At 37.7% G+C, this 72089-nt stretch overlaps 2 protein-coding genes, 2 long non-coding RNA genes and 1 pseudogene across 5 annotated transcripts; 4 read left to right on the top strand and 1 right to left on the bottom strand.

Moving 5' to 3' along the window:
* The window catches only part of LOC147522254 (uncharacterized), an 8003-nt pseudogene extending 905 nt beyond the window's left edge, over positions 1–7098 (top strand).
* A 2145-nt stretch (positions 7099–9243) lies between these two features.
* On the top strand, positions 9244–12457 carry LOC147522253 (uncharacterized). Of its 2 annotated transcripts, none has more exons than XR_015195216.1 (6): positions 9244–9889; positions 11172–11237; positions 11357–11416; positions 11509–11568; positions 11678–11710; positions 11819–12457. It is a non-coding gene; the product is annotated as an uncharacterized LOC147522253 (long non-coding RNA). The 2 variants fall into 2 exon arrangements; XR_015195217.1 differs by lacking the exon at positions 9244–9889 and adding an exon at positions 10819–11052.
* An 18512-nt stretch (positions 12458–30969) lies between these two features.
* On the top strand, positions 30970–31822 carry LOC147522252 (uncharacterized). The gene is made up of 2 exons (XR_015195213.1): positions 30970–31160; positions 31480–31822. It is a non-coding gene; the product is annotated as an uncharacterized LOC147522252 (long non-coding RNA).
* A 10548-nt stretch (positions 31823–42370) lies between these two features.
* On the bottom strand, positions 42371–42941 carry LOC147522251 (uncharacterized). Its single transcript, XM_086567402.1, has 4 exons — positions 42936–42941; positions 42737–42881; positions 42519–42644; positions 42371–42423 (listed from the first exon to the last, which is right to left on the bottom strand). The coding sequence occupies exons 1-4, from the start codon at positions 42939–42941 to the stop codon at positions 42371–42373; spliced, it is 330 nt and encodes a 109-aa protein (XP_086423528.1).
* Positions 42942–47593: 4652 nt separating this feature from the next.
* Positions 47594–52921, top strand: LOC147522250 (shikimate O-hydroxycinnamoyltransferase-like). The gene is made up of 2 exons (XM_086592184.1): positions 47594–48250; positions 51905–52921. The coding sequence occupies exons 1-2, from the start codon at positions 47699–47701 to the stop codon at positions 52814–52816; spliced, it is 1464 nt and encodes a 487-aa protein (XP_086448310.1). The 5' UTR covers positions 47594–47698; the 3' UTR covers positions 52817–52921.
* Positions 52922–72089: the final 19168 nt, after the last annotated feature.

Here is a 72089-nt window from a genome sequence, read left to right as displayed (position 1 = left end):
CCGAATCACCTTGTGACAGGGGGTTGTGCAGCTTCGTATCTGTTCTTGCTCCAGCATTGGAGTAATGAAGTTGTTGAACAGTCGATTTCATCGTTGATTGAGGAGCTAGAGTTATTAAAGTCGCTGCTTCAAAAAAGTTTGGATTCTTAAAAGAGATCAATCGTGTAGCAAAGGCGACATCGTGGTCACCGTCCGCCTACTTAACAAACCCTCGGCGGAACTTCACAAGCGTTTGCAGCCTTGGAACGCATGCTTCTTGATATATAACATATTTTGCAATTGGAATCTGAACAAAATGATGTTAGCTTAAGTACAAGTCTATCTGGAGCTCACTTATTACCTATGCGGTCATTTTTGGATTTTGTAGAAGCCCTCAAGAAAAATGTATATAATGATTATGATGGGTCTTTAGTGCTACCATGTGCTACAAATCAGAGTTCTATATTTTTTTCGTGCAAACAAGAAGGTCTGCGAGGAGTGGTTTTCTCGAATATCTGAGCCAATGCTAAATGCTGGATTGGCACTGCATAGTCAAGATGTGGTATATACTGAGGAGTGTTCCTCTTTTGTTTCCTAGAACCTATGATGAATTAAGAGATAGGATGGTAGAAAATTGATAGAAGGCTTATAGAGGAACCTTTTACCTCAGTACAACTCAAGAGTTGAACAATTAAGATATGTGATAAGTCATGTCTTATTCCATATTCACTACACCTTATATAGGTGTTTGATTACAACGGACTCTACCAAGAGAATAGGAAAGAGTTACAACTACTTACTCAACCTACTTGCTACTATCTCCTACTATCCAGGAGAAGACTAGTTCTTTCCTACTTATTAGCAACTAAACCCAGACTTATTCAATTAGCATGTAACAATTCCTCCCCCCTTAAAAAAGGGCCTTGTCCCCAAGGCCATGTTCTGGAAATTGGACCTTCATCAATTCCAGATCCTCCCATGTTGCTTCTGCTGGTGATAACCCTTGCAAATGAATAAGAACTTGCTCTTTCCTTTTTCGTAGTCGACGATCAAGAATGGCTTGAGGCCTAGGATACAGCGATTCATCGTCATCTCTTGTAATGGGCAACTCAGTTTGAACTTGAATCTTGTCACCAACCTGTTTCTTCAACAAAGAGACATGAAATACTGGATGAATGCGAGAACCCTTTGGCAAATCCAGTTTATAGGCTACGACACCTATTTTCTTAAGAACTTGAAATGGCCCATAAAACTTAGGAGATAACTTAAAGTTTTTTCTCATCGAAAGAGATGTTTGATGATAAGGTTGAAGCCTCAAATAAACCCAATCTCCTTCTGTGAATTCTCTGTCTGTATGGTGGCGATCATATATCTTCTTCATTCTTGATTGAGCTTCCTTAATATTGGTCGTTAAGTCTTTAAGAATCTGATCACGGTCCATCAATTCTTTTTCCACAGCTTCAACTTTAGCTAAACCCGGAATATAGGACAACAAGATAGGAGGTGGCCGACCATAAACAACTTGAAAAGGAGTTGTTTTAATAGCTGAATGCCAACTGGTGTTGTAGCAATATTCAGCCCATGCTAACCATTTAAACCAGTCCTTAGGCTGCAAACTGGTGAAACAATGCAAATACATCTCCACAGTGCGATTTACAACTTCACTTTGACCGTCGGTTTGAGGATGGTAAGCTGAGCTGTAGTTGAAGTTGGTACCGTTCACTTTGAATAACTCTGACCAAAAAATGCTTGTGAAAGTCGGATCTCGATCACAGACAATTGTCCTTGGCATGCCATGCAATCGGAAGATATTATCAAAGAAGACTTTCGCTACCCCAACGGCTGTGTAAGGGTGTGATAATGGAATGAAATGTGCATATTTAGAGAGCCTATCGACAATCACAAAAATTGTAGTTTTGCCCTTGGATATAGGAAGACCATCAATAAAGTCCATAGAAATATCTTCCCATACCCCGTTAGGAATTGGAAGTGGTCAGAACAAACCCGGCGCGGATGTTCAATTTATGCCTTTGACACACATCACAAGCAAAGAACAAATTCGCGAATTCGATCTTAGATTCTGTCCAATAGAAGTTTTTCTCGATTCTTTGAAGAGTTTTTCGATAGCCTTCATGAGTGCTATTGTGAAATTGGCCCATAATAGCTTTGATTAGAGAAGAACCTTCTACTAGATAAATTCTTTCCTTGAAAAAATTACTCAGATCCTTGAACCGCCATGGTCCTACCGCTTCACCATCATTTATACACCGAATCACACGCGTTGCAAGTCCGGATTGTGTTGCACCTCTTCCTTGATAGCCTCCACCCAATCGGGGAATCGGTGGCTAATGATTGCAAGCTCCCCTTTTCATGTTCAACAGTTGGATGGATTCTTTCCTTGAAAGAACGTCCGACAATGTTCTCCTTACCCTTTTTGTACTCAATAACAAAGTCAAATCCCATCAACTTATAGAGCCACCTTTGTTGTGTTTGTAGTAGTAATTTTTGATTCCACAAGTACTTCAAACTGTGATGATCAGATCCGCATTCAAGAATTGCCGCCCTAGTAAGTAACGGACGCCATTTTGCACGGCCAACACTAAGGCTAGCATCTCCTTTTCATAAGTGGATGACAACAAGTTCCTTTCCGTAATGCATGATCAGAAAAGCGATAGGCTTTTCTTGCATTAGGACAGCTCCCACACCCGAGCCACTAGCATCACATTCAACAGTAAATTGCTTTGAGAAATCAGGTAAAGCTAATACGGAAGCTTTTGTCATAGCTTCTTTCAACTGCTCAAATGATCTTTCAGCTTCATGTGTCCAAACAAATGAATCCTTCTTCAACATTTTAGTGAGTGGAGCAGCTATCTTGTCGAAGCTTTGGATAAACTTTCGGTAATAGCCTGTCAACCCCAAGAAACCTCTCAATGCTTTCAGTGTTTTCGGTTTGGGCCAGCTTATCATCACTTCAATTTTGTCGGGATCAACAGGGTGTCTGAAATTACATGGCCAAGGTATTGCACCTTGTTTTGGCCAAATTGACATTTTTCTTGCTTAAGATACAATTGATTAGATTCTAAAATAGAAAAGACAATTTCTAAATGATGCATATGTTCAGCCCATGTTTTGCTGTAAATGAGAATGTCATCAAAGAAAACCAGAACAAACTTTCTTAGATAATCTTTGAATACCTCGTTCATAAGCACCTGAAAAGATGAAGGTGCATTGGTGAGACCGAAAGGCATGACCAAGAATTCATAGTGACCATGATGTGTTTGGAAAGCCGTTTTCTCTATGTCGTGAGGATGGACACGAATTTGATAATAACCGGAACGAAGATCTAACTTTGTAAAGAAGTTTGCTCCATTCAGTTCGTCTAACAGCTCATCGATCACTGGAATTGGAAACTTGTCCTTGATTGTAATACTATTCAAAGCTCGGTAATCAACACATAGTCGCCATGAACCGTCATGTTTCTTCACTAAGATAACAGGAGAAGAATAAGGACTATTGCTTGGTCGAATCACACCAGAAGATAACAGTTCTGCCACCATCTTTTCGATTTCAGTTTTCTGAAAATGAGGATAGCGATATGGCTTCACCGAGACTGGTCCTTGACTGGGCAACAATGGAATTTTGTGATCCTGCAGACGTCGAGGAGGAAGGCTAGTAGGTGCTACCAAAACCCCTTTATATCGATGTAGAAGCTTCACCACTTGTGAAGGTACACAAGAATTAATAGCATTTGTTTGAGACACCCTTAAGGAATACAAGTGTAGCATGCCTCCCCTGCTCTTCCTCACAGCTTGTATAAATTGAAGGTTACCAACAACTTTGTTTTCTCGGAACGGATAAGCCCTCGTGAGTGCCACTTCCTTACCTTCTACCTTAAACTTCATTCTAAGTTTAGAGAAATCCCATTCAATAGGTCCTAGAGTACTTAACCACCGAAAGTACTTAAGACAACATCATAACCTTCCGGTGGAATCACATAAAAATCAACAAATATCGAACACCTCAGATTCGGTTGAGTGTGAGCACACTTACCCGAACTACTCAACCTTTCACCTGAAGCTACCATCACTTCGAAGTTTGGTAGATGAAGTTGGTTGCAATGTCGCTTTTTTGCCATTCGTGCACACACAAAATTGTGTGTACTTCCCGAATCGATGAGAACCATGACTGGTTTGTGTCCCAACCTTCCCCTAACTCGCGATTGTATTAGGTGCACGAAGTTCCTTGAATCGCATGTAATGATATTTCGGAGGTGGATCATCGGTACCCCATCCATTTCCATTTCCACATCATCATCGCTATCGCCTTGGCCGACTGAATTGAGAACAATTTCTTGCAGCGATGACCGGGAACAAATTTTTCGTTACATAACAAAAGCAAAGCCCCTTTCTTCTCCTATCATTCATTTCCTCAACAACCAACCTTTTAATTGGTGTTATGGATGAATTAGTGGTGACAAAGATCGCGAACTTCGAGCTGACTTTTGAAGTTGCTGGAGGCGGCTTTTGGTGAGAGATATCTCTGGCTTCATAAAGGCGAGCCAACCCAATAGCTATAGAGAGAGTGGAGGGTCTGTTGGCTTGTACATCAGTTCGAATAGAATCCGTGAAAACCACTAACAAAGCAACTCACTGTCGTTTTGTGGTAAAGAGCCCGCCTTGGCTAGTAGTCTCTCAAAACTTGCTTGATACTCTTGTACAGTTCCTATTTGCTGCAACTTGGTAAGTTGTCCAAAGAAATCCATAAACTTGTTCGGAGAATATCGAGAATCGATTCCTTCCTTAAAGTCTTCCCAAGAGACATTACCCATCTCTTCTTGCAACAACTGGTACCATACTTGGGCACCACCCTCAAGATGGAATTAGGCTAAGGGAACACGATCAACAAGTGGCGTATGATGAAGTTCAAAGAATTTTCCCACCCTGCACAACCAAACCTGTTGGATCTCCTTCTCCATTGGGCGAGGAAAATCAATCTTCACTTGTTTTGTCACAATGGAACGCTTGAAGTGGTGTCTTTGTGAACCACGTTCCAACATTTTATCTCCACCATTTTGAATTTTGTTAGCGGAAGTTTCAAAGATCATCGGTGTTGGAGTGAGCTAGTGCTATTTGTTGTACTTGAGTGTGGAGTTTTCTCTAACAAATCGCTGATAGACTTCATTTTATGTTTCCATGCTCTCCACTCTTGTCTCCATTCCAAGGCCCTAATACCAAGCTGGTATATACTGAGGAGTGTTCCTCTTTTGTTTCCTAGAACCTATGATGAATTAAGAGATAGGATGGTAGAAAATTGATAGAAAGCTTATAGAGGAACCTTTTACCTCAGTACAACTCAAGAGTTGAACAATTAAGATATGTGATAAGTCATGTCTTATTCCATATTCACTACACCTTATATAGGTGTTTGATTACAACGGACTCTACCAAGAGAATAGGAAAGAGTTACAACTACTTACTCAACCTACTTGCTACTATCTCCTACAATCCAGGAGAAGACTAGTTCTTTCCTACTTATTAGCAACTAAACCCAGACTTATTCAATTAGCACGTAACAAGATGCGATATTTCATTATTGTGCAATACGCTTTCAAGAACTCCGAAATCTAGTGGCATCAACTTTAAAGGACAAACCGAGGGCATAGAGAGTTGAGAATCTCAAAAACAGATTTGCTGGTGATATCTTGAGGATTATTTGGCATGCAGCGCTGGCTTTGTGCAGAAGTCGGGAACCAAAGGCTTTAATTGGCCTTCAAAGATGGACTGAAATGACGTTCTCTTCCTTGTGTATGGAAGAAAATCAGGTTAGAGGTCAGACTTGGATCTTAGGATCTTTTACGTGGATCACAACGCTTGTATATCAGGCTCAGGGGCAGTATGAAAGGGCAGCTGCTCAGTTCTCACACCTGCTTCAGACTGAGGAGGAACTCAGTTTAATGGGTTCTGACGGAGTACAGTTTGTCATTGAAGTGTAATCGAGAGTTATACCGCTCTTTCTGATTGGAAGTCTCTAGAATCCTGGCTATTGGAGTTGCAGGCACTTCACGCGAAGCATTCTGGGAAGGATTATTCTGGTGCTTTAACTGCTGCTGGAAACGAAATAAATGTTGTTCATGCTTTGACACGCTTTGATGAGGGAGATTATCAAGCAGCATGGTCTTACTTGGATTTGACGCCAAAAACCAGTAATATGCTCACACTTGATCCAAAACTAGCACTGCAGCGGAGTGAGCAGATGCTCTTGCAGGCAATGCTTCTTCAAAGTGATGGGAAGGTAGATAAGGTACCACGCGAAATAGAAAAGGCCAAGCTAATGCTGGACGAAGTGTTGTCTGTTCTTCCCTTCAATGGATTAACTGAGGCAGCGGCATATTCCACCCAATTGCATTGCATTTCTGTTTTTGAAGAAGGCTACAAACCTAGGGGTGGGCAAGAACAATCTGAAGAACTTCAGACAATTATGAACTCTTATAATCAAGTTATGGCATCTCCAATTAGTACAGTTCATCAAGATTGTAATCTATGGCTAAAGGTTTTCCATGTTTATCGTGTTGTGCTCTTGAATTTCCCCATGACCCTACAGCTTTGCCAGAAATTGATGAATCTATCCCGTAAGCAGAGCAATTTTGCTATGGTACATCGTTTGAGCCATTATCTTAAAGATAATATCGCAAGTTGCTCCGACGAGGTACATCACAAGTTTCTTTCATTAGATTTGCAGAATGAGGAGATCCTGCTGATGCATGCTGAAAACCATACTGAAGACGCCTTCACTAGTCTATGGTCATTTGTAAGCCCTGTTTTGATATCTCCAACAACAATCATCCCTGATACTACTGAGAACAGTCTGAAGGCAAAAGCTTTCTTGAAACTCTCAATTTGGTTTAAGTTTCTTATACTCAGTATGTATCCAAAAAGAATAACACTTTGTTTAATATTGCAAACAAACTCACATTTTTGTTTGGTGTTTGTATCTGTTCATTCTAGTAATCTAAAGTATAATAGTCTTCTGCGTTCTCTCATTCGTAAAAATTTGATTTTGAATTTTTTTTATTTATCCTCATTCGGTTGGTATTCATCCTCATTATTTTGGTATGATTGATTCAAATAAAAAATGGGTGGCTATTTGTTTATTGATGAGATAAAAGAATAAGAGATTATTGGAGAAAAAGAAAAATTAAAAAAAAAAACTGTCCTTTTCTTCTACAACAAATCATGTAGAGTAAATGACTTGTTTTAGTCAATAAATATCTTGGATACCGTCTAATAAAAAAGAAAGATAATTTAAAAAGTTAAATGTGTCTAAAATCATTACTGATACTACTGAGAACAGCCATGAAGTGGTGCTAACAGATTTGCCACGCCCAACTAGAATAGATATTTGCCGATGATGAATTGATTTCACAAAATATATTTGCGGATATTGCCGGTTTAGATGAGTAGAAATGATGACTGAATGCACAAAAATATTAATAGTGTAGCAATTTTTCTAATTTTGGGTCAGACTTTAGGGGGCCAGCTAGCCGCATGTGTGCCTGTGCCTAGGGCCGCCGCTGCCGTCCATCTATATAATCCATGAATGCCAACCTTTGCGTATTGAAGAGCTGAATGCCAAGTAGCTTGTATACAATATATCTGACTCCAGTAGTCGAGAACTCAGAGGATCATTAACTAGTACTTTCGAGTTTAGACTGCAGAGAATGAGAAGAATTTGATCGATCGAGAACATGACCCGTCTGGCCATCCCTAAATGGCAATTTCTTATGTAAGTAACGTAGTTGCTGAATATTTTCAGGTTGATGATCCTTGTTGTTGTAGTCCCCAGGGCAGTGCTAATATGCCTAAACAAACGGAAGGTTCTCACTACGCACATTGAGATTTGTCCAGTTTGTTAGTTTTGTATTCGCACTCAAGAAATTTTAGATATACGTCAAAAAATGAAGACATGTCAAAATTGAATAAGTAAAGGGCGAAGATTCAGCAGAGCAAATAGCGAGGGCGAAAAGAAGGCAAATTGTGATTTATTTGTCTGTTCTAAGGAAAGATTGTTGTTTAATTGATTTCTGTGTTACACTTTAATGGTTAACATTTTCTTTTGGTATTATTATTGATTATTTTTAGTTGGGTTTGCATTCTCAGTGGTGCCAGGAGGTCCTCAGTTTCGCAAAGCATGTTGCCGTATAAAGCACTTCCTGTCTTCCTCCTCTTGCTAAGGTTAATTGTTTACATTTTAAAAGCATATGATTATTTGTTTGTTAGTTTTAAATGGGGAGAGTGAGGTCTGTGTTAGGGACTTGGAAGCAATTGCTTGAAAAACACTACAGAATGATAACTTTAATTTGCTTGAATGTCCAAAGAACTGCAACGACAAATTGCATACTTCTGAAAAATGCACAAAATTATCATATCCAGCAGCACAGAATCACAAAACACAAAAGTTGATTACGCAGATACATCATACATCTACCATAATTCTCCCGGCCCTCAGAAGGCGGAGATTGCCATTATGCATATCATGCGGTGAGTGCTTTTTCAATATACAGGAAAGTCAGACACTAAATCTGTGTTGGAAACTTGGAATTGCACTCTCTAAATCCATATCACTTCGCCACTTGCGTGTAAGCTCTGTTCCTGCCACTTTAGAAACTTTTCAATGTTGTTATCTATCTAATAAAAAGCAATGGTGTGGGGCCCGCAGAGCCTCCATCCAATGGTTGCCATTGTCTTTTCTAAGTTGTGACTTGGCAAAATAAGCCAATCCCAAAGAGTATGCTCCCTTATGCCCTACCACTTGGATCTACTGGATCTTATTCTTCAAACAAACTATGTATGCCCTATCTTTCCTGCCGCCGTCACTCTGGAGAAAGAAATTCTAGGCAATTGCTTGATGTGTTATTCCTGGAAATTTGATTGCCTTGTTTCATTTCCACAAGCAAATATCATCATGCAGTATTATGACAAAGTCGAAGCTAATGTAAATGAGGTCCGACTTCGGATTTTCATTCTTTTAATTTATTAATCAATCTTTTGTTATCACGTGCATATATGTACAATGCTTTTGTTCGATCTCGGAATGATTGAAGGGCGGTTCAGTTCATGTGTTCGGGCGCCTCTTGAGATAGCGTACCATATGAATCAAATGAAACAATTTGTTAAATTTTAAAATTTCTGCTTAGTATAGGATGAATGTATAATTGTTCCCCTATTATTCAGCAAATATTATAAATATAGATGACCGGAGCTTTGTGAACTCTACAAAGCTACGGGATCTCGAAATACCGTTTCTCGACCAGAGTAAGTTTATTCCTGCTTGAGGATAATGTTAACTCCAGTCAATGTTTCGCTAAAAAGAAAGTGTTGTTTTTAAGATTTGGTTTTAGGGGGATGTAGGTTTCCCTTAGAAGCATGTGTATCAATACATTGTTTATAGTTATGAGAATTGTTTATAGCTATCAATACATTGTTTATAGCTTGGAGTACTGTATTATAATATGTTTGAGAATGTTAATAATTAGGTAAATAAAGCATGTCTATTAATTAGTAGCTTAGCATATACTTCTTCCATGTTTGAGCGTCCTCTTTGAGTGGGGCATTTCACATTTTCCATTTGCTCTTTCTTCACGTCTATTAATACAATTTAGTTGTTTCCATTTTCCAGATATATGTATTAGGTATTGGACTATTGGCATGTGCTGACATGGAAGTTTGTTTTTTGTTCCTCAGGCAATAGCAAACTCAACATTAGCAACTTTCTTGCATGTTGTTGGGAGTGAATTGATTCAAAAGTACTTAGGAGAAGGTCCAAAATTAGTGAGGGAACTCTTTAGAATCGCGGATGATCTTTCGCCTTCTATTGTTTTTATCAATGAAATTGATGCAGTTGGCACAAAAAGGTGTGTGCGCAAGTTTTTGTATTTATTACTATCTATTTTGTTAGAAATCAATGGAGAATTAGAATTAAATGTGCCCCCCAAACTGCCCAAAGCATCTGTTATTGTTTTTGGTAATAAATACTTATCGGATGGAAATGATTGATGTTTCTTTGGCTATTAATCTTGAAGTATATCGTCAGACGAGCTTTGCAGCAATCCTCGACTTTGAGCAAGGCCTGAGCCATCACTAAAAATTACAGAGCGTGTAATTGCAGTCTTTACTTAACTTCTTATGTTGTTTCACATATACATCCTGGATACGGATTAGCGTAGAAACTTTCCAGGCTCCCTTGGTGCAGGACCTCCAGTTCTATCTTCATGAAGTTTCTTCACTTTCAAACTAAATTTTTTCCAAGTTTAACAAAATTCATCCTGCATAAACATAAGAAATTATTTATTGCGTGTGTTGGCTGGTCGGGAATTGACACTTCACAAGTTCACCATCTAGGCACTATGTCACTGACTTTTCCCAAGTCATTCCCAATGCTTTGCGTGTGTTGGCTGGTCGGGGCAGCATATTAAGCACTAAGATGATGTCCTGAGGTGAATGAAAATCCCCACTCGGTAGTCAAAGATTTTGATCCTTGTAAGCATCCAAGAATGGAAAAAAAGAAAGAAAGAAAAGTATACTAATCTATCTAATAAAAACAATGGTGTGGGGCCAGTAGGCCTCCATCCAATGGTTGTAATTGTCTTTTTCTAAGTTGTGACATGGCGAAGAATATTTTGCTCCTAAAGAGTATGCTTCCTTACGCCCAAAATACTCGGATCTACTTGGATCTTCTTTTCCTCATATCTTGAACAAAAATCTATGCCCTATTCTTCGGCCCGTCACTCCTACATTTTTAAGAGTTGCTCTTTCTAAGCTTTTTTCCGGTTAGATTCATTGATCCACCAACTGCGGTCGGAGCACCAACCACAAGTAGCATTTCAACCAAACCAGAGATGAACCAGTAGCAGATCGGGATATGAGGCCATTCTATCAAGTTTCAAGTTTTCAGCCACGGTCAATTATATGTCGCACTATCAAGGTGCACTTCTTCAGACAGAATCAATATTCTCCTCCCTCCAAATTCGGAAAGTCACACCCAAACTTTGTTTACCCAGAAGTCTTACTATAATCCGTAAGTTATTTTCATTTATAGTCACGTGTTGAGTAGTTTCTCATTGAATTTATAGTCATCAAATTGATACATTTGTATTTGCTCTTACTTGGTTAATTTGCTTCGTTCAAATTATGTAGGTTTTGCGAGTTGGTGTGTAATTACATTTTGTCAGTATTACGTTGAATAACTTTTTGCGAACCTTGGTTAGCTTTTTTTTTCCCCTAATTTCTTCTTTTTGATATTACAACACCTGAATTTATAGTTCTATACAAATCTATTTCAATTCCTACTAAATGGTGACGTTTGTTTATATGGTATTTAGCTGAATGAAGAAATTTCAATTCTCATATCTTCAAACTTAGTGATCTCTGCTGATTCTCAGGTATGTTCCTTTTCATTTTTTCATTTTTCCTTCCCTGGTCTTTCTCTACTTATTGTGTTGTTTAATTTTTTCATCCATGAACGTGGCGATAGGACCTTGGCCAATCACTATAACTTAGTGATCTCTGCTGATTCTCAGGTCAAGTGAAACAGGTAACATCTCTTCTCTTATAACTCAATCTCTTTGATTTTCCATGTAAAGATTGATTCGTTTTAAAATCGTTTAGCCAGAGATGAATTATTTGTTTTCTTCTATGTAAAGGTTTAGTCTGAGCTTCTTCTGGTGTTGTTACAGGTATTTATTTGCTTATTTATTAAGGGTTCTATTTTTTGATTTTGGGTTTGTCGAAAAGTATTAATTTTGATTGATTTGAGCTTTGATTTGGTTCTGCTGCTTTCATAGGTATTTTAGTGCAGGTAGCATTTCGGTGGCTATTGTTTGTTCTTTGATTTATTAGTGTTGTTACATAAAGTCGCGTTTATGGAACTACCCCAATGGAAACTTTAGGAAATATGGTATATGTATATACATTGTAAATATTATTTGTTAAGGGTGTAGACCTTTTGATAGTTATGGGACTCGGATAGTCGGATGTATGTATTTTACTTGTGTTTTCGGTAATGACTTTGTACGAGGTGCTTTGATGATCTGGCATTAGTCGAGACATTCAAATACTTTGGCGTACTAAGTCATAATGTTGAAGTGGTCTCATTTTTGTAAGCCAGTTATTTGACTGCTCTGGCATCTGTTAAGACGGTTAAGTAACTGGATTAACCAATGAGAAATATATGATTGTGATTTTCAGGTTATGACAGGTTTATATTTATGAAATGTCAAAAATACAGAGGAGATGTTGCCGAAATTTTACTATAAAAACCACGTGTCAGGTTTGTAATTGTTTGAGTTTTGGGGCGTTACATATTTGCTTGTTCCAAAACTAGAAAAGAGTCTAGAGGTGAATACAATCATTCATTGTTTCACTTCTAAATTGTCATTTTCTTATTCCCTTCAGTATATATAGTATTTCCTACTCACTCTATTTAACGAATTTAAAACAGATAATTACATACTTCTTCGATGAAGTTTCCTCAAGGTTTGGGATTTATGATAATGACCCTGACATTGGCGAATGAGGATAGGGTTTCTGGAAGAGTTATGATTGTCAACAATGTTATCTGTACTTTCACTATTTTTTTTTTGTACTTGGCGTACTTTTATGGGTGCTCTTTTTGGTACTGTTTTGATGTCCTCATTCAAACCACTTGTGGGAGTCTGATTATGTATCTGTTTCTCATATTGTTCTCATTTCATTTGGTTTAATTGGTGTTCTTCTATGTTTAAGTCCATTTAGATGAATGAGTCTAGAGCATCTGTGCAAATCACTACCGGATTTATTGAATGAGAATTGTCTTTGCAGCCTTTTAACATGATCCAAAACATTGGAAAGTCATAAAATAATGGGGAGGTTCTATCCAAATTACCCCTTAGGTGGTTTAAGTTGGTGTGATGTCGAGTTTCTCAGCCTAATAATCATTCTTGACCATAACTGGAACAATAGTCAGTATAATAGAATCAAAACGGGGGGGGTGTGTTCAAGTTCAGCCGCTTCTCTGAGTTAAGCGTCCATGGCGACTCTATCGATGCCGCGTCGTGCGGGCATACCCTAGTAACTTATAAGAAGCCTGCTTACATGAACACTTCATTTTAATTTGAAATTCTATTGAAGGCTTATAACACAAATGATTTGGCTAGAGGAGGAAAGCTAGGAAGACGATGAGTTAGCCATAGGATCAATTTGAATGAACGGTCAAGATTAAAATCTCAGTGTTTGATTTGATTAAATCCCATTCTTTGGATTAAGGCAGCAAGGAATATTTTTACTGCTACATTTTTATTTATTTATTTATTATTATTATTTGGGCGGGTGGAGGGACACTTTAGTTTTGTAGTAAACTTATTCTAAAAATAAATTTATTGTTAAGTACACAAGAAAATCAAATTGATATGAACAAATCTTTAGTTCAACAAACAAACAAACCTTTTAGTTCAGCTAATGAACTTAATTTACCAATGATTAAATCCAAGCCTAGTGAAGATTCACTATGTCCTTAAGACAGATTTTCCCCCTCACGGTGCTTGAAGGTTGATGGAAAACTGTCTCCCAAGATAGAACGGATTTTCTTATATAGAAAGCTAGCACTTCAATTCTATAGACTCAGTGAACACAACATAGTATTTGACTAAGAACAGGAGGAGAAGAGAAAGATCAGAACTCTATGTGATCTGGTGTGTCTTTCTCTATAAATTCATCCACTATTTATAGGTGAGTGGTGTCTCTTCGAAACAACACAGTGACTCTTGGGAAAAAGTAAGCAACTCTTTGAAAAGTCACATGTTTCGAAAAGACACACCATTTCGGCATAAAACACTGTTTCGAACCGATTGCCTATTTGAAAGGTCACACATTTTTTCGGCATGATCTTTTTGTTTTGAACCGATCTGCACATTCGAAAAGGTCGCACATTTTCGGCGTAATGTACTGTTTCGAACTAGTGCACCCTTTCGAAAATGTTTTTCTCACTTTACCTACTGTTTCTTTTCAGAAACCCATTTCATATCAATATGGGATAATTTGGGAGACAAATTACTCATTCATATCTCAAATGGATTTGAGCAAATCATTTTTCTAACAAATTTCACTATAGGACTGGTCATTTAGAGCTTCTAATTGTGGTATGAGTTGTATTGCTCTTACATACATACGGTGTAGTTGGGCCTTATGTAATTGCAATTGGGGCGGTGTAGTTTTGGGTTTAGCTTTTTGTTCCTGGGGATTTAACATGTGTTACTTAGTATTGTTGCATAGGCATTAACATATCCTTTGTATCAAGTATCTAACTGTTGCTAAAAAAACTGATGCTTCAGTGAATCCCACACTGCTCCTATGAGATCTATGACTTGTGTTTCCCCTGGTTTTGTTATTCAGTTATACATCTTCGTTGAGTACTCAAGTATTTTAACAATTTCGTTCAACCATTCTATGGTTTTGAATCCAAATTCGCACATGCATTTAATCAACATCTTTTTGAATTTTAGAGTACTGCACTAATATATATGTCTTACGTATTTGTTTTGTGTCTTTATCCAACTTTGCATGCATGACACTATTTGATAGAGAGGCTAGTGTTTCGTTTTTTACTAGCTACTAATTGGATAGTTTATTCATATGATATTATCTGTTATGCTAAAGCTACTAATTTCTTGTTCATATATATGTTGCGTGGTAAATTTTGTGGTGCTAACAAACTTAGACACGTCTCATGCCTTCAGCATATTCTTCACATAGTAAATCCTAATATGTACTTGTCCTTCTTTTGCTTTGGTTTCCTATGAAGTTCAAGTTCAAATTGTGCTAGATGGAATGCTATTTGCTAAAGAGCAAGAAGGCTTGGGATTATTTAAATAGCTTCAAATATTCAGTGATGAAGAACAGGTGTGCTAACTGTTGGCAATGCCAATTTTAGATTACAGTTGAATGCCATTATATTATACTTTTAGCAATGCTTATTTTACTTCATAGCCCCTTTATGTCAAAATCTAGTTTTTTTTTTTTTTTTTTTTTTTTTGTTTTTGGCTTTTCATATGTGGTTTACAAATTTATTAAAATAGGATATAAACTTAATGCCTTTAAATGCAACATACATATAGAATAGTATACATATTGACTAAGATCATGGTATTTGTTAGCATATGAATTGGATAGATAGTGATACTTGTTGGCTTTTCTATGTGTATAGTCATATGAGTTTCCATTTGAAACCTCTGATATTATATACGGCACTCCTTGGGAGTTATTTAGGTGGCTTGTGCAATCCCTTGGACTCTTGACCATGCACTCTTGTGCAATCCCTTGGACTGTTTGATACATTTTTGGATATTGGGAAGTTTTCATATGCAAATTTTGTATTCTCAAGTGTTGATTAAGAAATATGTGGATATTATATTATCAAACTCATTCATTTGTTTTATGAAGAATGGTATTTGTTTATATTTATGGGTGATGCTTTAAGTGTCTTTTATTCCTTTATAATGTCTTTCACTCTTTTGCAACAATTCCAAATATTATTTTGTACATTCCTTTACTCTCTTACATACGGATACGAAGTGTCAGACACGGTGAAGTATCAAATACCGAGGTAAATCATATACAAAATGTGTTTGACATGGACACATGGATGCGTATGCGACATAGATTTGTTTCCCTAGCTTCCATGTGGACTTGATTAATATAGGGATGTCCATCTTGCCCGAAATCCGCTCAAAACACGAACAAAATACCCCGCGCCGAACCATGTCCAAACCCGACAAAACCCAAACTCAAATCGAAACACATAGAAGTCATAGAGTAGAATTTGGTCACACTCTCTAAACCCGGACCGACCCGAGCCTGGCCCGATATTTTAGCCCTAAACCTGTTAAAAGGGCTAAAAAATCCGAAACCGAACCCGGACCTAAATTGAACTCCCAATCCGGTTTCAATTGCATACTACTAATCTCATTTAAAAGAATGAGTTAGATAAATATTTGGATTATGATCTCATTCATGTTTACAATGATGAGTTATTTAATATATTGGATTATGAAAAAATTTATGTCGGGATTTCCAATTTTTTCAATAACTGCACGTGATCATGTGTCTATAGTTCATTCCGAGTCCATCTATTTTTAAATCATATCAAATAATTATATCCGAGTATAGGTAATAATTACTTCAAGTTCATTAGAAGTTTTATTTTGTTTGAAGGATTGGTGGATAGCCGAAGAAGGAATAAAATGTAGATATATATTTCAAATAAATTTTCTTATTATCTTTCTTTATTTATATCGGGCTTTATCCTACCGAAACCTGAACCCGAGTCCGATGGGTACTTGAAATATAGAGTTAGGATAGGATTTGGTCACACTTCTCAACAAAATACCCTACTCTAAACCCGACCTGTTGAAAACCAATCTAGATTCGGATAACCCGATACCCGTTCAAAACCCAAAAAGTCGGGTTCGGATCGGGGCGGATACCCGTTTGGACATCCCTAGATTAATATGATCATGTGAAAAACCACAAGCATCAAAGTTTCACTTTGATAGTTTTGGAAACCAACTGCTAGAACCTGAACTTACTTGCAGCCCATTAGCATAACAACATAATAGCGACCAAATAGATCATGAAATTTTTCTAGTTCGGCGCACATAGTAAGGTAAAATGTTAAGATAGTGAGTTGTTGACTTTGCTTGAAAAGTATTTAGGGAAATGCTTGCTGGACCTATTCTTAACACATATACACAACCTGGCTTTAATTGAGGTTATGAATTGATTGATTGTGTGCTAGTTTGAAATGAGAGAGTGCTTTGGGAGTGGTTATTGATCACAAATAATGAAGTATCATTGTCTTTGATAGTGTGACTATGACTACCGTCTCACTTTGTACTTTGTAGTGATGGATTTCTGTGGATTTTAGGCGCCAAGTTTGAGTTATCTCGGGTTCGCAATGCAATACAAATGTTTACATGCTGTCACTGGTCCGCAAGCTGTTTGCTGATCATTGGATATAGTACGTACCAAGACCAAGCTAAACTAAGTCCTTATATACTCTCATTGGTCTCAAGTTATTCGTTGATCAATGGTTAAAACATGCATGTGGCAAGATTTAACCAAATTTTTTTCTTGGCCTAGACTTAGCTCGCCTCGGCCAAAATTGCTAAGTTACTGCTACGGAATAAACATTGAGAGAATGAGTAAAGACTTGTTCAACGTGTTTTATCTTGTGTCAAAACGCAAATTGGATTGCCAATGATCGAGAATGCTAGTGTTCGGAGGGATGGAAGTTGAGTAAATAGAGACTAGTGTGTGGAACTCACATGCTTATGATAAGTCTATGATAATTTCCCAATTAGTAACCCATAATGTCAATCTGTTCCCAAATAGTAACCACTCTTCAATTTTGACTTTTCAACCTCACTTTTGACACTTTTGCCCTTCTCCTTATTTTCAAACAATGCCCACGTGGACCTGCAACACTCTCTCCCCCCTCTTTACCCATCTGCAAGATAACTCGTCATATATTGTACGATGAGTTTGACTTTTGATGATGATGGACAACCGTTGGATCTTGATCAAGAAAACACGTTAATCAAAACATGTTGTAGTATTTGTGTTTGCTATAATGAAGAAGCAACCGACTAATAAACTATCGAAACTCGGTGATTTTGGTTGTCGATTACCTTTACAACTTTTACCTCGTATTTTGAGCCAACCTAAAAAATAAGGACAAAAGCTCAAAGTTTATGTTTTTTTCTTGGTTGTTTCTTTTTCTTTCTCGTCATTGTCCCTCTGTTTTTTGTATTTTTTAAGGTTTGACATGGAAAACATGACACATTCACATGATAAAGGTATAGTTTGTTGTTTTTTAAGCTATCTAGGGCCTTGGGTCTACGGTTTTGTTCCACTTAGTTTAGTGTTTTGTTTGTTTGATGTTTCATCTTTCAAGGAAGAGGGTTTTGAAGACAGCTATAACGTCTCCATGCATAAATGCATGTTGATTATATAGTTGTGGTGGTTTCCATGTTGATTCTATATTTAATGTTGGGTTTAATATTAAGGCATTTAAGATAGATTCTGTCATAAATGTCCTAAAAGTGTTAGTTTAACTAGTTTGTGCTTAAATGTTTGAATTTACTTTTCAGTTTTTATGGTTTATGGTTAGGTACTTCTTTGTAACCATCGCTTTTTGGTTGTTTTTTTTATACTTACTGGTTAGGTACTTCTTTGGATGTTCTTATTCACTACAATGGGGAGATGAAAGCGGACAAGTATGGCGGATGAAGTATGTTGGTGGCGAGGTGAAATTGAGAGTTTGTGATGGGGGTATTTCATTTGAAGGATGCATGAGTACCAGTGGAAGGTGTGTTGTCGAGAAAGAGATCTACTTTTTCTATAAGATACTTGACGAAGAAGTCCCCGCGGTCGAATTGATGAAGAAACAGATTATTTGAACATGATTATGAAACAAAGAAAGTCTCCAAGAAAAACAATGATGGTTTGGGTTATCAACGAAGTAGAAGTGGTAAGCAATGGATGACTAATGTTAAGAAGAAAGAAGTTGCTCTTGAGTTGTTTAAGAAAGACGCGACTCAAGCATTGTTTCTCTGTGAAACACTCTTTTTTCAAAACGTAAGGAGCTAGCTCGTCAAAAGTGTCCTATTAACCAATTTAAACTTGTCGATGAAGCAATTGGTAAGTAATGCAGTTCCATTTGGTTAGGTCATTATTAGTGAGGGTGGGTACATGCTTTATTTCCTGATAGTTATGAATCTTTGGTTTTCGAGAAAGTCCCTTGACCAACCCCGGAAGTGGGAGAGTGGGGACTCATCAATGGGAAGATGTGGAGATTCACGACGGCGTCGAAGAACACATTCAACCCTCACGGCTTGTCAACGTTCGAAAAGGTGATGGCGGGTAAGTCTTCGATATCAATGGGATATGTTGATAGATGATAGCTTACATGTATTTGATAGTGGTGTGGAACTTCTTCGAGTGTTCATTGAAATATAGATATTTGGCCGGAGGGTGTTTTTTTCTCGAAGTTACACCGAACCTTCAAGATGAAAAAGAAACGGTCACACCGCCTTCTCTGTTTGTGGAAGGTACACTCTATAGCCTTGCAAGGTAACATATAGTTCCGATTGCCGATGATAGTGGGAGCTAATTCATCGATATATCTGAGGGGACGGTCAATGATGGTGATGAGCAAGATGGTGTACAGATCTTGATCAACGATTATGATGACTTTGATTCCCAAAATCCATATGGTGATCTGAGAGGATGTCCCCGAGGAATATAGAATTTCCATGAATCAAAAAATATTGACAATAATGAGGGTGATGATGATGAAGTTGAAATACTACATGAAGTTAATTTTGAAGAAGAAGTAGTACAAGTAAAGGATGGAGCTAATGATGATGAAGTTAGAGTAGTAAATGGTGGTAATCAAGATGATGATGATGAAGTTCAATTATTGGATGATGATTGTGATGTATGGTCTACTCCTAACCGTAGTCAAGAGTTTTTTTGGAGAGGCTATGATATTAATGATGAGGAAGGCCAAAGTGAATGATAGGAATGATGAGGAAGGCCAAAGTGAACCTGATATTGAAACAAATGGAATGGTTGATGCTACGCTATTCGGTGCAGAAGATCTCAATTCAGAAGACTTACATCAAGGATATGATCCTCTTCGCTCTCCCCATAGTCCAGAAACATCAGCTAAAGTGGATGTAACTCCTCCTCATGTGAACCTGAAGTTTGTTCCTCCTAAAGTAGGACAACAATATCCTACTCGGGATGATCTTATAAAAGACATGAAGTCATACGTAATAGCAAACATGTTTGATTTGCGTCGTGCGAGCACTTCTCCTGAGAGGATTTATATGAAGTGTAAGTCTCCTGGTTGCACATTTCATTTGTTTGCAAAACCGACCACTGGTTCTGATATATGGGTTATTATAACCTTCAGAGAAGCACATACATGTTCACAAGATAAAGCAATTGCAACTAATAAACAAGCTGATGCAAAATGGGTTTCAGAAGTTGTGAAATCGAAACTTAGGGACAATATTGATATGGCTCAAAGCGATTCTGCGGTTGGAGGTTAAAGGCGACACCGCAAATGTGTCATTATAAAGTTGCTTGGAAAGCAAAAGAAATTGCAATGCAAAAGGTAATGCGCCTTGGTTATATCAAAGAACTAATGAACGCAATAGTAGCAACAACTAACTTTTGTTTGTTTGGTTTTTTTGCTTGCAGATAAGGGGAAGCTTTAGTCAGTCGTACCAAATGTTGCCAAATTATTGTAAAGAACTTAAAAGAGTGGATTCAGATTGTTTCACCGAGCTGCAAACGTCATCGGCCCCTGAGCACAAGTTTGAACGTTTGTTTGTGAGCTACGGCGTCACTGTCCGAGCTTACAAAAGATGTCTTCGTCCATTGATTATGATTGATGGCACTTTCATGACAGGTAGGTACAAGTCAATCATACTAACTGCTATCGCGGCTGATGGCGATAGCCACGTGTTTCCAATTGCATTTGCCATAGTCCCAAAGGAAAATAATGACCACTGGGATTGGTTTCTGGAAAAGTTAAGAGACCTTGTTGTTGGGACGGAGCAAAACTTTGTTCTTCTCTCTGATAGGCATGTAAGCATTCTTCAAGCCGTGCCTAAAATACTTCCTAATGCGGTCCATTGCTTTTGTGCACAACACATTTCAAATTGTATGACTAAGCAAGAGACAAAAGGGAAGGTGAAGAGAGCTGCTGAAACTTATGAACAGGCAGAATTTGTAAGACTTATGAGCCAAATTTATTGTGCCGACAGCAAAGGTTATGCAAAGATTGTAAAGATTCCGAAAGAGTCGTGGTGTTGTGCTTTTGCTCCAATGAGAAGGTATGGCATTTGCTACACAAATCACATAGAGATTTTGGAACAAGATGATACTTCGAGAGAGAGCTATGCCGGTGACATCTCTTGTCAATGGTATCGGGTTGAACATAATGAAACATTTTTATGACTACCGGGTGATGGCGTCAAAGTGAAGACAAAAACCGACCAAATCAGTTGAGGAAGTGCTCATCTCGTCGAGATATTCGAGTAGACGCGTTTCACAGACAACAAAGGCAAGTGAGCACGTTTACTCGCGGCAATCACTATACCGTCATCGACCACCGTAGACCTTTTGGAGAGGACTTGCACATGCGGTTTCTTTCAACAGGTTGGTCTTCCTTGTAGCCATGCTATGAAGGCAATCGATCCTTTGTAAGCTATGTGCATATGACTTTTGCTTGCATTGGTACACAAAAGAAACGATGATGGATACATATAGAGAGAACTGGACACCATTAAGAGGAAAAGAACAGTGGGTTTGGGTTTATGATGGCATCATCGTCCGTCCACCCGTTGATGAGGTGATGCCCGGAAGACCACAGAAAAAGAGAAAGCGCTCTAAAGGAGAGGGAGTCCCAGTGCAAAGAAGAAGGTGTACGCGTTGTGGTGGTCTTGGACACAATAAGGCAACTTGCACGGTTGCCAGTGATGATGCTGAGTGGATTGATTTTTCAGCTGGGATTCCACCAGATTTTGCATATGAAGAGTACATATGATCTTTCTTTTAACCAATCACCAATAGTGGCAGCTTTGGTTTGTTTGTTTGAAATTGGCACTTGCAGTTGCATATATGTTAGTGGTAAATTGTTACCCTGTGGCTTTACTTCGGGGTTGATATTTTGGATAGTTTTGGTTGGCAATTTTGGTTTCAGTAATTAATTTGGTTTGAGCGGACATCTTCTTGTACTATTAATATCGGTAACTATAACAATGACATGGTCGGAGTCTCTAATGGATAGTTTCTTTACAAGTAGGCTAACATCATCAACACGCCTCTATTTTCATTTTAATAGGACCATCAATGGTGATTTGCAACCTGGTTTTCCTTTGTCACCTTTGCTTCACTAGCAGGTGCTTTAGCCTTATGTGTCCCTTCACCTTCTAGATCTATCCATTTAAAACCCTTGCATGGATCGGCCCTACATGAGAGAAACCTTCTTCCCAGACTATGTGGCTTTGTACTTACACCATACCTCATATTCGTACTTGAGCATAGCGGACGGTCGCGTGGTTGCCCATGGACGGTTTGATCTTCCAAAGGCCCGGTTTCCCCACACTCAAAACATTTGCTATAGTTGGTTGATGATGAACCAACATTTGTATTATTCTTGGTAGAATCCTCACCCCCACCCATTTTGAACGAGAAAAAAAAGAGATAGAAATGGGATGGACCAAGAAAGGCAACCCAGTTTGTACTTATAAAGGAAACACACTATTTTCCCACCCAAGTGGTGTTGGCGCCAAACTATTCCCGCCCAAAACATTTCCCGCCTAAACTATACACAAATGTTTGATGAAACAAAATATTCCAATAACCATATTGCATTGCAGGACCTATCAGCAACTAATTCCATAAAAAATGCTTCACTAAAAACTTAACTCATCGCTCCATGAAAGCATGAAGCAATGAATGACAAATTCCATCATCACAAATTCGTAGCTGATGATATTAACGGCACCACAAAATGATATTACCATACTAAAATTAGACAACTAAACACAAAATAGAAGAAGTTATTTGTTTCACTAAACACAAAATAGAAGAAGTAGCATCCACCAAGCTTGTTTCATAGTAATCCCCTGCTCACGTACCGACTTCTTTAGCATCCTCCAAACTCTTCTCCAATTGCTCTTTGTGCGCTTTTTTGAAACAAGATTATCTGGATTCAACCCACAATTAATTATATCCATTCCAATCCTCTTCCTCATTCGATGGGGTTGCATATCTATTTTGTTTACTTCCTCGTGTACACCCTCGGAAGGCGATCCTAGATAGGCTAGGCAAAATAGGCCACAACTATTTGTATCACGGTTGTTGAGTAACAGGCACAAACTCACGAGCCCAAGGGGCTCCCAAATCATGAGGTGATGATGGATCAGCACACCTCATGACATAAGTAAGACAAGTCTCTATAGCAAGTTGCTCATCGTGAAACTTTCTTCGGATCAAGAGAATCATAGTTGTAGATTTTTCTCTTTCCAAAATTGTAGACTTCAAGAACCCGGTGGCTACCTTCAACTTGAAGAGGAATGATAAGACCCATTGCCCCTGGATGGGTGTGCTTGATCTCTAATTCTTCCTTCATAAGGGTCTAAGTACTCTTTAACAACTTCATGTGGATGACGCGCACCACTATCTACTCTGTCATCGGGAGTTGCACCACCGAAGGTTTGGTCTTCCATCTTCTTCTTAAAGTTTGTATACTCTCGTTCATGAATTTCTACATCAACAAAATCATAAAGTACTTCATCGATGAAGGTGAACTATACAAAACAAATTCCATCAACCAATGAGATACAACTTACAGAAAAGTATACATCCTCAATGATAGTATATGTTTCTTCTTCTGGAATGCCATTTTCCTTACAATGTTGGATGTACCACCTGATCAACAGCTTCACATATATGGTGATCACCTGAGTCATAGAATTTTCAACATTATTATGCAGAAGTTACTGATGGTTAATATGTTAGTTGCTGATGGCTAATATGTAAGATAATATGTTAGTTGTGTACTGATCTCCCCATCTACCCACTCTCTTCCATGCAATGAATGGAAACTTTGTACTGAAATAGACTGGTTGTATCCAAACACTCTAGCATCTAAACAGTTTTGTGGACTGTACAACCTTGTGAACATCTTCCAATAGTACTGTAGTACGAGGAGGTCACCTTTGGTGGTGGTTTTCTTGATAAATGTTTTGGCCAGAGCAGACTTGATCAGTTCATCACATTCCTATCCAATGTTTTCTTCCCATGGTGACCTTGCATCCCTTCCCTTCTCTTCTTTCTTCTTTGGTGTGTTTCTTCAGTTTTCTTTTCCATTTCACTTGCCATTTGACTCTGTATGCGCACCACATCAGGGACCACCATTTCCCCCTCCAACATCATCATCATCATCTACATCATTATCACGTTTCTCCTAACATCACATTATCATTTTTAGATTTCATAACAACAATAGATTTGAGTGACTATCTACCTCAAAGGTTTGAGCGGTTGTGGGTGACAATCTGAGCAAGTCGGTTATGTCAAGATCGCAAGAAAGTAAAGCGAGAAAATGTGACCTTCTCCATTTCGAAGTTCGGGACTTCTTCCCCATCAATATCAACATCATCATTGAGGGAACATCAACATTAGGTGTAGGCAAGGGACCATCACGGGGAGCAATGTCCAAGGGACTAATAAATGGCACATGCTCAACAACATCCATATTATAGACTTCCACTAGGGAACTTTGGCCAACCACATTCTCATCAACACAGGCTCTTTTCACACCCTCTTTCCCGCACTTCATTGCTCAAAGACTCGAACCACATTCTCTTGACATTTGTAGGTATTTACAACCCTCTCTTCAACCTCCTCAACTAAAAACTCTGGAGCACCCCTCATCATTATCATAAAGGGCCTTCATGTTCATGTTCAGGGTTCTTGGAAAAACCATGTACATGGTCTTCCCCATCACTGGTCATCATGAGGAGTCTTGGGTAACTCTTCACTAATATCTCTCAAAACATCATTGCTTTGCAACAAGATCGGTTCACTACCCTCTCCTCTCCATCTTCTTCTTCCTCACCTAAACGAATCAAATTTCTTCTTCTTTTTGGTTTGTTAGCTTCCTTGCTCTTAGCCTCCATGTCTTTTCTTTTCTCACTGACTTGACTTCTTTTCAAAATTGTTTGCCTTTTGCTAGCCTTTACAGCCTCTACTTTACTTAACCTTGGTGGCTGGACTCTCACTTGCTGCATACTATGTTTCTCTTCTCCTTACCATTTTAAACCCCGCATTCACTCCTTTTTTTCTATTTTCTTCAACCTCATGTGAAAAATCAAATGTAACTTTCTTAGAGGATGATGACTTCCTCTTAGAAGGTGGGGATGACGACTTCCTCTTAGGAGGTGGGGATGATGACTTCCTCTTAGAAGGTGGGGTAGACACAGCTTCTTCCACAACAGCTTTAACCTTATTTTTAACAAACCGTGTAGTAGGTTTTTTGACAACAGCATCAGCATTGGTGTAGACACAGCTTCTTCCCCTTGTTTTCTTTGTTCTTGGTCCCTTCACAACCCCCTGGGATGATGATGGTTCACCCAATCCACTTTTCTTCCCACCCTGTAAAACCCCTTGCAGTATTGTCTCCATACCTGTCCTAATTTCAGACTTGATGTCATTCCGAGCCACCCTAACCTGTATTCAAAAGTTAGTTAAAGTAAGCATTGCCGGTGTATCATAGAGTCCTATCTTATGAGTCCTATCTACCTTATGAGCACTAACATAAAGTTCCCGATATATCCGGTTCTGAACCTATCTTATTAGTTAACATAAAACTACCATAGTGTTTCTGATATATCAAGTAGAGTTTCGATATATCAAGTTTAAGAACCTATCCCGTGAGTCAACACAAATGTAATATATACTTCGATATTTTCAGTTTAAGAACCTTTCTTATAAATGCAACGGATGTCAAATAATTAAAAATGCAATGATGTATCCGATTCGCGAGAATATAATTAACAATGTAGAGTTTATAATCAACAATGCAATGCAGAGTTTATAATCAACAATGTAGAGTTTATAATCAACAATGCAGAGTTTCAATAATATGCTTACAAGGCCTTTCAAGTAGGTGTGCTGTCTCACGAAGCATCTCCTCTCAAAACCGGCGGTAGCTTTGTGTGGCTGTTGGTTGAAAGCCACCTTCATTACATCTTCATTCATTTCTTCTTCTTCAATATCCAAAGTGTCAAAGGCAACAACCTTACCCTTAAGAGGCTCGAGCTTCTTCTTCCAGGTCTGGAGATGTAAGTTCTTGGGAGGCAACTGAACCTAATCTAGTATTCTTGGGAATTTACCATTCAATGCCCTACGAGCCCCAAGAGAGGGGATGTGAAGGTATGCCCAAATATCAAAACAAATAACACAACCATAAACTGCAAAGGAGCCCTTCTCAGCTAACACATTTTTGTAAATATCATCCAAACAGTATTCCAACATCTCAAAACAAGGTGTGCCCCATGGAAACTGATCAAAAGCAGCTAGGTCCTCTGCAAGATCAACATACCTTCCATCTACAGTCCTAGAAGATCCAGGAAGCACAACTTGGAGCAGCACATACAACCTATTGAGCCTAAATATATCACTTTTATCTTCACTACCACTGGATTTTGCCACCACTAAAGCATCTAATATTTACGTCTCACTAACGATTGATTCCTTTAAAAACCTAGCACGAAATTCTGATGTGTTGTTCTTCGCGTCGGTGGTGTAGAATGAGTTAGCAACGAGTTTACACTAAGACCCATAATCAATGCAACATCACTCTTCTTGAATACCAAATCTTTGTTACCAATCCGATAGCAAAGTCTACCAACTTTATGGCTAACTATGGCACAAACTAGTGTAGTTGTTGCGTGGATATTTTTGGATTTGCAAAAGCTTCAAAAACAGGAATTCTCAAAATCCTCCCTTTCTTCCTTACTAAATCCACCAAATAATTTCTGCATTTTATCTAATGACATTCTACATGTCAAGGTTAAGCTTCCTCATTTCTCCACCGATAATTGAACCGTAAAAGATAAAATGAGGGTTATAATATGGAGATTGAAGTGAAACTAAAAATTAGGGTTTCCAAATTTAATTGAGGTTCACTAACTAGGACAGTTTTTCCCCTAATTCCCAATTGATTTCTTTAAGTTTTGGATTCTTTGTGACACGTGACGTTCCAAGGTCATTTCTCCACGTGTGGGACTTCATTGGGTACCCAACTTCATTTCCCGCCAAAATACTGATGTCCATGTTGATTCCTCTATCAAATGAATAAACATATTCCTACCCTAGAACTATCAGCAACTTTACTATACATTGTCTAAATAATTAATTCTAATAAGGTTAAAAAAAAATTCAGTAAATTCAGTATAAAGATTAACATTCTACATGAAGCTTTTTTAACATGCGAAGCATGCTTGCCACTAGATATCATGAAATAAACACGGGTATTTGAAAAAAGAAAAAAAGGGTTTGATTGCCTTTAAATAAATAAAAGGTCTTCTACAAATTGGGGACACATGTCAATCCTCAAATTTCCCGCCAAAATAATGATATTCATATTCGTCTATCCAATTAATAACTATATTGTGGCCTTAAGACTATCAGTAACTTTCTTGTACATTGATAATTATTTATGGGTATCCAAATTATTCATTCAATCCATTTAAGGTCCATTTATGGGTTAATTTCGGGGTAATTTAGTCGAGTTGCATACTTGCATGTCCTCTAATATGGCAACAAATGAATTACATTGGGTTTGACAAAGGGTCAAAATTCACTTCATTTTCTAAATTAATTTGGTCTTGCCTGTCCCTTCATTGTTTGTGTGTCATGATGACCATTTACGGTACATTAAGAAGGTGAAAAGAAAACTAACCACCCCACATAATTACAACGCCTCGTTTCCCGCAAACATTTATCTTTGAAATAGTCATCTAAAATGTGATCTCTCTCACATTCTAATATTCTTTCTGTTAGCAACAATCTACCAAAGCAACAATCTACCAAAGTTAAATCTACCAAAGTTATCAACATGCCTCTTCCTGGATGTTCAAGCGGTGAAACCACTGATTACTCAAGTGACGAGTACGAGAAAATGTGGGATAGTTATTCTACTGATGACTACACTGATGAAGAAGAAGACGATGAAGAAGAAAGATGTGTATGATCCTTATTTTGTTGAAGACATGTGGATTACATGTGGGAAGACCAACATGATGATGATAGTTCCAGTTCTGGGGATGATGGCGATGATGAAGACGAGGAAGATGAAGACGAGGAGGAAGATGAAGACGATGAAGATTAAGGGTTTTTATGTTCTGTATTTATGTTGGGGTTTATGTTTTGTCTTTGTTTCTGGTGCTTTTGCAATTTTTGTTGATGAGAGTTGTAGAACCAGAACATGTCCTATGAATGCTGTGTAGATTTTGCTTAGTTTTAAACTTTTAATCCTTTGTTGATGGTTTCAATCTTTAATATTAAGGGTTTAATACATGGGTTGGTTTAATTCATGATTTTTATCTTGTTATTTTTACAAGAATCTTATTATTTTTTACCATTATTCATGTTTTTGTTGGTTCTTGTAATATTTCTACATTTTTCTTATTAAAAATAATTTTTTATAATAAAAATAGTATATGAACAATGTTAATGTAAATAACCGTCCATCTTAATGTTTACTGAATCTCGAGGCTTTTAAACCACAGATGCGGACCGTTCATTTGCATCTCTTCATCTCTAAGATAATCTGTGGTATCTATCCACACACCCATCAAATCACTTCAAATAAGGAGAGAGAGTGTTGCAGTAGAGAGAGAGTGTTGCAGGTCCACGTGGGCATTGTTTGAAAATAAGGAGAAGGGCAAAAGTGTCAAAAGTGAGGTTGAAAAGTCAAAATTGGAGAGTGGTTACTACTTGGGAACACATTGACATTATGGGTTACTAATTGGGAAATTACCCATAAGTCTATCTAGCAATGTTGTTGCTGTAATCCCCCTCCCCCCCCCCCCCTTAAATTTGATGGTTGAAAGTCGGACACGATATGTTTATGTATTTTGTTTCTTTGTTTCTTTTACAGCTGTTGATTTTTTTTTCTGTGGAGAAACATAAAGGTTTCTGCTGGAGTGCTCAGAGTTGCCACTGCTGTATGGGTTATCTTTGACCTGCTTTAGTACCATTTTCTGACTTTGGTGTGCAGTGTGCGTTTGGTACTATCTCTAAAGCTCTTATTCCTAGTGCCGTCAAAACAGTTCTCAAACCCTCCGCCCGACCCGACCCATGAATTGAAAAAGCCCTCAAAATAAAATCCGTATTGATTTGAGAGTTGGGCTGCCCTGGCCCTCAAACATATGAGGGGAGGGTAAAAGCTTAGACTTCAAACCTTAAGCCCAGCCCACAACCCAATCCTAATTAGGCCCGCAGCAAGCCCAAATCTATAATTACCTTATTATCATATCAAAGTTTTGTTTTACTTAAAATACCCTTAGAGTTATAGTATCTATCTTTTTAGAAATTGGGTAAAATTGTCATTGTAGTTAATATATAAGGTACTAAACAACAAACCATATTTTTCCAGCCCCTCATTTTCACCTCAATAATAGAAAATAGAATGCCCAAGATGGTTGCCCGACAGGTTGAATCTCTCAAGGTTAGTTTTCATTCTTTTTACACTTCAATTATTTTATGTTTTAAACCTCATTAATTAATTGATAACATTATTTCACATGCTTTATTTTCTTTATTCTTTTTTGTTCTTTTCGTTTATGGTCCAGGTTGTTGTTTTGGTAGTGGTGGAGAACCAAGCTATAAGAAGTTTTTGAATCACGTCAAAGAGTCTTTGTCAAGGTAAAATGATTTTCAGTACCGTCCTCAAATTAGTTACTTCTCTCATTGATCAAAAAATCTAAAGGAGTTAGGTGGGTGATTTTGTAGACATATATTTGATATGCCTGTAGAAACTAGAGACCGATCAATCAATAGTCATAAAGCTATTTGGCATTCGCTACACAAATATTGTCATGTCACGTATATCTAGATCTTATTATGTTGTAAATTACATGTATGCTTTGGGTTTGTATTAAAAATCATACATAAAAAAACGAACTACATAACTATATGTGCATTCTATTAAATTTCTTAAAATCCTTGTATTGTTGGGCACTTTTGCAGAATGTACATGTGATTGATGTGATTTGAGGCCAAAGGAGATAACGGTTGAGGTGGTGCATTCAAGTTCACAATACTTTAGAAGATAACGAAGAGTAGTCTTCAGAAGATAAAGTTAGAACTATCTATTTGTTCCTCATTTTGTATGGTTGGATCCCAAACATTAAACATGTATTTGTAACCAGAAATCAACACTCTATTTTGAGTTGTAGTATGAGATAAAATCAGTATTTCAACATTGAATGAAGACGGCTAGTCTGCTCCAAAAATTACAGTGAGGAAAAAAGATCTCTAACCCGGCTCTCAACCCGACTCTCTAACCCGGCTCTCAGCCCTCTATAATGGGCGGAAGGGCGGGCAAGGGCTTAATACATTTTCTATTAGCCCGTTTTGGCATGGCCCTCAACACTAATGAGGGTCGGGCCTCAATTTGTGAGGGTTGTAAGTTTTGAGGGCCGGGCTGGCCTACCCGGACCCATTTGACAGCACTACTTATTCCTTTATTCCAATGCCACCAGCTTTATCAATAAGTATGCAATTGGTTCACTCAAACTAATTGTTTGTATTTACTTTTTATATTCTTCATGAATATACACTAATTTTGTATATATATGTAATTGTCTTCATTAGGTCTCCACCTCATCTTCCTTAAAAACATTTTAGTTGCGCGCTTTCTATGTTACACGATATTGCTTCTGGACGAGATCTGAAGAAGTTTATTTCTATAAATTGACTTCTTCATGTTGATTGTCTTGTTTAGACATGTATAATTGTATACTTTCCTTGTCTAAAGGTGGGTTCTCCTTCTTTAAGTTTGTCAAACTGAAGTATGTGCACTTAATTGCAAGGGTGTCGTACTGTCAATTAATTCATATGCTCAAGTCTTACTTGGGAGGGTAGAACATTTTGTACAAGTAGCTGTAATATTTGGAGATTAAAATTTTCAGAAACGTGCTCGAATACAAAAGGTTATTGCTTACTCCATATATGTTTTATTTTTCTCCACTCTTGTTGGTAGTCATCGTTATAATCATCTAATCGAATGTTCAAATTCTATTTATTCCATTAGAAAAGACACCTATAAGAGTATGTTATCTTATGTTAATTGCATGCTTATCTTGCCACCTATTACTTTTGTCTTGTATGCAACCACCTCCTTCTAGTAATGAATGGGGATAGATATGGAAAAGGGGATCCTTTTATTTATGAAGGGGGTGGAGCACCATCTTATCTACTTGGTCTAGGAACAATGAAAGCAAGGAGTACCTAAAATACCTTTATTGATGAATTCATTCATCTTACTAAGGAGGACACCAGGTCTTTATCTTCCAGAACAAAGGCTTTTACTTCTACTCTTTGTATTTTCCTTTTTACACTATATTCTATTATCATGGTTGATTACGCCTATCGTATAGGTTTTAAATTTGGGAATGAATTTTGATGTATGTGGTAGTTTAGTCATTGTCTTTTGTGAATATTGTAGCTGAAACTATTGGGTCTGAGATTTTGAAATTATTAATTCTTTACAATTTTGTGCTTTTATGCATGTAATCAATTACTTTGTGATCCTTCGAGCCTAAACCGTTTATTTTTTGGTAGTCGGAAGGTCATTTACCAATTTTTTTTTATTGTGTAGGTTATTGTGTAGGGCCTTTGGAGGCGATGAACTCTTTTCGCTTTGTTGGATTATATGTTGGTGGAATGAGCTTTCTTGCTACAACAACTTAGATATTGTTTCAGATACTTTGTAGTTAGAAGAGTATGTATTAAACAATTTGTATAAGTATGTAAATATTTACAAATTTGAGAGTTATTATTTGGTAATTTTGAGTTATAGTGAAATTTTAACTGTTGAATGTATACTAGTGTATTTTGTTGAATGAATTGTTTTTTTAAATTAGTTGTCTCTTGGCATTGTAAAGACTTATTGCAGGGTGTATGTTCATATAGTAAATAACGATTTTTTTTTAAAATTAAAATATATCTAGTGACATCACAAAAAATAACGATGTCACAAATATTTGTGATGCTAAACTGCCGTCAGAAATTTGTCATGCCAAAATGACATCACAAAAAATAGTGACGCCAAAATAGCGTCACAAAAATAACACCGTCAGAAATTTGTAACACCAAAATTATCGTCACAAAAAAAAGTGACGCCAAATTGTCACGTTATATTTGTGACGCCAACGAAATTATTTGTGACACCAAATAGGCGTCACAAAAAGATTGTTATGGTGTAGTGTAAGTCTTTATGGACAAGGTGGTTGTGGTTGGGTTTACTCAAAATAGCACATCGGCGAGAGCCTTCAGGTTAGGTTCCCTTCGAGGTTGATGAGCCTTCAAAATAGTGTCCCTTCGGGGTTGATGAGCCTTAGGGCAATATAAGCTTTCAGACTAGGTCCTTCAATGTAACCAGTGTGGATTTGTCTTAACCTTCTAAAAATATTTTTTTTTAAAACACTTTCTATTCATAGCACAAAATACTACTTGTCTTAGTCTAACTATATTTAGAGTTTGATATCTTTGACTAATTTAAAAATTCTGACCCTGACCTACAGTCCTGCAATAGTACTATACTATTTTTTTATTATGTGATTTGTGACTCTTGGTCACACTTTTTAGGACAGTTTTGCCCATGTTATTTTTCTATATTTACAATATTACCCTTACTGTCTTAATTATTTAGTTTGGGCCGCACATGCATCATGCTAATTATATATAAGTGTTGGTTATTAAAGTTTGATATTATATAAATTAGCTAATTCAGTTGAAGAAAAGATAACAAAAGATAATTGCTTTGATAAAATTCTTGCAATCTTTCAAATTTTGTGAAAAGTTGTTTATGTTAATTTAGTTTATTGCTAAATTAGAAGATGTGAGAAGGATGATAACAATTTCTGGTCATTTGTAATAAATACTGTCTATCTTAATCCAATGGCCCGGATTTTGTTTATGAAGAGAGAGGGTGTTTTTGTTTTTAATTTGTTAAAATCTAACCGTCCAAAATCATCACACATATATACATATAATTTTGTGGCACAAACAAAAAAGGGTAATTTCCCAATTAGTAACCCATAATGTCAATGTGTTCCCAAGTAGTAACCACTCTCCAATTTTGACTTTTCAACCTCATTTTTGACACTTTTGCCCTTCTCCTTATTTTCAAACAATGCCCACGTGGACCTGCAACACTCTCTCTCTACTACAACACTCTCTCTCCTTATTTGAAGTGATTTGAAGTGATTTGATGGGTGTGTGGATAGATACCACAGATTATCTTAGAGATGAAGAGATGCAAATGAACGGTCACGAATGCATCTGTGGTTTAAAAGCCTCGAGATTCGTAAACATTAAGATGGACGGTTATTTACATTAACACTGTTCATATACTATTTTTATTATAAAAAAATTATTTTTAATAAGAAAAATGTAGAAATATTACAAGAACCAACAAAAACATGAATAATGGTAAAATATAATAAGATTCTTGTAAAAATAACAAGATAAAAATCATGAATTAAACCAACCCATGTATTAAACCCTTAATATTAAAGATTGAAACCATCAACAAAGGATTAAAAGTTTAAAACTAAGCAAAATCTACACAGCATTCACAGGACATGTTCTGGTTCTACAACTATCATCAACAAAAATTGCAAAAGCACCAGAAACAAAGACAAAACATAAACCCCAACATAAATAAAGAACATAAAAACCCTTAATCTTCATCGTCTTCATCGTCTTCATCTTCCTCCTCGTCTTCATCATCGCCATCATCCCCAGAACTGGAACTATCATCATCATGTTGGTCTTCCCACATGTAATTAGTAGGGTCTTCAACAAAATAAGGATCATACACCTCTTCTTCTTCATCGTCTTCTTCTTCATCAGTGTAGTCATCAGTAGAATAACTATCCCACATTTTCTCGTACTCGTCACTTGAGTAATCAGTGGTTTCACCGCTTGAACATCCAGGAAGAGGCATGTTGATAACTTTGGTAGATTTAACTTTGGTAGATTGTTGCTTTGGTAGATTGTTGCTAACAGAAAGAATATTAGAATGTGAGAGAGATCACATTTTAGATGACTATTTCAAAGATAAATGTTTGCGGGAAACGAGGCGTTGTAATTATGTGGGGTGGTTAGTTTTCTTTTCACCTTCTTAATGTACCGTAAATGGTCATCATGACAAACAAACAATGAAGGGACAGGCAAGACCAAATTAATTTAGAAAATGAAGTGAATTTTGACCCTTTGTCAAACCCAATGTAATTCGTTTGTTGCCATATTAGAGGACATGCAAGTATGCAACTCGACTAAATTACCCCGAAATTAACCCATAAATGGACCCTAAATGGATTGAATGAATAATTTGGGTACCCATAAATAATTATCAATGTACAAGAAAGTTACTGATAGTCTTAAGGCCACAATATAGTTATTAATTGGATAGACGAATATGAATATCATTATTTTGGCGGGAAATTTGAGGATTGACATGTGTCCCCAATTTGTAGAAGACATTTTATTTATTTAAAGGCAATCAAACCCCTTTTTTTTCTTTTTTCAAATACCCGTGTTTATTTCATGATATCTAGTGGCAAGCATGCTTCGGCATGTTAAAAGCTTCATGTAGAATGTTAATCTTTATAATTGAATTTACTGATTTTTTTTTAACCTTATTAGAATTAATTATTTAGACAATGTATAGTAAAGTTGCTGATAGTTCTAGGGTAGGAATATGTTTATTCATTTGATAGAGGAATCAACATGGACATCAGTATTTTGGCGGGAAATGAAGTTGGGTACCCAATGAAGTCTGACACGTGGAGGGAAATGACCTTGGAACGTACGTGTCACAGTAACCGAAACTTAAAGAAATCAATTGGGAATTAGGGGGAAAAACTGTCCTAGTTAGTGAACCTCAATTAAATTTGGAAACCCTAATTTTTAGTTTCACTTCAATCTCCATATTATAACCCTCATTTTATCTTTACGGTTCGAATTATCGGTGGAGAAATGAGGAAGCTTAACCTGACATGTAGAATGTCATTAGATAAAATGCAGAAATTATTTGGTGGATTTAGTAAGGAAGAAAGGGAGGATTTTGAGAATTCCTGTTTTTGAAGCATTTTGCAAATCCAAAAAAATATGCACGCAACAACTACACTAGTTTGTGCCATAGTTAGCCATAAAGCTGGTAGACTTTGCTATCGGATTGGTAACAAAGATTTGGTATTCAAGAAGAGTGATGTTGCATTGATTATGGGTCTTAGTGTAAACTCATTTGCTAACTCATTCTACACCATCGACGCGTGAAGAACAACACATCAGAATTTCGTGCTAGGTTTTTTAAAGGAAGCACTGTTAGTGAGACAGAAATATTAGATGCTTTAGTGGTGGCAAAATCCAGTGGTAGTGAAGATAAAAGTGATATATTTAGGCTCAATAGGTTGTATGTGCTGCTCCAAGTTACGCTTCTCGGATCTTCTAGGATTTGTAGATGGAAGGTATGTTGATCTTTGCAGGAGGACCTAGCTGCTTTTGATCAGTTTCCATGGGGCACACCTTGTTTTGAGATGTTGGAATACTGTTTGGATGATATTTACAAAAATGTGTTAGCTGAGAAGGACTCCTTTGCAGTTTATGGTTGTGTTATTTGTTTTGATATTTGGGCATACCTTCACATCCCCTCTCTTGGGGCTCGTAGGGCATTGAATGGTAAATTCCCAAGAATACTAGATTGGGTTCAGTTGCCTCCCAAGAACTTACATCTCCAGACCTGGAAGAAGAAGCTCGAGCCTCTTAAGGCCTTGTAAGCATATTATTGAAACTCTGCATTGTTGATTATAAACTCTACATTGTTGATTATAAACTCTGCATCGCATTGTTGATTATAAACTCTGCATTGTTAATTATATTCTGCAACTGGATACATCAGCATTTCATTTTTAATTATTTGACATCTGTTGCATTTATAAGAAAGGTTCTTAAACTGAAAATATCAGGAAGTATATATTACATTTGTGTTGACTCACAGGATAGGTTCTTAAACTTGATATATCAGAAACTCTACTTGATATATCAGAAACTCTATGGTAGTTTTATGTTAACTGATAAGATAGGTTCGTAAACTGGATATATCAGGAACTTTATGTTAGTGCTCATAAGGTAGATAGGACTCTATGATACACCGGCAATGCTTACTTTAACTAACTTTTGAATACAGGTTAGGGTGGCTCGGAATGACATCAAGTCTGAAATTAGGACATGTATGGAGACAATACTGCAAGGGGTTTTACAGGGTGGGAAGAAACGTGGATTGGGTGAACCATCATCATCCCAGGGGGTTGTGAAGGGACCAAGAACAAACAAAACAAGGGGAAGAAGCTGTGTCTACACCAATGCCGATCTTTGTTGTCAAAAACCTACTACACGGTTTGTTAAGAATAAGGTTAAAGCTGTTGTGGAAGAAGTCGCGGTCTACCCCACCTTCTAAGAGGAAGTCATCATCCCCACCTCCTAAGAGGAAGTCGTCATCCCCACCTTCTAAGAGGAAGTCATCATCCCCACCTTCTAAGAGGAAGTCATCATCCTCTAAGAAAGTTACATTTGATTTTTCACATGAGGTTGAAGAAAATAGAAAAAGAGGAGTGAATGCGGGGTTTAAAATGGTAAGGAGAAGAGAAACATAGTATGCAACAAGTGAGAGTCCAGCCACCAAGGTTAAGTAAAGTAGAGGCTGTAAAGGCTAGCAAAAGGCAAACAATTTTGAAAAGAAGTCAAGTCAGTGAGAAAAGAAAAGACATGGAGGCTAAGAGCAAGGAAGCTAACAAACCAAAAAGAAGAAGAAATTTGATTCGTTTAGGTGAGGAAGAAGAAGATGGAGATGGGGAGAGGGTAGTGAAACCGATCTTGTAAAAAAAAACTGATGTTTTAAGAGATATTAGTGAAGAGTTACCCAAGACTCCTCATGATGACCGGTGTGATGGGGAAGACCATGTACATGGTTTTTTCCAAGAACCTGAACATGAACATGAAGGCCCTTATGATAATGATGAGGGTGCTCCAGAGTTTTTAGTTGAGGAGGTTGAAGAGAAGGTTGTAAATACCTACAAATGTCAAGAGAATGTGGTTCAGGAGTCTTTGAGCAATGAAGTGTAGGAAGAGGGTGTGAAAGAGCCTGTTGATGAGAATGTGGTTGGCCAAAGTTCCCTAGTGGAAGTCTATAATATGGATGTTGTTGAGCATGTGCCATTTATTAGTCCCTTGGACATTGCTCCTGGTGATGGTCATTTGCCTACACCTAATGTTGATGTTCCCTCCAATGATGATGTTGATATTGATGGAGAAGAAGTCCTGAACTCAGAAATGGAGAAGGTCACATTTTCTGCTTTACTTTCTTGCAGTACTGACATAACTGACTTGCCTGTATTGTCACCCACAACCGCCCAAACCTTTGAGGTAGATAGTCAGCTCAAATCTATTGTTGTTATGAAATCTAAAAATGATAATGTGATGTTAGGAGAACGTGATAATGATGTAGATGATGATGATGCTGTGGAGGGGGAAATGGTGGTCCCTGATGTGGTGCGCATACAGAGTCAAATGGCAAGTGAAATGGAAAAGAAAACTGAAGAAACACACCAAAGAAGAAAGAAGAGAAGGGAAGGGATGCAAGGTCAGTCATGGGAAGAAAACATTGGACAGGAATGTGATGAAGCTGATCAAGTCTGCTCCGCCAAAACATTTATCAAGAAAACCACCACCAAAGGTGACCTCCTCGTATCTTCTGATACTATTGGAAGATGTTCACAAGGTTTGTACAGTCCACAAAACTGTTTAGATGCTAGAGTGTTTGGATACAACCAACCTATTTCAAAGTGCAAAGTTTCCATTCATTGCATGGAAAGAGTGGGTAGATGGGGAGGTCAAGATAACAACTAACATATTATCTTACATATTAGCCAAAGACAACTAACATATTAACCATCAACTAACTAACATATTAACCATGGTAACTTCTGATAATAATGTTGAAAATTCTATGACTCGGTGATCACCATATATGTGAAGTTGTTGATCAGGTGGTACATCCAACATTGTAAGGAAAATGGCATTCCAGAAGAAGAAACATATACTATCATTGAGGATGTATACTTTTCTGTAAGTTGTATCTCATTGGTTGATGGAATTTGTTTTGTATAGTTCACTTCTCGATGAAGTACTTTATGATTTTGTTGATGTCGAAATTCATGAACAGAGAGTATACAAACTTTAAGAAGAAGATGGAATACCAAACCTTCAGTGGTGCAACTCCTGATGACAGAGTAGATAGTGGTGCGTATCATCCACATGAAGTTGCTAAAGAGTACTTAGACCCTTATGAAGGAAGAATTAGAGATCAAGCACACCCATCCAGGGCAATGGGTCTTATCATTCCTCTTCAAGTTGAAGGTAGCCACTGGGTTCTTGAAGTCTACAATTTTGGAAAGAGAAAAATCTACAACTATGATTCTCTTGGTCTGAAGAAAGTTTCTGATGAGCAACTTGCTATAGAGACTTGTCTTACTTATGTCATGAGGTGTGCTGATCCATCGTCACCTCATGATTTGGGAGCCCCTTGGGCTCGTGAGTTTGTGCCTGTTACTCAACAACCAGATACAAATAGTTGTGGCCTATTTTGCCTAGCCTATCTAGACTGCCTTCTGAGGGGTGTACCTGAGGAAGTAAACAAAATAGATATGCAACCCCATCGAATGAGGAAGAGGATTGGAATGGATATAATTAATTGTGGGTTGAATCCAGATAATTGTTTCAAAAAGCGGACAAGAGCAATTGGAGAAGAGTTTGGAGGATGCTAAAGAAGTCGGTACGTGAGCAGGGGAATCACTATGAAACAGCTTGGTGGATGCTACTTCTTCTATTTTGTGTTTAGTGAAACAAATAACTTCTTCTATTTTGTGTTTAGTTGTCTAATTTTAGTATGGTAATATTATTTTGTGGTGCCGTTAATATCATCAGCTACGAATTTGTGATGATGGAATTTGTCATTCATTGCTTCATGCTTTCATAGAGTGATGAGTTAAGTTTTTAGTGAAGCATTTTTTATGGAATTAGTTGCTGATAGGTCCTGAATGCAATATGGTTATTGGAATATTTTGTTTCATCAAACATTTGTGTATAGTTTAGGCGGGAAATATTTTGATCGGGAATAGTTTGGCGCCAACACCACTTGGGCGGGAAAATAGTGTGTTTCCTTTACAAGTACAAACTGGGTTGCCTTTCTTGGTCCATCCCATTTCTCTCTCTTTTTTTTCTCGTTCAAAATGGGTAGGGGTGAGGATTCTACCAAGAATAATACAAATGTTGGTTCATCATCAACCAACTATAGCAAATGTTTTGAGTGTGGGAAACTGGGCCTTTGGAAGATCAAACTATCCATGGGGGCAACACGACCATCGCTATGCTCAATCTGAATATGAGGTATGGTGTAAGTATAAAGCCACATAGTGCGGGAAGAAGGTTTCTCTCATGCAGGGCCGATCCATGCAAGGGTTTTAAATGGATAGATCTAGAAGGTGAAGGGACACATAAGGCTAAAGCACCTGCTAGTGAAGCAAAGGTGACAAAGGAAAACCAGTTGCAAATCACCATTGATGGTCCTATTAAAATGAAAATAGAGGGCAGTGTTGATGATGTTAGCCTACTTGTAAAGAAACTATCCATTAGAGACTGACCATGTCATTGTTATAGTTATTGATATTAATAGTACAAGAAGATGTCCGTTCAAACCAAATTAATTACGAAACCAAAATTGCCAACCAAAACTATCCAAAATATCAACCCGAAGTAAAGCCACAGGGTAACAATTTACCACTAACATATATGCAACTGCAAGTGCCAATTTCAAACAAACAAACCAAAGCTGCCACTATTGGTGATTGGTTAAAAGAAAGATCATATATACTCTTCATATGCAAAATCTGGTGGAATCCCAGCTGAAAAATCAATCCACTCGGCATCATCATCGGTAATCGCGTGCAAGTTGCCTTATTATGTCCAAGACCACCACAACGCTGCATTACACCTTCTTCTTTTGCTTTGGGACTCCCTCTTTTTAGAGCTTTCTATTTTTCTGTGGTCTTCCGGGCATCACCTCATCAACGGTGGACGGACGATGATGCCATCATAAACCCAAACCCACTGTTCTTTTCCTCTTAATGGTGTCCAGTTCTCTCTATATGTATCCATCATCATTTCTTTTGTGTACCAATGCAAGCAAAAGTCATATGCACATAGCTTACAGTGATCGATTGCCTTCATAGCATGGCTACAAGGAAGACCAACCTGTTGAAAGAAACCGCATGTGCAAGTCCTCTCCAAAAGGTCTACGATGTCGATGACGGTATAGTGATTGCCGAGTAAACGCGTGCTCACTTGCCTTTGTTTTGCGGAAACGTCTACTCGAATATCTCGACGAGATGAGCACTTCCTCAACTGATTTGGTCGGTTTTGTCTTCACTTTGACGCCATCACCCGGTAGTCATAAAATGTTTCATTATGTTCAACCCGATACCATTGACAAGAGATGTCACCGGCATAGCTCTCTCTCCGGAAGTATCATCTTGTTCCGCTCTCTATGTGATTTGTGTAGCAAATGCCATACCTTCTCTCATTGGAGCAAAAAGCACAACACCACGACTATTTCGAATCTTTACAATCTTTGCATAACCTTTCTGTCCAAGACAATAAATTTGGCTCATAAGTCTTACAAATTCTGCCTGTTCATAAGTTTATTGACTCTCTTCACCTTCCTTTTTTCTCTTGCTTAGTCATACAATTTGAAATGTGTTGTGCACAAAAGCAATGGACCGCATTAGGAAGTATTTTAGGCACGGCTTGAAGAATGCTTACATGCCTATCAGAGAGAAGAACAAAGTTTTGCTCCGTCCCAACAACAAGGTCTCTTAACTTTTCCAAAAACCAATCCCAGTGGTCATTATTTTCCTTTGGGACTATGGCAAATGCAATTGGAAACACGTGGCTATCGCCATCAGCCGCGATAGCAGTTAGTATGATTGACTTGTACCTACCTGTCATGAAAGTGCCATCAATCATAATCAATGGACGAAGACATCTTTTGTAAGCTCGGACAGTGACGCCGTAGCTCACAAACAAACGTTCAAACTTGTGCTTAGGGGCCGATGACGTTTGCAGCTCGGTGAAACAATCTGAATCCACTCTTTTAAGTTCTTTACAATAATTTGTCAACATTTGGTACGACTGACTAAAGCTTCCCCTTATCTGCAAGCAAAAAAGCCAAACAAACAAAAGTTAGTTGTTGCTACTATTGCGTTCATTAGTTCTTCGATATAACCAAGGCAGCTTACCTTTTGCATTGCAATTTCTTTTGCTTTCCAAGCAACTTTATACGACACATTTGTGCGGTGTGCGCTCTTTAACCTCTAATCGCGAACCGTTTTTGAGCCATATCAATATTGTTCCTAAGTTTCGATTTCACAACTTCAAAACCCATTTTGCATCAAACTTGTTTATTAGTTGCAATTGCTTTATCTTGTGAACATGTATGTGCTTCTCGAAGGTTATAATAACCCATATATCGTAACCGATTGGTCGGTTTTGCAAACAAATGAAATGTGCAACGGGGAGACTTACACTTCATATAAATCCTCGGGGAGAAGTGCGCCGACGACGCAAATCAAACATGTTTGCTATATTGCGTATGACTTCATGTCTTTTATAAGATCATCCCGAGTAGGATAGTGTTGTCCTATTTTAGGAGGAACAAACATCAGGTTCACATGAGGAGGAGTTACATCCACTTTAGCTGGTGTTTCTGGACTATGGGGAGAGCGAAGAGGATCATATCCTTGATGTAAGTCTTCTGAATTGAGATCTTCTGCACCGAATAGCGTAGCATCAACCATTCCATTTGTTTCAATATCAGGTTCACTTTGGCCTTCCTCATCATTAACAGTCATATCAGGTTCACTTTGGCCTTCCTCATCATTAACAGTCATAGGCGTGCCCCCCCAAAAAACCTCTTGACTACGGTTAGGAGTAGACTATACATCACAATCATCATCCAATAATTGAACTTCATCATCATCATCTTGATTACCACCATTTACTACTCTAACTTCATCATCATTAGCTCCATCCTTTACTTGTACTACTTCTTCTTCAAAATTAACTTCATGTAGTATTTCAACTTCATCATCATCACCCTCATTATTGTCAATATTTTGATTCATGGAAATTCTATATTCCTCAGGGACGTCCTCTGTATCACCATATGGATTTTGGGAATCAAAGTCATCATAATCAGGTTGATCAAGATCTGGTACACCATCTTGCTCATCACCATCATTGACCGCCCCTCAGTATTATATCGATGAATTAGCTCCCCACTATCAAAGAATTGGAACTATATGTTACCTTGCAAGGCTATAGAGTGTACCAACCACAAACAGAGAAGCGCGGTGTGACCGTTTTCTTTTTTAGATCTTGAAGGTTCGTGTAACTTCAGAAGAAACACCCTCTGGCCAAATATCTATATTTCAATGAACACTCAGTAAGTTCCACACCACTATCAGCGACAGGTAAGCTATCATCTATCAACATATCCCATTGATATCGAAGACTTACCTGCCATCACCTTTTCGAACGTTGACAAGCTGTGAGGTTGAATGTGTTCTTCGACGTCGTGAATCTCCACATCTTCCCATTGATGAGTCCCCACTCTCCCACTCCAGGGTTGTTCAAGGGGACTTTCTGGAAAACCAAAGATTCATAACTATCAGGAAATAAAGCATGTACCCACCCTCATTAATAATGACCTAACCAAATGGAACTGCATTACTTACCAATTGCTTCATCGACAAGTTTAAATTGGTTAATAGGACGCTTCTGACGAGCTAGCTCCTTCTGTTTCAGAAAAGAGTGTTTCACAGGAGAAACAATGCTTGGAGTCGCGTCTTTCTTAAACAACTCAAGAGCAACTTCTTTCTTCTAACATTTAGTCATCCCATTGCTTACCACTTCTACCGCGTTGATAACCCAAACCATCATTGTTTTTTCTTGGAGACTTTCTTTGTTTCATAATCATGTTCAAATAATCTGTTTCTTTCATCAATTCGACCACGGGGACTTCTTCGTCAAGTATCTTATAGAAAAAGTAGATCTCATTCTCGACAACACACCTTCCACGGTACTCATGAATCCTTCAAATGAAATACCCCCATCACAAACTCTCAATTTCACCTCGCCACCAACATACTTCATCAGGCCATACTTGTCCGCTTTCATCTCCCCATCAGTAGTGAATAAGAACATCCAAAGAAGTACCTAATCGGTAAGTATAAAAAACAACCAAAAGCGATGGTTACAAAGAAGTACCTAACCATAAACCATAAAACTGAAAAGTAAATTCAAACATTTAAGCACAAACTAGTTAAACTAACACTTTTAGGACATTTATGACGTAATCTATCTTAAATGCCTTAATATTAAACCCAACATTAAATATAGAATCAACATGGAAACCACCACAACTATATAATCAACATGCATTTATGCATGGAGACGTTATATATTTGTCTTCAAAACCCTCTTCCTTGAAAGATGAAACATCAAACAAACAAAACACTAAACTACGTGGAACAAAACCGTAGACCCAAGGCCCTAGATAGCTTAAAAACAACAAACTATACCTTTATCATGTGAATGTGTCATGTTTTCCATGTCAAACCTTAAAAAAAAATACAAAAAGCGGAGGGACAATGACGAGAAAGAAAAAAAAGAAACAACCAAAAAAAAAAACATAAACTTTGAGCTTTTGTCCTTATTTTTAGGTTGGCTCAAAATCTGAGGTAAAAGTTGTAAAGGTATTGACAACCAAAATCGAGAGTTGCCGATAGTTTATTAGTCAGTTGCTTCTTCATTATAGCAAACACAGATACTACAACATGTTTTGATTAACGTGTTTTCTTGATCAAGATCCAACGGTTGTCCATCACTGTAAAGTCAAACTCATCAGTACAATAATATAGAAGTTATGCATGAGGTAAAAGGGGGAGAGAGTGTTGCAGGTCCACGTGGGCATTGTTTGAAAATAAGGAGAAGGGCAAAAGTGTCAAAAGTGAGGTTGAAAAGTCAAAATTGAAGAGTGGTTACTACTTGGGAACAGATTGACATTATGGGTTACTAATTGGGAAATTACCCTATATTAATATCTAATAATTCAAGATATTTGGCATTATTATCTAATAATTCAAGGTTATCAATTGACAACGACCCTCCCTACTGGGTATAGTTCTGACAACTTCATTAAAACACGAGAGCTACTTCGACTTTACAATGACCATTCAAGGCGGGTGACGTTAGACTATGGACCAATGAAAGATGATGTGCCACAAGGTGGTAAGTGGTGGTGCCAGCCTGCCAGGTCAGTTGGTTGCCTGGCCTGCTGCCTTAAATAAGCAACAAAACCTTCATTATAGCTCTCACGGACTGTATAATTATAAGGGAGGGGTTCTAAAGACATATTTTATCTTGACACGTAAACAAATTCAAAATTATTAGGGTATTTATAAATTTGGATTAGGCTAATATTTTGTAGATATGATCTTCTAACTATTCTAAATATTGTCACAAATAATAAAAAAAATCAAAAATTTCTAAACTTGCCATAATTCAAGTATTAGATATGGTACAATATATTTGGTGTTATTATCTAATAATTCAAGTAGGGCTAGAAATGGTACAGGTGTCAACCCGAATCTGACCATATCCCGAATCCATTTTACTGGATATAGTTTCTATGTTTGTGACTAGAATCCGATCCTAACCCGAACTATTTTAACAAGATTCATATTTTGATGCCTAAAAATTAATTTATATCGTACATTTATATAGAGTGATCTTGGACATACCCATAAAAGCACTCTCGTACCCTAACTTTAAAATAAATAAATAAAATAATTTTAGACACATCTAGCTTCTTAAATTACCATTCTTTTTATTATACGTACCCAAGATATTTATTGAATAAAATAAATCATTTATTGAATATAAATTACGGGACCCATACTAAGATAGTATCCTAAGTGATTCACTTGTAGAAGAAAAAGAGGTCTTTTTTTTTTTTTTTAAAAATGCTTTTGATTTTTTCTCCAATAATTTTTTCTTTAATAATATTTCTCTCACCAATAAAAATACAAATACCTACTTTTGATTTGAATTAATCATACCAAAATAATGAAGATGAATACTAACTGAATGAGAATGAAGAAAAAAAAATTAAATCAAATTTTGACGAATGGGAAAACTCAGATAAATAAAATCGGCAAATTAAACATTTGAAAACTTTTTTCAAACACAATATACACAGACACGTCACACGATATGAAGCTGCACAATTATAGCTGATCCCTCAAAGACTCTCAAAGTATTGACTTTCAACTAATGAATCTCATCGATCATGTACGATGTGCATGAAAACATCATCAAACAATTAAAAACATAAGACATAGAAGCAACTACCAACTTTTAGCAAAACAAATTCATCGTATCAAGGGGAGAAAATACTATTTAATGGTCTCAAGCATTCTACAAAGGCATAGATGATCCCTCGGCAGCATAGTCTTTAATGGTCACTCACAGCCTAAAGTAATGGCTTTCACAGCCGATGCATGATGTGCATGAAACTAACCACTCAAAAATTATTAGTATATATAAACATTAGTTCAAGTCAGCTAATATAAACTAATTCATAAATCTAAGGAAACAAACCTTATTTGAGCATGCTTTCAAGCACAGTACACAAGGATGTGAAATGATCCCCAGGCAGCAAGATTGGTAATCATCCCAATAGACTTGCAAGAAAACCAGTTTTCAAAAGGAGAGGACAAAATCAAGTATTAGCTTAAGCAAATATTTCAAAATCAAGTAACAACTTAAGCAAATATAACTTTCAGTCTTAAAAGCTCTTATATTCCACTTTGAAACATATATAAGATAATTAGATGACCCCTCAACCTCAATAGTATTGACTTTCACAGTCGGCACGCGCACGCACACTATTTTTATGAGGAAAGAAACCCAAACTAATTCTAGATCGAGTGAAAACTATCATACAATGCCACGTTTAAAAAAACAAGAGATGAACCTTGAGGTAGTACAATTGTTGTCTATCAATGATCCCCCAAGACAACACAAATGTGGTCTACCAAAAGCAAGTTACAGATAATTAATCTTGTTTATCAAAAAATAATAATATTAAGATCGTTTTATTGATGCGAGTTTTAAACCTTTGAAATTCCAAACAAAAATATTGATGCTATTTTTGTGTATCTCAGTATTTCATGCCATTAAAATTTAAAAAAAAAACACAATTTGTACAGAGAGTTCAGTCAGGCTAGAAAGCATAGATAATAGATGAAATCACAAGCATAGATGAAATACAACAGTTTCACTTGGATTTAAAGCCAAACACAGTGGAAAATAAAAGGGTCAACTCGTTCCATAGAAAAGGAATTAGGAGAAGAGAAATAATCCCTTCCAGAGACAGAATTCTGTGATCTGTTCGTTATAGATTTGCCTTGTGTTATGTACAATCACGCGGTAGCTTTATATTTACGCTATTTCTTCTTTTAGGTTCACGTGGCAGTAATTGGGGGTTCAAGTTCAAGTTAATTTTTTTTTTTTTTCCCTTTGGGTAGAAGATAGAGGGGGGAAGAAGAACACATAAAGAAACTTTCACTAATAAAATGGTACAAATAGAAGTGTCGTTATTTTTGTTTTTCTTTTTTTTTTAATTTTTTTGTCTTTATGAAAAATACCCCAAAAATATGTGGGAGATATTATTGGATTTAGACAGTTATTGGAGTATGACAAAAATTTTTGTTAGTTATGGGACATGAGAATATTTTTATAGGTATGTCCAAAATCACTTTTTATATATGAAAATTATTAAAATAGTATATTTTTTTGTGTTTTTCAATAGATATAGATATCTGAAATCCGACCCGAATTCAAATGGATCTTACTAATACGGTCAAGAATTTTGAGTGAGAATCCGACTTGAGCTCACTCTATTTCCAGCCTTAAATTCAAGGTTATCAATTGACAACCGCCATGTTGGGTATATCTCAATTATGACGACTTTAATAAAACATGATAGCTACATCGACTTTACAATGACCATTCATCGTGGGTGACGTTAGACTCCGGACCAATGAAAGATGATGTGCCTGTAAAGGTCAACCACAAGGTGGTAAGTGGTGGTATCAGGTCAGTTGGTTGCCTGGCCTACTGCCTTAAATAAGCAACAAAACCGTCATTGTAGCTCTTACAGACTGTATAATCATAATAGGATAGGTTATGACACCCCTAAGATCATGTTACTTGTTTTGGACTTAATTTAAGCTTGGTTTAATTAAACAATACACTACTGCCCAACAATTTTTACATTTTTCTACCTTGCATAATTTGCATTGAACGATTAATTGGAAACCTAAACGGCTAAATCACAACTACAGTAGTGAAGTAGTGGGTACAGACTACAGAGTACGTCTTTTAGTTTCAGACGTTGAGACCGCAAACATACTTCCACATTTCGGGCGCAGGATATATACGGATGCCCCCAGCTAAAAAGTAAAAGCCATTGTGTAAGAATTAGAAACACACTCCTTAAAAGATTTGGGCCTACGCACTTCTCCAAAGTCCAAACTATGACCATATGAAATACAAAAAATGCACTGCTAGTTTAGTACAATTGTCTCATCAAATGTGAAAAATGGTTTCTTCAGAAATAAATCTATTATTTAATGGCACTGTACATCGATCTAGAACCACCAAAAGTGCATATTTCCTATTTCTTTTCTCCCCTCTTTCTTCTCTCTTATTCCGGGCTCTTTCATCATCACTTATTCAGCAGATTTGTCATGAACAGGCCGGAACATCTAAAATTTAATATGATAATCACAGTCCAAGAACCAGTTGTAGTCCAGCCCTTTAAGGAGACACCCAAAGAGACCTTATGGACTTCTAATGTGGATCAGTTATTTAGAAGGCACGTTCCAAGTGTGTATTTTTATAGACCAGATGGTTCTTCTAACTTCTTTGATGCTAGTGTGCTAAGAGATGCCCTTAGCAAGGTCCTTGTTCCATTCTACCCTGTTGCTGGAAGGTTAAAGAAGGACAAAAATGGTCGACTTGAAATTGAATGTAGTGGTGAAGGTGTGTTATTTTTTGAAGCTTATACGGAATCCATTCTCAATGATTTAGGAGACTTCGAGCCAAGTATGGAACTCATGCAGCTTATACCCACCCTCGGTGAGGGGCATGATATGTTTTCATCTCCTCTCATGCTACTTCAGGTTTCACCTTCAAACTTTAGATTAATATATGTTTGTAAGCACTTAACTTTTTTTTGTAATCTGTTTGAAAGGGTCTTCAACGATTTTAATCCTTTGAACTTGAAAAAAGAGAAAACCAGACACTCAAGGATTACTTTTTATTCCTTTACGTGTTTGTTGGGGACTTGCATTGGTTATATATGAACTCATCCAGAAAAACTCAACAATAGAAAAACTATAAATAAGAAGTAGATTTTAGGTATAGATAATGTTCTCTCCATAATAAAGATCATCCCCCTAACAAATCGGTTCATTTCAATAGGTTTAACCTTATCAAAATTTCTTTAGAATGCTATAAATTTATTCTTTGGTCCAAATTTTTTTAATTTTGAAACAACTTTTAATACAGTTAAACATTTTTAGTTGAGCTAATTTTTTTGTCGAGAGCTTCTCTATTATGAAAAGACTATCGCCAATTAAAGATTTAGTCCTCAATTCATCTTATAAGTCAACTTTTACTGGTGGAATCCATTTGGAATCACTTTACGGCATTTGGAATCACTTTACGGCATAACCATCTTTGATCTTTGTTGACTGACAAACTATTATTTACATTGGCAAATGTTTTTTATTCAAGCACCTATTTATTGTTCAATTGGGAGGTTGCACTCAACTTATTATAATTGGAAAAAAAAAAAAAAAAAAAAAAAAAAAAAAAAAAAAAAAAAAAAAACATAGTATCATATATGGTTTTAGTAGGGAGTGACTCTCAAGGACAAAAAAGACGAAAAAGTCACTCTCAACACTACATTTGTTTTTATCACTCACAATGACCGGGTAGATGAAAGGTCAAGTACACCCTTGATGCGAAATAAAAAATGGCTCGGGTGGATGAAAGGTCAAGTATACAACCCTAATGCGAATAAAAAATAGCCCAGACCAATCGAAACGACCTTGTGTATATAGTATGAACAATCATTATTCATGCCTCAAATGAGCTATGAACAATCATTGTTCATACTTCAACATAATATATGATTAGTAAGAAGACCTATTGGAGTATTAACAATAATCACTGTCCATACCACCTATTTGGGGCATGAACAATCACTATTCATACATCAACATTGTTCATACCTCATACATGAGCATGAACAATCATTGTTGATCATATCTTGCATGAGCTATGAACAATGATTGTCCATATGAACAATCATTATACTGTCTATACCTCAACATAATGTACGATTAGTAAGAAGACCTATTAGAGTATGAACAATGATGTTCATACCTCAACATGAGCTATGAACAATTATGGACGTATGTATGCACAATCACTGTTCATACTTTACGAGCTATGCACAATCACTGTTCATATGATTAGTAAGAAGACCTATTACAGTATGAACAATCATTATTCATGCATACCTCAAATAAGAGTACCTCAACATGAGCTATGAACAATCATTGTCCATATATACTTATTTAGGGTATGAACAAAGTTATGCACAATCATTGTTCATACCTCAACATAATGTATGATTAGTAATAATACCTATTAGGGCATGACCAATCACTATTCATACATCATGAGCTATGCACGATTACTGTTCATATCTCAACATGTTGTATGATTAATAAGAACACCTATAAGAGTATGAACAATCATTGATCATATTTATTTAGGGTATGAACAATCATTGTTCATACATTAACATAGTATATATATGAGGTATGTTCACCTATTTGGGTACAAACAATCACCAAATTTCTTTGCTTTATAAACATAACACAGAGGGGTGAAACTGGTATTTTTAAAAAAATTATGCTTTAATTTATATCTATAATAGCACGGAGGGGTAAAACTGTATTTAAAAAAAGTATAAAGGTCGGGCAAACTTATTTTGTCCTTGAGGGTTACTAAAATTGAAATTATAGGTTCGTGGGTTACTTAATGCTGGAATTTGTCCTTGTAAGTTACTGAAAAAAACGGATTTCTAGAGTTGTTTTGGCCCGAAATTAGTCCTTTGAACTCTTTTAGATCTAATATTTTTTGGTAAAGAGCTTTTGACCTAATTGAAATATAGAGATAAATGAGTTCCATTTTTTTTCTCTTTTTGGGTGGTGATATTGGCACTCACCATATTAAGTACTACACCCACTTAAAAATTATATATTTTGTTGGACAAAAGAATCCTCTTCGTAGTTGACTACACCCACCCCACTTCAAACAAAAAATATTCTTTCTTCTTTACATGTAATAAAAAAGAAAGGGGGCTAATTTTTTTTTCCCTTAACATCTCCTCTTTATAATTTCATTTGCGTTTATGTTATTCTCATAGTTAGAGGAGCTTACATAATTGAGGTATGAGATTCTCAAGTTTGAGAATTCGAAATGTCAAATTATTGTATTTAAGTGATGAAATTATGGGTTTCTCTCATACGCAAATCAAAAAACATTGTCAGTAGCAATTGCGTAATAAGTTAATGACGATAATCAATATATTGATATCATGTGTTAATAATTTATTTTTTTCCAATATTAATGCTCAATGCTCATTAGTTTTTCTCTAACAACCCATCAAATTTACATGCATAAGCTGACAATTTTGTATGGAATCAATTGGAAGTAATTTTTAAAAGTGAATTAAATTAAATGAATCAAAGAATTTTTGTTTCATAATGTAACTAACTCCCAATTTTATGATTAGTACCAAAGAGAAAGAGAAAGGTGAAATCTTCGGTGGGTTTATTGAGTAGGCGGGAGCATGTTGTTTTAAAGAGTGGGTTTAATTATAAAGTGGGTGCACTAAGTTCATAATAAGGTGGGTGCTAGTATCGCTGCCCTTCTTTTTTTCTCCCATCAAGTTTTGCACAATTTATCTTCAGCCTTGTTTAAACCATGGCCTAAAATATCCATATTGAACGATATATCGGAGGTCTCATTTTCTAAAATATATCAAAAATATCATTTGTACCAAAGATATATATCTTTTCGGTCACCAATCAAAATATCATATTTATCCAAAATATCATAGATATATGTCGTTAAATATCACTATGTATCAAAACGATTGGGGATATTAATAAAAAATATCGGTGAAAAAGACCAAGAATATACATATTGAAAATATCAACGATATAAAGATGTATATCTAAAAATGTGGTATATATCGGCTTGAAAAAAAATTAAATATTAGCCTTTGATATATCAAAAATATCCATACCGGTATAATGATTTTCCAATATATATTGTGATATATCGATATATATCAGGCGATATTTTCAGCCTTGCATGGTTTGAACTACAAAGAGGCCAGTTACTAAGATCAAATATTTGGGCAAAGATGATCGACATTAATGAGAGAAAATCGATAAAATTCCTTCTAACCCGCATGATTCCCAATTTGTAAACGGAATGCTATAATTTTGATAGTTGTTTCATTTTTCTTAAAAACTGAAACGGCATTGGAACTATAATATATATAGGGTTTGGAATTCAATTTTTTTTTGGAAATCATAGGGACTTATTGGAATTTCGTCGGATCATCGAATTCTGGTTCTTGGTTGAACATCTTCAAGCTGTTACGTTGGTTGACATGACATGACATGAAACGTACACGCAATTCAATATCAAGTGATAACTTGGACTCATATTCCATTAGTTTCATGCAGGTAACATATTTCAAATGTGGTGGTGTTTCTGTTGGTGTGGCTGCCCAGCATACAGTGAGTGATGGTATTTCTGGGATGCATTTCATCAATTCATGGGCCAGAACTGCACGAGGTCTCGACGTAGAAATCCCACCCTTTCTGGATAGAACAGTCTTAATTGCGCGAAAACCACCCACCCCGTCCTTCCCTCATGTTGAACATCAACCACCACCATCCATAGAAAGCACAAATCAAAAGCTAGAATGTCAAACTAGTCGTAAGTGTACTGCTACCTTTCAGGTATCTCGTCACCAAATCAGCCTTCTTAAGGCCCAATGTGACGATGAATCCAATCCAATTACCTTCAGCTCGTACGAAGTTTTGGGAGGACACATATGGCGTTGTGCATCCAAGGCGCGTGGTCTAAGTTATGAACAAGAAACTACTGTATGCATGGTTGTCGATGGTCGAACACGCCTTAATCCGCCATTACCATCTGGGTACTTAGGCAATGCAATTTTCCATGTGACAGCAAATGCAACATCAGGTGACATAGTATCGAAGCCGCTGATCTATGCAGTCCAAAAAATACATGAAGCGCTTGTAATGGCTGATGACAAGTATCTTAGATCAGCTATAGATTATTTGGAATTGCAATCCAATTTGTTGGGCCTTTGTCGAGGCCCGAACAATTTTAGAAGCCCAAACTTAGGGTTCAATAGTTGGTGTCGGATGCCAATACAAGATGTAGATTTCGGGTGGGGGAGGCCTTTTTACATGGGCCTAGCATCAATTTTGCATGAAGGTCAAGCATATTTACTTCCAAGCCCATCAAATGATGAGAACCTGACGTTAGTCATTTCATTGCAATCGGAGTCCATTGTGCTGTTCAAGAAATATTTCTCCATGTTTCTAGTGAAAGAGGAGAAGTAAAGCTTGTTTTCATTAAAGATCACGTGGTTTCCTTTTTCTCTGCTGGTAGCAATTAATGAATTTCAGACTCGATTAATAAATCAAAGAGATCACAATACTGTCTAAGTTTTATTTAGTCCATTTCTCCTTATAAGACAAATGTTCATGCTCAATTTCTAAAGACTTTCGAATGGCAGAAATGGAAGACTTGGATAACGCTCGATGAATAATCACCATTGCAACTTGTAAGTTTTTATCACTCATCAAAATGGTAGTATTATTATTGTTTTTAAGTAGGGGGGAGTACCTAAGTACAGGGGATACTTACAGTCTACACTTCATTGTAGCACTATAAGAAATGAACAAAACCTATATGATAAACATGCTCTAGAACACCTCCCATTTGGTTATCCATGGTGGTTTTACAAGAAAGCTAACTTCAACATTGTCTTGAGTATTGGCTGCGTATTTTGCCAATTGGTCTGCTATAAAATTAGCTTCTCTCCAAACCGAAGTCAATTTGCAGTAGTCTAAGTGTTCTAGTAGTCTAAGTGTTCTATGTGTTTTTGCCATCGTTGCTTCATATACGAAGGTAGATTTGACACGCCAAAAGCATTAATTGCAGGTGTGGAATTTGACTCCACCCAAAGACTCCTCCAATTCCTCTGAACGGCATACTCCACCGCCCCTAGAATAGCTAAACACTCGGCGATGAAATTCGATTTATGGCCACCATGCAAATAAACGCGAGGAACACACATTCATTATTTCTAAAGCACGCCCTATAGCCAGCCAGGTCAGGATTACCCTGCGAGCAGTGGCGGAGCCAAAAAATTGGGTGAGGGTTAGCCACAACTAGTTAGTTAAAAAAAAGGAAGAAACACCGACTTTGGTAGTATTTTTGTTTTCTCTTGGATATTTTTTAAAAAAGAAAAAACACCTACTTTGCGGCACAATTTGTAGCGTACTTGTCCTCTAATTTGTTTGTTTGATTTATTTTTCATATCAATAAATATATATTGCGGCCAAAAAAAAAAAAAAAAAAAAAGGAAGAAACACCGACTTTGGTCGTATTTTTGTTTTCTCTTGCATATTTTTTTTAAAAGTAAAAAAGAAAAAACGCCGACTTTGCGGCGCAATTTGTAGCGCGTTTGTCCTCTAATTCGTTTGTTTGATTTATTTTTCATATCAATAAATATATATTGCAGCTAAAAACAAAAATGAAACACCGACTTTAGTCGTATTTTTGTTTTCTCTTGCATATTTTTTTTTAAAGTAAAAATGAAAAAACACACGGAGAATCCCATCACAAAAATAAAAAACATGTAAATAATTTTGGAACTACAAAAAAAGTATGCAAAAGACTAAAATGCTTAAAAGATCGGTTTAAGAGAAAAATATAATAAATACACATACATTTATTAACTTTGGAAAATTAGGAGCTTAAGAAAAAAGTGCCTACAAATTCACCGCTTAGAGGCAACAAGAATATTGTACAATGTTTAGACAATAATAGATTTTTTTTTATCGTCACTTTGGCGTTTCTTTTAATTATTTTCGTTTTCATTAAATCCCGAAATTCCAATATATCAATGCCTCATCACCACGTAGCATTACAGTAGACAATCAAAAAAGTATATTCCACAAACTAAAAATGTAATGGATTCGAGTAGCCGATAGAATTCATTACAAAATTAAATTATAAACCGTAATATTCATTAACAAAAAAACTAAAAAATAAGGTATGGGGGAATTGAATTAAGGTTTAGAAAACATACCTACAAATATATCAACTATTGGGAGTGAGACTTGATAGTGTTCACTCTTTTCTAGCTTTCTTTTTGTTCTTTTTCTTTTTTCTAACCAATGAAAAACGTACACTTGCCAAAAGTGTTGGTTCTCTGAAACCGTAATGGGCAAAGGAGTTTTCATTCTCGTTTTTGGTATGTTATGTGAGGTTGGGTAACAAAATGTTGTCTTATATAGGCTCTGTTTGGCTGCAAGAGATATTGTATTTCTTAACTATGATTAGGTGATACAAGTCATGAGATGAAATACTTGTGCGTCTGCCTCTTATCCTGTCACTTGTTTTACTTGGCTACTGTTTGGTTGACATTCACACCTATATACTTATTTTTAATATCATACAAAAGAAAAACTAAATATATATATATACAAAATTTTCAAATAAAAACTTAAAAACAAATAAAAGCTCATAAACAAATAAAAGGAAAAAAAAAAAAACTCTAATTAAATATTGAATACATAAGCACCCAATTGATTTATACAAAAAACATCCCAAAAAAAAAGGAAAATCCCAATTTGATGAATAATGTGAAGATTTAAACACCATTTTTTGGAGGAAAAAAAAAATTAATGTGAGAAAATAAAAAAGGCGGAGAGAAAAGAAATACAAAAGGTTTATGGTTTTATTACTAGGATTCTCATAAAGGAGAGAGAGAGAGAGAGAGAGAGAGAGAGAGAGAGAGAGAGAGAGAGAGAGAGCATTCTTTACGTGTTTTATTATTATTATTTTTTCTCTCTCATGGATAGAAAACACGTTTTAGCAAATCTGGGCTTTTCTTTTGGATTTGCTTATCCGCACTTTTGTGTTCCGCAATTCAAGGGGCTTACTAGAGTATCCATGTTTTAGACAAACTAAACACATATACAAGGTAAACATGACTACCATGCCACCAATTCCTGAATATGGGCTCTCTATTCACACTGCCAAACAGAACCATACTATTTTGTTTTCTTCCTGCTAATCCTTAATTTCCTTATACATAGTAGTTTATTTTTTCCCAAAAGTTAAGGGTGACCTAGGGCGTACCCTAGGCCCCCATGGCTCTGCCACTGCGTGCGAGGCTCCATCTACATTAGCTTTTATGATCTCACCATCAGGTGGGTACCATTTGCATTCCTTAATCCAAGGTACCTTCCATAGCTTGTGTCAATTCTTCAAGATTTGAGAATCACTAACCCCAATTCTTCAAGGTTTTAGTTAAATTTTACTGTTTACATCACACTACATACTACCACAATGTAAAGGATGTTTTTGGTTCTCCTTACAAATGTAGGCTTGATCAAGGGATTGGGATGTTTGGATTGAATTGACCGAGTTCGTATGGACAAACTGTCTACGTATCAAGTTCTCTCTCGGGGGACTTGAATCAGGTCAGACATAGTTCCTCATCCTCTTTATATAGGCAAGGGGTTACGCCTCCTTCTCTCGCGCGTCATGTCAGATCCAGGTCTTCAGGTCACTCCCGAGCCATGATGGCGAGTTATTACGAAGCGTGCCTGAAGCTCCAGTCTGGATGGTAGTAATAAAGACATACGTTACCGACCGTTGAGATGAGTGAGAGTCGGGGAGATCGCTACCATGAAAGGTCGTTCGTGTGTAGCGAGTTACAATGAAGTGAGCTCGTGTGACAAAGACTCCTGGGTCGGTTGACTACAGATTAGTCAGATTGGTTGCCCTAGTTGAGTCGCTATGAAGCGAGCTATGAGGACGAGGATCAGGGGTCGATCTGCATTCATGTTTGTGCTGGACATGTGCTTGATATTCATTGGATGTGAATATTACTCCCTCACATAGCCCCATCTCAGTAGGTTGTTCTGTTCGTGTGAGCGATCTACCGAGATATTTAAGCTTGCACGTGGATGGCACATGGATGGTACATGGTACGTTTGATTTGAAAGGTCGCAGCTGAGGCGCCTCGTTTTGCGTGAATACATGGCATGCTAGGGTTAAATAAAACGATTGTGTTTTCTTTTTGGAAAACGAACGAGTGGGTGGCTTGTGATGTATGCCTGGAGAGTTGTCGGACTCCTCATTTACTTCCCTTGAGAACGAGAGCTAAGGTTAGTTTCTGCCATTTTTGTTTCTTGCACTTTCCTTTTTGCTTGCTTTACCTTTGCTCGGTTTCTGGTTTTAGTCTTGGTTGAGTAGTTGTTGTGGGCATGAAAAGAGGAAGAATAATGTCTGATTCTGATGATACCCGATCTGAAGAGGTTAGGAAGGTTAATTTGAGTGAGGAGATAGAGGATGTTAGTTCTGAATCTGCGGTCGCGGTGGCAAGCAGTTCTGGTGCCTCATCCTCTAGTGGTTTGCCTCCTAGGGTAGTAGATAAGCGAGACTAAAAAGCTTTGGTGAATTCATGTGCGCTTATGATATTCGTGTGAGCGATCTGGAGATTCACGAACTGGGTGAGGACGCTGCCATTTTTAGTAGCGCGTTCGTCCCCCGTGATTATGGTGTGGTTATCTGCGAGAGGCAACTGAGAGCGGGGTTGAGATTACAGTTTTCTAGGTTGACATGTGAGTTTTTAAATTTTTGTGAGAAAGCGCCCTGCCAGTTCGTTGGGAACACCTGGCGTTTGCTTAGGGTATTCGATCTTTTGAATGATAGTAGAGAATACAACATTGGTGTTGTGGATATTATTGAGGACTTTGTTGTAAAACGATCTAGCGTGAACAATTTTAGCTTACAGACTTTGATTGGAAAGTCTAGCGTTCTGGATGGAGTTAGTAACGAACCCTGGGAGAAGAGGCCTTTTTTGATAGTTGGGAATTATTGCACCTCTGGTTATAGTGTGGAAACTAGGGTTTGTAATTTTACTGGTACGTACTAGGTTGTATGGTGAATCATGCATCTGTTTTGTATGTTGACAAGTATGTGCTAATAACGAACTGACCTTTGACTTTATTATGTTTGCAGAGGTCGCTATTGCCAGAAAGAAAGGTCGTAGTGTGATAGAGAAGTTCGCTTGTTGGACTCGTGTTGAGAAGTGGGAGAAGTTGCCTGAAGTGGCCAGCTACTTCGTTAAAAGAGGAGGACGCGGGATTAGGGCCAAGAGGAGGCAGCAGAAGAAGAGGTCTAGAGGTAAGGATGTCACTAGGTCATCTAGTAGTTCAAGCATGGAGCTTGAAGACAGCGGGATAGTGAGTAGGGAGCAGAGGAGGAAGAACGGCGGTGGGTCAGTGCGACCTAGTGGGGGTGCTGGTGGTAGCGGGAAGTGACCTGAAGTGGATAGGTCTGCTACTGGTGGAAAGGGGAGAGGACAGGAGAGCTTCCCCGTTGATATGGAGGACATCTCTTTCATTCCTTGTGAGCGAAAGAGTTCCCTAAAGAGAAAGGCTGACGAGCCTGTTCCTCGGGATGCGAAGGTCGCTAGAGCGGCTAAGATCATCCATGGTAACAGTTCTAGTGCTGATAGTGGAGAGCAAACTTGTGGGAAGATAGCTCAATCTTCCAGATCTAGCCCCTCAGTAGATTTTAGCGTTCTGGGTCTCAGGGATGCTTGTATTGTTGCTGAGAGGGTGAAGGAGAAAGCTCCTATTGTGAAAGTTGGGAAGGGTCATCTTAGTGCTGGTGGGGATGACCTGGAGCATAACCTTGTTTATGTCAACAAGCGAACTAGCCGGGCGGTGACCGTGAAGAGGTCGGACTGCAGTTATAAGTCCGCACCTGTAGCGTCATGCTTGCTGGAAGGGATTACGCTGGATGATGATCGGAAGGATCTAGACTCGAAGGATTTGGATGGAAACCTGCGAGCGTTAGACCAGGCTCACTGCTTGGTAAGTGCCAAACTGCGATTTGAAGATGAGGCTTAGTTTGTACGAGCTTTATTTGTGTTTATAATCGTGTTCACTTGGCTGCAGATTAAAGCTAGGTACCAGAAGATGAAAACTGCTATTCAGTTTGCTGAAATGGAGAAAGGCGAGCTGGAGAAGCTGAGGGATGAGCTTACCAGTGTTCGTGAGGTGCAACAGGCTAAACATAAATAGTTGAGCGACCTTAGGGGGCAAGTCATTACCCTTTCCTTGCAGAGCATGATCGCGGAGAACTGGGCGAGCGAGCTGGAAGGGAAGTTGGTCATAGTAAATAACTTCGCTGGTAAGTGTAAAAAGGTGGCAGTAGATGCTAAGGAGGCGTATGATCGTATGGTCACCGAATTAGAAGAGCTGGAGGATATGCATGAGCAGCTGGGGTAGAGCATGAACAACTCTAGGAGGCGTATGCTCGTGCAATTGCGGGTGAGAAGGGGGTCTCTCCTACTATAGATGTCAGTGTCATTCTTGCTGTGGTACCCTCTGCTACTGCTCCTGTTGTTGAATCGCTCGTTGAGACTGAGGTGGTAACGAACTCTGAAGTCCCTCCTATCTCGACCTCGCTCCAGGTCGCCTCCGGCTCTTTACTGGATCCGCTTCAAGTTGATGAGTTAATCCATCCTTCGTAAATGTTATGTTGCTTTAACTGGCCGTGGGCCTGATACATTTGAACTGATAACTTGGGGAAACCTGGGAAGTTCGCTTCTATGATGTGTTTTGAACAAGATTGAATGAACTGGTTTCCCGAATTATTCTGGGCAGTTCATTTTGTGACTAATGCTTGCTAACCGAGTTGGCATTCTGGGACGTCCCAGCAACTCAGTTAGCGCACGAACTGGTTTCTTGAGCCTGTTCAGGCAATTCGTTCCTTTGCCTTTATGAAATGCATGCTCTTTCTTGTTGCTCTTTTTCTTGATGCCTTGAATATATATTGCCTGATGTTGCTGTATTGTATAGCGTTGCATGCTCCAATTAGTATGAAGTGTCTAGGCTTTGTAGCCTTTAAGCTCCAGTGAACGTCTTGCTCCTGTAGAGCGTTTTTCACTGAGTCGTGTCTGATGTTGTAGGGCTCCACTAGTAAAGATCGTTAAGACTATGCAGCCGATGGGCTCGAGTGAGCGTTCTTCGTGTTAGAGTGTTCTGGTTTAGAGTGGGCCTTAGCACGTGTGTGGCACACATGAAGATGTGAACCGTTTGAGAGAGCCAAAAATGGTAACCTCCTTGTTTTTTGGAATTTGAAAAGATGGCTGTCACACCCCAAATTTCCAAACAATTAAAATAAGGAATTTTTTTTCAAGATAGAAATATCTCAATCGCCACCCTATTCAATCATCGGAAAACCCAGGGTGAAACGAAACCCTAATAATATATTATCAACCACGATATTAAAAATCTGAGATCAAATTTAAAACCAAAAGGAATAATTCTTCAATCACATTATTAAACTACAAAGAAACTAACCAACTCTATTACATCTGTCTCAAAAACAAAATCGTACACTTCAGAAAAACTTAAACCAGAAGACTCCAAGAGCAAATCCAAATCACGTGTCCTCATCCACTGCACTCCACCATCTATGTTTCCAAGAACTCATCCACATTGTAAAACAAAGCAAACATGGGTCAGCAAATTGAATTTGCTGGTATGAGTAGACTAACAACATAAAAATAATTCTATACTTTAATTATCCAAACAAACACTTTATATGTACCCATAACTTAAACATTCTCAGCTTAAAAGACAGGTAGTTCCGTCATATCAACCGAAATAATTTCTTCCCAAGCAAGACATCCATTCTATTAACTCATTATAATAACTCATTTTAATAACTTAGTAATTGAATTAAATTTTACCGATATCCATTTCTGTATAAGGGTAGGTGATAAGAGCCCAAAACTGTAGTTTTAACCCCTTAACAATAATACTTTTAGACCAATTATGCGAGTAATAAATAAGAGTTAATGCTGATTGTGTGCTTTTATGTATTTCAACCATTGGAGTCAATTATGTGCAGAAATGTGTCACTTTGGCGAGATAAAGGATCAAGCGTTCATTGCTAAGAAGTTATGTGATTAAAGGCCAAGTTTCAAGGAGAAAAAGCCTTTTTAAATCCCGGTCAAAGCTGAAAAGTCAAGGTCAACGCAGGCAGAAACAGCGCACAAAAGTCAGCAGAACTTCCGAAGGCCGTATCTTTGGACTCAGACCTCGGAATTGGGCCTACCTTATTTCAAAACGGCCGTCTTGGAAAGAGCTTTCCAATGGTCTAAGACTTGACCCAATCAGAGGAGCAGAAGTGGACGAAAAGTCTGTTAAAGTCAAATCCAGCTGAAAAGGCCTCTGTGGACTGAAGAAATTGGGTTTTGGGCTCGATTTTCCGGCTCAAAACATGGCTCCTCAGCCCATGCACGAAAATGTGGATCTTGTCTCCTCCATTTCAAGACACAAGACTTAACTCTTAAGCAATCTAGTTTGGAGGTAGCCAGGAGGAATAGTTTTAGATCTAGTTTTTGAGACTCCATCAACTAGTTTATTAATTAGTTTTTATTATCTTGTTTTAATTTCAGTAGTTGAATCAGTATTGTTATTTTATTCATTAGATCAATAAAGTTAGTTAGTTATTCATAAATCTAGTTTCATTTCATTAATCATTTTAGTTTCAATTCATAGATTTAGTTAATTATCATTACTAGTTTCAATTCAATCTTGCATGATTAGATTCCCATTTTAATTCAAATAAGTAAATTTATAATCTTTATATCATGTCTTGTTTAAATTCATTGAGAAGTGATAGTGTAATGATTCTAGGCTAAATCTCTATTAGAGGGGGGTTGAAGAAGCCTTGATGAAGCTTGATTTCGATTAGCGTAGAATAGTTCGTAATATTCCATTCCATTCTAGAAAACAATTAGTTCACCATGAGAATGGGTTTGATTGTTTCACATGCTAGTTGTTAGTTGGTAGAGCTTACCATGAACAATTAGGGATTAAGAAGACCCAATTGTTATGCGAAAGCATTTCAATTCGGATTATGATGATTCTTTGTTAGTAAATTAAGTCGAGTTAAGGTGGAATCAATCCCCCCTAATTCCTTATCATATTATCAATTTAGTATTCCGTAGTCGAGTTATCATATCTTGTTAGTTTAATTTCCATCGTAGTATAATTTCCGTGTTACTCTCATTAACTTTGGATAGATGGATAATCTTAGTTAACGCTAATTCTAAAGAACTAGGAGTGGAACGAATTCTCTACTCCACTTAGTGCAATAGCATTGAGAGTGTAGAAAACTTTGATAACTTAGACAAGAAAATATTTTTAGATTTACTTGCGTTTAAATTTCATCATTTATTCGTAGGGAAAACTATCAATTTTACTTTTATCAGTAGGACGTACATCGTCCCTGCACAAAATATCATTAAGTCCTACCTGATAGGGTTATATACTAAAAACATTACTTTTGTATTAACTCTAATTCTTTATTTTTTGAATGAGAATCATAGGGGCAAATGTTATGCATATTATATATGTTATTAGTTATATGCATGCGTCTAATACTTTATGTTGTAGATGATATGGTGTGTGGTGACACACAGAAGATCATATCATTAGTACCTTATAAAGTATAAGTAAATGTTCACAACCTAGATGGATTTGGACAAACCATTGGTATGGTTGTTGTATAATCTGGTATTAATCTATCTTGACTACATGATTACACTAGTACACTTTGTGTGTATTGAACAGGACCAAGTGAGGTTGTTTCTCTTTATGCTGACTATATAAGAGAACAAACACCTCTGTTATTATGGATGCTTGTCCTCTTAATCCGGATATAATAATGGGCACTTACGTGATAGGGTTATATACTAAAAGCATTACTTTTGTAATAACTCTAATTCTTTATATTTTGAATGAGAATCATATGGGCAAATGTTATGCATATTATATGTGTTATTAGTTATATGCATGCGTCTAATACTTTATGTTGTAGATTATATGGTGTGTGGTGACACACAGAAGGTCATATCATCAGTACCTTATAAAGTATAAGTAAACGTTCACAACCTAGATGGATTTGGACAAACCATTGGTACGGTTGTAATATAATCTGGTATTAGTCTATCTTTACTACAGGATTACACTAGTACACTTTGTGTGTATTGAACAGGACCAAGTGAGGTTGTTTATCTTTATACTGACTGTTTCGGCAATAAACTGCTTCAACACAACGAGAGCAATGGTGACGAACGCACTAAGAAACAGAGGATTTTGATGTTGGGGGAGATGAAACTGAACCAAATAATGGCTGCCTACGTACCCAAGATCTATTCTCTAGGGATCAAGTTTCCACGTAGTTCCTTATGAAAAATAATGTGGTATTTATATAGGTAAAGTAAAGAGTCCTTGTAGCTCAAGTAATCTTGTATCTTGAGTAATTGTGATAGAGTATAACTATCAACTGATAACTATCTCTTTGATAAGAAATGAATCTGGACATAAATCAACGTACATTAGTGGCAAGCCATGTGGCTAAGGTTCAGCCTTAGACACATGAGTTAATGGGCCTGTACATTGATCCATGATATTGCGAATTGGGCTTTAGCCCTGTTGATTAAATGAATAAAATAGAGACCCCTACTAATGGGCGTTTGCCACGTAGGTGGGAATTGAACACCGCCCTCTTTGTCAGGTGAACAAAGTTCACATGGCAAAGAAGAGTAAGCGGAGTGTATAACAAAGTGTCGTGTGAACGTAAACGATAAGAAAATGGACAATCGGAAAAAAAAATTCGGGAATTAGCGGAAATGAAAAAAAAAAAAAAAAAAAATTCAAATTAACGTATACGGGACGCAATGACGTAGTTAAATAAAAAACTGCCGAAAACGCATAGATAGAATAAAAGATGCACATAAATAAACTGCAAAAGAAATTGATTGGCGAAAACTGTACCGAACGCGTGACGTGATAACGCGAAATCCGAATTCGATGAAGCGTGCCAACGGAATAGCGATATTTGGATTATACCGTTGAAAATTAAACGTAGGAAAAATCCCGCTGAATTATCCGGACGGAACGGACATAAATCGGCTTAATTCGATATATGTCCGAAATAAGTGGAACGAAATAAGTGGAATTCGATATATGTCCGAAATAACGAAAAGATGTCACGAGAAAAGACTACCGAAACTAGGACTCCTAAATTAAATCCGGATTGGATAAGGCTTATCATCAAGTCTTGCACATGAAGTCGGTTTGGCTAAACAGAATTACATACGGACGTAAACACTGGACCAGCGTATATATTAAAAGATGAACACAGAGAACTACGTACTTAGCAGAAATCTTAGAGAGGAAAACACCACCGTGTTCTCCAAAGTATTAAACCATCGTGACAGAAAAAAAGCCGACGGTGTTGTCGCCGCTTTGAAGGCGAAAAAAAAAAACAAAGGTTAGTAATCGTGTTTGATAATTATACGGTCCAATTGGTTTCGAGCAACTCGCTTCTCATCTTCTTCATCCCATCTTTAACTATCGATCAGTAAAACCGATCGGAAGGAAAAAAAAAAAAAAAAAAAAAAATTGCTTATCCACAAAGCTCACTCGTTATTTGGACGCGTCTTTGAGGCGCAATCGTTATTCCAACAACTGTTGAAGCCATCTCACACTCGTGTTAAAAGGCGTGAGCAGGATTCCAATATGTAGCACTTTCAGCGCATTTTGGATTCGATGATATAGCGTAATTAACCTTTGGGTGTTAAGCTTTTTTTTTTTTTGCATGGCGTTGAACTATTGAACCCGATTAAGATTTGGGTGAGGTAGAGCGGTGTATTGGGTTTTGCTGTCCCTCAACTGTTCTCCACCGTCATCGAACGAAAGTATCGCTGAAGAACCACAAAACCCACAAAAACGTGTGTTTGTGAAAGATGAAGCGCCATTATCAAAACTGGTTTTCAGTTTTGAAGTAAAACATGATACGGTGCAGCTCTCCCAAAGGAAGGGCACCATACCTGTCACATTAACAAAGTGCGATACTGATTTTAAGTTTTAGAAACAAAACATGATACGGTGCAACTCCCATAAAGGAAGGCCTAGGGCACCGTACCAGTGCCACATTAATATGGCCCAGTGAATCCGGTTTTTGTGCCTAGTGAACACGATTTTTGAGCTTGCTGACCCAGTTTTTGACCCGTTTTTCTTGTTTTTTCAGGTAGAAACTACCGTACTATACGGGCAAAAAAACACTCGAGAAGAAAACTCGATGACGATCGCAGACTTGGTGAGGTGGAAAGAAGGTGACAGATACAACGACCATCTGGAACCGTGTCGATGGTCGCTTAAGGAAATACAGAAAATACTAGGACTCGAGAAATTTGAGATGGATGAAGTGTACGAATTTGAAACGAAAGTCGAAGAAGATGAAGTAGTAATGGCTTACACACAATTAAATTGCAGAAATGCAATTCCGTTGAGCAGAGAAATAGCGCAATTACTGGAGTGGTGGCAAATTGCACCGGGACAACTGCCGATATCGTTCTGGTTAATCTTTACGAGAGCGCACCGTTTACAAAATGAATTTAACAGAAGGTTCGGGGCTCAAGAAATCTTCGCGTTGATACGACCGAAAGCCATACTGACGAAAGGGTACATAAAATTTGAAGTTGAATTCAAAGATTCAAACAGAAGTTTTAAAGGGTTCCCAAAAGTATACACCGGATGGGATAGATTTCTGTACCGCTTGCGAGGGAAGTGGAATCCGACAGAGTTTAAAGTGCCGAACAGATTTCGAGGTAAGCCCAAATATAAGTATTGAAAATTGTACTACGAGTAAACTGTTGACTAACACGAGTCATGTTGTGTCTAACAGAAAACGCGAGTACACTACCAGACATTGAATTGGACAAGGAAGTGGAGAACAACCTTCGTTTCTTCTTTCATGAATGCTCTGACGAAAGATTGGTAGATCTGAGCTACTTTGATGACATTGTTGATTTCCGTCACTATGGGGGTATAGAACAACGGGCCGATAGGTCCAAGGAGACACGTAGTGAAATGGCGAAGAAGAGTAAGAGTCTCAGAAATGCAATATTTGGCAGCGATAGCGATAGTGAAAAAGAAGATGGAACGGAGTTAACACAGCGAGAACTAGTGCTGAGTTTGCCAAGCAAAAAAAGTGAATTGTACAAAAGAAGATGTGCCACAAGAAAACGGGCGAACGGGGACCAAGAGAGACAACCAACGTTACAATGTATGATGCCTCGAGGGACGAGACTACAATGCACAAAACATTCCAGACGAAAGATAATACATACGCAACATCAAGAGGAAAAGGTATGTTCCGTAGAAAACATATAAATGTAAAAGTGTGGTGAGATGTAATATCTCGTTCTGGTTTGGTATACACAGGAAAAGAATGGCGGGGAAAAGAACGAAACAGTGATACTTACAAAAGATAGTGCAGCAAAGATCACAAAGTCGGTGAAAGAAAAGAAATGGCAAAACAAAAATGCATGAGCAAAGAACCCAACCAGCACTGGTAAGTACTGTCAGGGGTACTACTAGTTATGGAGGAAAACCACAGAATCTGTTAACAGTAAGTTGATCGTTGAATTCTACTATTGCGTTATGAAAAAAAAAAAAAAAAAAATTTGTGTCCAACACTAATCCGATGAAATTGGTAGATGAAGCAGAGATTGTCAAGTTTGGAAGACGAAGTGACGGGGTCGCCCGGGATTACGCCAATGGAAGGGCTCGAAAAATATCAAAATTGTGACGAATAATGGAGAACATCGGAGAATATATGAGAGAGCAAATTGTCAATGATTTTCGATAGTATGAACCAGGTATGATAGTATTATTTTATTTTTTTTTTTTTTTTATCAGTTATTGCAAACTTGTGTTTAAGTTTGAAAGATTGATGAAATTAGATATATTTTTTGCCGCAGGTTAAAACGGCGGTAGTACGGGCAAAAGAAATTCATGAAACAGTCGCGAAGAAAAATATCGTTCCGAATGAAGTCAATGCCTTAGAAGAAATAGAGAAAGTGAAGATACTCAACCAAAAATTGGAAGAGGCAAACAAAGCGTTAAGCGGAACCATCAAAGAGTTAGAAGACGAAAACAAAAGCTTAACCGAGCGGACGGAAGAAGCAGAGGAGAGATCGTACGAAGAATTCGGGAAAGCTTGTGAGATAATGGAGGAACACAAACACTTAAAAGCAGACGTGATAGAATTGAAGTCACTCGTGGCGACCAAAGATCAGGAACTTAAACGTGCGCAAAAAGAGGTAGAGAAAAATAACAAGCGAATGACAGATTTAAACGAGCGGCTCGGCCAAGATCACGTCCAAATGGCACATTGTGAATCGTCCGTAAGACAACTGACAGAGACTTTAATAGAAACGGGTGATGAACTAGAACGTGAGAAGATGAATTACAAGGATTTGTATGAAGTTGTATATGCGAAAAGTTGGGAAGAAACCATTGGATTTTCCCAAACCAATGATCATGTGATTGCGAGTATGTAATATCGTAGAGCTAAAAAATTCTTTTTATGAGAATAAAACTAAAGATGTGTTGGCTATTGAATATTATTGTGATGTCAGATAACATACCTGTATAAAACTTAGTGTTGTTGATTTATGAATGTAAAAGAACGAGACGCCCCCATGTAGAGAGAAAAACCTCCCAATATAGAACCATTGGAGAAAGTTATTGAAAGGCAAAGGGGACATGATCGTCCTCCATGAACCTAGCTATTCAGGTGTTAAAATATTTGTACCAAACGTGAAGCACGGCCTGACAACTGTTGGAGTTGTCACAGGTTCAAAGTCGTCACCCGTGCACCGGGACCAAACTAAAACACAACGCCATTGCCTTAGTAGTGGAATTAGCACGGATATTGTATTGTGGGAGTATTGCAATAATTGTTCCGAAAGCAAGAATAACCATCTTATTGATTTCGGATTTCCGTCAAGTAGGCATGAATGCTAATTTACTTTGACCGAAAAAGGCATAATATGAATGAACTCCGTAGAATGAACGTTAATGAATGACATTGTTTAAAGTAAAAGTACAAACGAATAGAGAAATGTAAAATGACAACCAAACTAAGAGAATGGAAGTTGAATGCCTTTATTGATGGATAACATAGAACGAACTACATAGATGGATAGATTTGTTATTGATGGAGTAATGTAAAATTGCAAAAAATTTCCTAACGGTAAAACTTGCGAAGGTGGTAAGCATTCCATGGCTTCTCTATTATTCTTCCGAAAACAGAGACGGAGGAAATATGACCCCTTAGATCTTTGCCGGACGATCTATGATGTAAGGTCCTTGCCAATTTTCCCCAAACTTTCTGATTCTATAAGCTTTGGGTTTCTACAAAGAACCCGGTCTTGAGAGCAAAAGACTTAGGACGGATCTTCTTGTCGTAGTTCCGTTTCATGTCACTTTGATACTTAATAAGCTCGTTGTAGTCCCTCGAAGCGAACCTCATCAATAAGAGCTTTTGACCGAGCCAAAGTAGTGTCATTGGAACTGTTTCAACCGCGACCCGACCGAGATGTCTTTGGAAATCAGTTCGTAGGTAAGATCGCTTCAGCAGACCATATGCAAGGTTAAAAGGTGATAATGCGGTTGAATACTTTGGCGTTGTCCTATAAGCCCACAAGACAATTTGGTAACTCCTTGACCCAATTTCCTTTGGCCGGTCAAACGCCTCTTCGAGTTGGCCAAAATCACCTTGTTGTTGGTGGCCCGGCTGCCCATTGGCTTGCGGATGATAAGGTCGCGGAGAAGTTATGCCAGATCTTCAAATTAGCAATTTAACCGATTTAATTTCTTCAAGCATCAAATTGTTTACCATTATCCGATACAAGTGCCGCGAGGATGCCTTAAACGACAAACAATATTTTTCCCAAAAACATTTTGACATTGGAAGCATGGATTTGGACCAAAGGCTTTGCTTCTACCCATTTGGTAAAGTAATGTCGGTTGCCACAAGAAGGAATCGAATACTACCCGGAGCTTTAGGTAAGAGGACCAATAATGTCTAAGCCCCATTTGGCAAATGGCCACGGGCTTAGCATGGGATGCAACTTCGAGAATGGTAGTTTACTCATATTATCGTGCTTTTGGCATGGCTCACACCTCTCGGATAGGTGTTTTGCATCCTTTTGCATCTCGGCCACCAATAGCCCCGCGGTCATAGCCTTATGAGCTAAACTTCGCCCTTTGAGTGGCTTCCGCGATAAGCCGGAGTGAATCTCTTCCAAAACTTGAAATCCTTCCTGTTTTGAGAGGCATCGCAACATAGGGTTAAAGTCCGAGCCTTTCGCGATATAAGTGCAAACTTCCGTCGATGAATGATATCACCAAAACTTCCATGCATCGCGTTTGATTCTTTTCGAAGTTTTGGTTACGGGAAGTGAAGAAACTTGCAAGTAGTGGATATAAGGAAGACGCCAATCTTGTGCATCGGAGATCATCATCGGCTCGATAGTATCATATCGGGAACTTCGGGACTATCATCCGCTTCATGTACCAACTCACTATCCGTTTCGAGCTTAATTCGGGGAGGAACAAACGGATCTACTGATTCTAAGGGAAGATCCAAAGTATGGTCATGTTGTGAATTTTCCATCTCCCTTTTCCGCTTCCGAAGTCATGATTGGTGCGATTATATCGTGGGTCGATTTTCATTGTTGGCATACAAAAAAAAACAAGTAATTGCTTTCATGTACATACAAGTCATGCAATTCTTTTTCGGTAAAGTCAATGCTTGGCTCTTTTCGAACTCCACGGTGATGTATCTTGACTCTTCGCTTCTAACGGGGCGGAGAGATAAGCCAATGAATCAGCATGACGTATGTCATTTTCGGGTCTTTGAGTGATAGAGATGCTATCAAATTGTCGAGCAAGGCTATGTATCAAACCAAGATAAGCCGCCATACGGTCATCTCTTTGCTTCAAAAGACCCGCCAAAACCGATTGGCTACAAGGCGAGAATCCGTGTATAACCGGAGCTTTTGCACCCCGCTTTAAAGTCGTTCTCAAGGCACAAACGGCAGCCTCTCACTTCGGCCGTTATTTGAAGCGCGGCGGCCAAGTCGCATTGATTTCTCAATCTTCTCTCCACGGGTTTAACAAAAACGCATCCAATTCCAGACCCATATTTATTATGGGAGCCATCTGAATAAACAATCCATAGGTCAATTGGATTAGGAATTGCGTTTGCAAGTTGGTCTTCGTCGCCCCCAGTTATTGGTGGCAGAATGTCTTCCATAGATTCTTCTTGGCGCAAGAAATCGTCAATAGGAGAATCATCAATCGGAAAATCAGCTATCAAAGAAGCTAAAGCATGTCCTTTTTCAGCAGTACGACTTTCAAAGACAATGCTATATGCACTAAGATAACTTTCCCATTCGGCTAATCTGCTTGATTCTTGTGCATTACGCAAGATCTTGCGTAAGGGATACTCAGTATAAACTCTGACCAACCTTCCCTGGAAGTATGGTTTTAACCGACGAGCGGCATGAACCAATGCAAGTGCCATTTTTTCCATCTTTGAATAACGAGACTCACGGCTCGGTTAACGCCTTATCGATAAAAAGACGGGTCTACCATCATCGACGAAAAGAACAAAGACTAACAGCTTGAGTTGTAGCTGCTAGGTACATGCCAATCGGTTGACCCGTTGAAGGACTTGTCAATATAGGAGGATGACCAAGTAGTTCTTCATTTGTTGTAATGCCATCTCACAATCAATGTTCCAAGTTTGCCCCTTTAAAGTCTGGAAGAAGGGATGACAACGATCGGAATATTTAGAAATAAATCTATGAAGAGCGGCCAGCCGACCAGTAAGCCGTTGAATTTCCTTCTTATTTTTTGGTGATGGCATATCAATAACGGCACGTATCTGATCAGGATTAGCCTCGATACCTCTACGAGTCATGAGGTATCCCAAAAATTTTCCAGAAGAGAGGCCAAAAGAACATTTGGCGGGATTGAGTCTCATGTTATACTTGTTAAGCCTATCAAAAACAAGTTGAAGATCGGAAAGATGATCACCAGTAAGCTTTGATTTCACGACTATATCATCGATATAAGCCTCCATTATTATTCCCAACAGATCGGAAAAAATTGTATTGATAAGCTTTTGGTAGGTTGCACCGGCATTTTTCAAACCAAAAGGCATAACAGTGTAGCAGAAAATGCCTTGGTCGGTAATGAAAGCGGTGAACTCTTGGTCATCAACATTCAAAGAGATCTGGTAGTACCCTGAAGAAGCATCCATGAAAGATAAGCGTTGGAATCCCGAAGTGGCATCCACTAGTTCGGAAATTCGTGGCAATGGATACGGATGAATCGGACAAGCTGCGTTAAGGTTTGTAAAGTCAATACAAATTCTGATTTGTCCGTTCTTTTTGGCAATCGCACGACATTAGCAAGCCATTTTGGGTAAGTAACTCGCCCGGATAAAGTTAACCGCAAGTAGCTTATCAATCTCCTCTTTAACTTTGAGCTCCGATCAGGTGCCATTCTCCTAGGTTTTGGCTTAACCGGGCCTGAAACTTGGATCAATGTCAAGTTTATGACAGCAAATGAATGGGTCGATTCGGCATTTCCTCAATTTTCCAAGCTTAAGATACGCTTTATTTTGTTTGAAAAGGGAAACCAACTCTTGTTGTTCTATGCTCGAAAGTTCACCGGAAATAAAAGTGGTTTCTTCGCTGAATCTCCTACTTGTACTTCCAAAAGTCGATCCATCCGGGCGCCCTTGCACATGAGCCTCAATATTATAGATGGAGGGCACGCTTTGGTATAGCGTGAACTCAAGGGGCACTTGCAAGGATCAGATTACCTCGAACTTCAGATTTTTTATAGTCATCCATTGCTTTGTCATGACAGAATGGGCAGATACCTGGTCACTACTTAACCTTGCAAATATGCCCGGAGAATGGGAACTTGACACATCGATGAAATGTGGAGACTACGACCCCATGGAATGTATCCAAATCTCGCCCAAAATTGCGTTATAGTGGGATCGACAAATCCATCAATAAGAAATCGAGCTCAACTTCTTTGTTCATTAATTTGATTGGTAAGGTAATTCTTCCAACCGCTGAAGATGTTGTCCCATCAAAACCGATGATATGATTGTCTTCGGGCGATGATCATACCCCTCGAAGTTGCATCCGAGAATAACATCCACTGAAAATGACGCTAGAAGTGGCCCCCGTGGTCGATCATTACCCGTTGAACACGAGAAGCACCTATAGACACGAAATTATAACTGCGTCATAGTGAGGGTGATATACACCACGGAGATCATCATCGATGAATTGGAGGGGCTCTTCTTCGTAAGTCTCGGTGCGGATTCCTTTGACAAAATCGACTTTGTTGATACGGTTAAATTCACCAACATAACTAACTTTCAAATGCTTTTGATTCTTACTCTTACTTTTTGGAAAGAGACTCAACATGAGAATGGGAGACATTAATGACATGCTCATAAGTTCAAAGCAAAAGAACTGTTGAGAGTTTTAAGTAAGATATTCGTTCAAAAGTCCTTTCTCCACTAATTCTGAATCCGACCGGAGAGAGCGACAAAGTTCGTCTCATGGCCATAGTCATTATGGAATTTACACCACAAGGCTTTGTCCCTTGTCGCTTT

The sequence above is a fragment of the Coptis chinensis genome, chromosome 1 (assembly GCF_015680905.1).
Source record: "Coptis chinensis isolate HL-2020 chromosome 1, ASM1568090v1, whole genome shotgun sequence".
In the NCBI taxonomy this organism is placed as follows: Eukaryota; Viridiplantae; Streptophyta; class Magnoliopsida; order Ranunculales; family Ranunculaceae; genus Coptis; species Coptis chinensis.
The sequence above is the reverse complement of the archived record's forward strand: the minus strand, read 5'-3'. Positions and strand labels throughout refer to the sequence as shown.

Excerpts from the sequence above, each read along its gene's own strand:
- LOC147522251 (XM_086567402.1), bottom strand. Across the intron at positions 42,645-42,736 it reads ACTTGTCGATGAAGCAATTG|AAAGTCCCCTTGAACAACCC; the intron begins GTAAGTAATGCA and ends TTGGTTTTCCAG. Across the intron at positions 42,424-42,518 it reads GTTCGAAAAGGTGATGGCAG|ATATTTGGCCAGAGGGTGTT; the intron begins GTAAGTCTTCGA and ends ATTGAAATATAG.
- LOC147522250 (XM_086592184.1), top strand. The coding sequence starts at position 47,699 with ATGGCACTGTACATCGATCTAGAACCACCAAAAGTGCATATTTCCTAT. Across the intron at positions 48,251-51,904 it reads CTCCTCTCATGCTACTTCAG|GTAACATATTTCAAATGTGG; the intron begins GTTTCACCTTCA and ends AGTTTCATGCAG.